Consider the following 57,091-nt stretch of genomic DNA (forward strand, 5'->3'; position numbering starts at 1 on the left):
GATTGGCTATGGTGTGAATGTTGTAATCAAATTGGGTAACAAACTAGTGACTGTTGTAGGAAAAGCCTCAATTTTGAACTCTTTTACAATCAGACAACACATTGATTTGCATTGTGTTGTAAGACTAAATATTGGACAGTAATTACCACATAAAAAGTACTCAAATCCATATCATTCCATTACCATTTTTCAAACATCCATACATTCAAGTGACTAGGTAATGTACCAAACAATAAAGCATTCCTAGCTAGCTACACATGAATCAAAAGCTGATAAAATATCTTTTCGCTTCAACAAAACCTTCTTGTGCCATTTTATCAAGCAACCTGTGCACTATATATATTCTCATTTACATCACCTCCAAGCTTATTGTAAAGCTTCACGAGTTAGCATATATTGTAGCAGAAGAGCATGATACAGTACCAAAGGGGTTGGTTTTCCAGAGGAATGAAGAACAAGAGTATGTAAACCAAGAACAAGAGCCGATAACAAGAGTGCGATTTCAAGAGCTTTGGCATCCTTGAACGTAACAAACGCAGTCTTTGATTGCACAGGATCACTGCACATTGCACATTGCACACACAACCAACCAATTCAATATCAATATTAGCATCAAAATAAACCCAAGTCCAGATAAAAAGAACACAACATATTAGTATGCAATGAGGACATTAACAACTGTATGAATGACAATCACAGCATATAGATGAATAACTAGAACCCAAAGTCATCACGTTATGCAGTAAATCCATTGATACTAACACAAAAGAGGTGGTGAATTACAGCAAAGGCTACATATTCTCTCCTTATTCATTTTATACATCCACAAAAGAATCAGAATCCGAATGAAGTGAAGTTGCAACTTGAATTAAGTTGAACTTTTCTTGCAGTCTATATTAGTGTAGATTATGCAAGAAGTCATTATAAACCAGACTAGGTATAACCAAAATAAAAGCAAGATCGTCTATCAATAAAATGTTCATTGTGCCACTCAACCAATCCTATCTAATTTTTCTGAAGCAGATTGCAGTTTCTATAATTTCAAGTAAAATTGAATTCAGAATAATGAGAGTTCATGAAGTCAAATTCTCAAACTCATATCGTTTGCTCACCAATTACTCAATTGCAAACCCTAAAATCACTTCAAATCCAAACTGACCCACAAATTGAGCACATAACTTTCTAATTTAAGCCTTCAATTCACAAAACAATGTTTATATGAGAGATAGAACTTTCTAACCTTTTCAGTCAAAATAATGTCACTTCCTAGCTTTAGACTCAATGTCTCAGAATTTCCAGCCCTCTCCTTCCCTTGCAAGAAGATTGAACTTGAACTCCCATCACCTTGTAATCATATCTGCAATCATATAATACATAGTCAGAAAGACAATCTTAGAAACAAAGATTTAACAAATATATTCAACTCTGAACCTACTAAAAAAAACACTAATATCATTCTACAAAGCTAATCTAAAAGCACTAAATTTATATCAGTCTGCAAGGTAAGAAATACATGATATCTTTGTCATATGCCAATCATTTGGCAGCTGAAGTCAAGCTTCTAATCACAGTTGACAACTACAATTTGTCTCACAGTCAAAGCAGCTATACAAAACACTGCCAAAAATATATATACAAGATAACCCTCTTGTAAGTGAGGAAGCAGGACAATGCAAATGGAATGGTAAATAAAATAAAAACTAAAAACTAAACACTGGAAACTATGTTAGTACATTACTATATTAGTATACTAAATATCGAATTGTTAAGAAGGGTATGTTGAGACTTCAGACCAAGGAAACTATGTTGAGGAAATGATCATGAAAATAGTTTGAAGAAGTGACATTAGTTTTCAACATGTTAAACTCATGGTACAGCTTATCATTATAATCTCACAGATTACATATCTTAATAGTACCAAAGCAATACAAAATTATGTTAACATGAAAAACGAAAAATGCATATTGAACTGACCACAAGATGATCATACATTGCCACTAGAGAGTAGGGACTTTGATTCAAGTTAGTCATATGGGGAAAATACCTCTCCTTATGAACTTGGGAACATTAGATGGTACTCTTTCAATTATTTTTCCAACCCCCTAATTTGTTCTACACCTATAGCAATCCCAACAATATGGGTTGTAAACATTCCATGAAAAATGTAAGTCAGAAATCATTTCTCTCTCATTTGAACTATAATATCCAATTTCGTGAAAGTGACACATGCTCATATAATTGAAATAACAACTTATCTCACAAGAAAATTATACCTTTCCAGAGGATTATCCATAACAAGAATAGTCATCCCTGCACAGCAAACCAAATCACATCCATAGCTCACAATACTTATAAATATGAACAAGGAAACTCAAACTGATATACTGAGCCAAAACACTTAAAAAAGTCACTAAAAAAACTACCTTCCATAATAAACTAGCACAGAAATGACCTCAAACATATCTAAAACTTACCCATTATATTCAATGCACCAAGTAGAGTTACAAGAACTGCCGGAGCCTATACCTGCTTGAGTTCCAGAAAACAATACAAAGGCAATTAGTTGTTCCCAAATAAATGCTAATTACATCATTGCCAATAGGCCTTGAACTGTTCAAAGCACAAGATATCACTTTTTAAAGAAAGTATGAACTTTTTTCTCAAAGTGATATCTTGTGCTTTGAACGGTTTAAGAAAATATAAACTATCCATTAGAGAATCATATTACTATAGCCATACAATCATTATGCCAAAAGGGAGATTTCACATACTGCTTGTATAAACTTGAATCTCCAAACGGGTAGACCAGCATTCGCGGCAGTATCCTGAGCATAGTTTTCTATTTAGTTGATATTACTGATTTCAGAACTTTATATAATCAGTAATTTATATATTCGAGACCTCAAACATATATAAATTCCTCATCCAACACATCCAGCACTAAATCAAGTAAACCATGAATCAAAAACTCAAACAGTATTCACCACAAATAAGCTTACCTTAAACACAGCTGATCCCCGCAATTCCCAACCAACAACAAAGCTGCAGGAAAAATGAAATTAGGTAGAGACTATAGCAAACATTATGTTATGCTGCAGCTTAGAATATATTGATCTCACATCACAATAGCGAAGACAATAACGAACAAGAACAAAACAGATAACTCTAATGCATTTGTAAATGAAAAGAAAAAGTAGTAACCCGGCCTTAGCATCCATTCCACTATGAAATCCAAAATAAACAAATGACACAATTATCCATGGCATCTACCCCCAGTAAATAAGCACTACGCAGAATCCCTAACAACTGATATTATAACTAATGACATACTTCAAAAGTATAAACAGAAAGGCTAGTAAAAACATAAACAAAATGAAGAAATTATACCATGAAATTAGATTGCTAGTGAGGTAAATATGCAGTAACCCAACTTTAGATAACATAATTCTCGTACAAGTCAAGCTTTAGATAACCACTGTCTTTTCCTTGTTTTCTTCCTCACCAGAATTGTTTACCACTACCCTATTCAGGACCCCCCCCACCCCCCCCCCCCCCCCCCCCCCCCCAAAAAAAAAAAAAAAGGAAAGAAGAAATGCTTAATCACCACACAGAAAAAAAAAAGAAAAAGTACAATTATATTAGCATCAACCACTAAACCAGAACCAAAGTATTACAATTAAGGAGTTACAATAGCCCATGGGCAACGTATTAAAAAAGAGATTATACATACATTAGCCCGTCGACATGAAAAAGAAAAAAACTGTGCAATTTGGGAAACCAAATTAGTTAAATGGAGAAGAACAGAGGGGTTACCTGGAACCATAATTGCTCAAATACCTGCAAATTTCAAAGAAAACCAGTAACATGTCAACGACTGTTCTACTCTCAAATATCATCAATTCATCAAGTCTTATAAACAAGATACACAACTTTCAAAAATTGACACAAGAAAAGAATCTCATTCGGTTTTAACATTAAAAAAATCAATTATATTTGAAACGCACACAATTAAGGATTTTGAATGAACCCTCCAGCATACCATCTGATTCAGATCTAGATAGAGAACAAAGCCACCGCCAGTCAATGCTCTTAGATCGATCCTCGTTAGAGGCAACGGAGAGAGCTCGTACATCCTAGTGAAAGGAAACCGGCGAAAAATCATGAACCAGTACCCACAAGACGAAACATCTGCAGCTGCTCCATCATAGCCCTTATTAGAGAAAAGGCTTCAGTGTGTCTTCTTACCATCCAGTAGTAGTAGGCTTCAGTCCAAATTGAATGCATCTCCAGATCTCTAATATGAGAAAAGGCTTTAGTAATGTATACCTACAGCACTACAAATCCAAGCACATAATCAAAACAAAAAGACCTTGCTATCATTCAATCATTGCAAAACAAAACCTCCAAGAAAAGATAAATAAGTAATGACAATATGACCAACAGAAGAGAGAGAGAGAGAGAGAGAGAGAGAGAGAGAGAGAGAGAGAGTAAAGATCAACCATGTGCAAAGAAGAATCATTATTCATGTCTACCATGACGATCTCTATGAAGACACACCATTGAGTAGCAACCCCACTAAGAAGATGGAAGATAACATGAACGCCATCCACAAATGGATTCCAGAACATGACAAGTAAAAGATTAAGAAAGATGAAAGTCAGGCGGACTTACAACAGGATCAGAGGCATCATCTTGTTTACACAGGATCCAGGGGAAACTAGTGTTTAATCCCACAACCATTTGAGCTACCCAGTCAGTGTAGGCTTTACCTGGTGCACCAATTTCGTATTCCATGGGTCCATACTCATTTTCAATCTGTCAAAACAATGCACACTACTACAAAAAGTTAATCACACAACACCAATCACACAACGGAACAGAAATCATCTGTTGTGTGTTTAAGTAAAGTCTATTGTACAACGGTATTAGTGATGTTCTGTTGTGTGAATGTCAACAAAATGATAACTTTTTTATCATAACTACATTGCACAACGGAATTAAGTATTTTCCGTTGTCTGAGTCTTAGAAAATTTAGCAGCAGATTTCCCTCCACTCTGGAGTCTTGGTTGCCTCTTAAAATCTGAAATTTGGGCTACTAGGCACAATGGTGTTTAAGATTTCCGTTGTGTGATTGAAAACTAGGCGCCAAATTTTGAGGAAGCTTACTTGAATGTCGCAAGCTGTAGAAATTAGACAACAGATTTAAGCTATTCTGTTGTGTGAAGAAGGAACTTAGGCGGTAACATTTTGAGCCAAAATGTTGTAGGAGGCATGTTTCCCTCCATGTTTCCAAATTTTGATTTTATGTAGTGCACTCATACAACGGATGGTGAGCTTTCTGTTGTGGGAGTGACTTTGAGAATTTTTTTATGTTTAATTGTCATGCCACATCGTGTCCAAAAGAAATAAGAAAACAAAACAAAAGCTCTCAGACCTTCTCGACCCTCTCTCTCGACATACAGACTCTCAACCCTCAGAATAGCCTCTCGACCCTCTCTCTCGTCACTGTTCCTCATATTCACCAACTCCACCCCCAATTCTCTTTAGCTCTCCTTCGATCTACTCTTATCCTGCGTCTCTTCCCCCATGGACACCGTCACCGAGTCCCACATGGCCGTCTCCATGGCCGCCCTCGGCTGCATCGGCATCCTCCACTCCAACGCCGCCTCCTCCGACCAGGCCGCCATGGTCAGATCCGTCAAGGGCCGCCGCGTCCCCCTCCTTTCTGCCCCCGTCTTCATGTCCCGAGGAGACCGCATCCACAACGACGACGTTTTCAACCACGGCGCCAATCCCTACGTCCTCGTCACCGAGTCTGGCGCCCCCAACTCCAAGCTTTTGGGCTACATGGCGAGCCGCGATTGGGTGAAGCTGGCAGACAAGGAGGTCAAGATTTACGATTACATGGTCAGCTGTAAGGACATGGTTTTGCCTTGGAGCTCCGATTTGGGGAAGATTGAGGAGTTCATGGCGGAGAAAGGCCGTGACGTGGCGGCGATGGTGAGGGACGACGAGGTTGTCGACGTTGTGGGGAAGGAGGACGTGGAGCGGAACAAGGGGTACCCAAAGTTGGGGGTCGGGTCGTGGAAGGTCGGGGCGGCGATAGGGACGAGGGAGTCGGATAAGGAGAGATTGGAGGAGTTGGTGAAGGCTGGGATTGATGTGGTGGTTTTGGATAGCTCACAGGGAACTCCATTTATCAAATTGAGATGATCAAGTACATCAAGAAAATGTACTCAGATTTGGATGTGGTTGGTGGGAATGTGGTGACTGTGAGTCAGGCACATAATTTGATTCAGGCTGGTGTTGATGGGTTGAGGGTTGGGATGGGGTCTGGCTCCATTTGTACTACTCAAGAGGTTTACGCAGTCGGCAGGGGACAGGTATAAAGATGCATTCTGTTTGTTCCAGTATTGGTTTTGAGATGTGTAGAGTTTGATTAGACTGTTTAGATTATTAGTGGATGAACATTGGACCGAGGACTTGTCTAATTAATGGCATTTTCGCTCATTGGTGCTTGCTTTACTCTCTTGTTATGATATTTATGCCAGCATAGAACTTAACCAAAGGTTTGAAACCCTGCAGTGTGTAATTTATAGCACTATAATTCCATTCTTAACTTGTGAAGAAGTGTGGATCGTGTGATAGCTATGCCTTCTTGTACTGAAGGTTTTTTTTATGTTGGCAATATGTTTCAGGCAACTGCGGTTTACAAGGTTGCATCTGTTGCTTCACAAAGTGGTGTGCCTGTCATTGCTGATGGTGGAATTTCCAATTCTGGACACATTGTCAAGGCTTTAACCCTTGGGGCTTCTACTGTCATGATGGGAAGCTTCTTAGCTGGAAGCACTGAGGCTCCTGGGCTTATGAGTATCAGGTAATGCCTGAGATATGACAGGTTTACTGCTAAAGCAGATATACTGCTCTGTTCATGGTATGAATTGTTCGATTATGATCATTTGGATATGAAATTGTTATTGTTTTTGAAGAGTTTTGTTTATGTATTTGGTTTTGGTGTAAATTGTAGATGTGGATTTCGTACAAAGGGCAAAACTCGAAAGCTAGGGTTTTTGAGAAAGGTTCTGGAGCTTTGGACTTGGTTAATTGTTTAGTTTGAGTTCTTTTTTGTTTGTTACTGTATTAATTTTGTTGAATTTGGTTTTTGGTTGTGGTGGTGTAGATAGAATTTTTTATACTATAAGGGGTTCTTAGACCATATTACCTAGTTGGGAGTAGGTCTGCTAAGTAGAAGAAACGAACTCATGCTCTAGCCCAAGATTCCATAGCCTTATTAAGTCTGTTATTAGTGATTCATTTCAGATACAATGAACACTATAAAAACAGTACCTTGGGCATACCCTATAAGAAAGTGACTAGCTATGCTAAGAATGAAATAAAGAAAGATATTAAGTGTATAGGAACGATTGGTTGTTTCTTATTCCACTTAGTTTTAGCTTCACTTTCACTAAACATACTCTATTAAGTTCATCATCAATTTAGTATTTCTTCTGCTAGGTACCTATGTTCTGCTAATTGATCTATTTTGGCTTCTATTTGAACCTATGTACTCTTCTATGTTTGTTTCTATTTCTATTTATGGTCTGAAATGAAGTCTTACAGGACTTCCGATTTCCCCTTTGTACTTCTACAACGGAGGAGTCAAGGAGTTCCTTGCTACAATAAAGCAGTATGTGTTTATAGTGAGGTTTGTTACTTTTACCAATAATTGCTATATTTATTTTTTCTTTCCTTTTTTTGGTTTCTCTGTTGTCAGTGTGTTTTTGTGCTATACATGCAGTAGATCCATTTGTATAGAACTACAAATTGAAGTAATTTATACCAATGTGACAGTGTGTGTGTGTGTGTGTGTGAGAGAGAGAGAGAGAGAGAGAGAGAGAGAGAGAGAGGGTTATTTTAATTTTATTATTATTATTATTATTATTATTATTATTATTGTTTTAGTTGCTGGTATGTTCTGCCTTGTTGGACTTGCGTAGTTTTCCAAATTGACCAAATTTGGATGCATCTTGCAGATGAGTGTCTATCTAGAGGAACCAAGGAGGTCATGAAATGATGGTGGAATTTCCAATTCTGGACACATTGTCAAGGCTTTAACCCTTGGACACATTCTTAGCTGGAAGCACTGAGGCTCCTGGGGCTTATGAGTATCAGGTAATGCCTGAGATATGACAAGTTTACTGCTAAAGCAGATATACTGCCTACACCATCTTCTTTTCGTTGTTTCAGGCACTCGATATGTTCAGCAGAGAGCACAGTAGGCTTGCTTCTTTTCGTTGGATTCCTCTTCACCGGCGCCGAGTCCATCATTGAGGTAGACCTCAGATTCTTTCGTTTCTTCATGAATTTGGTGTGGGTCTTTTCTAAAATGGGTTTAATTACTTCTTTGAAGCATTGGAATTTAGGGATTTATTGATTCTTGAAATTTTGGACTTCTTCAATCTTTGGATTTTGTGAATCGGTGTTTGTGGTTGTTCATCTTGGCACTGCGTTTTGGTAATGCTTGTTGCTTTTAGGCATTCGTCTTGGCTGCTCATCATCTCGTTTACTGTTCAACGAAGGTATGCTAGCTTCTTTATCATCGATCTTTGTCATCTCAGGTTTTCTGGGTATTCTTTTTTTTTTCTCTTTGAATTTTTCTAGGTTTTGCAGATAGATGAAAATGTGCAGTATACCTATTTAACAACTGTTAGGCCTTATTCACTTTGTTCCTATCTGTTCATGAAAAGAGTGTTGCATGTTTATGTGCATATATTGCCATCGTATAGGAATTATATTGATACATTTTGTTTTTCCTTTTGCAGTAGTTGGAAAGGAGAGAATGTGAAAATGATGCAAAGACTCTTGTGAACTTTTACAAGGTAAGATTTGTTTGAGATATTATCTTTCATGCCAGTACTTTTGCTTGTATAATTTCTAATTTGTTTAAGACCTGTGACCAAGTATGCTTTTAATATTTTGTTCATGAAATTTCACATAATTGATTTATTCTTTTGCGTATCGGGAGCTTGACTTGATGTTTCTATGATGCAACGTATGTAACGGCCAATTGTTTTTTCATTGTTCTGCTACTTCTGCATATCAGGGTACTTCTATATGCTCATTGTTCTGCTACTGTAATGCTTAGGCTAACTGTTGGAAACAATGATACCATTCAGTACTTGTTAGGCTAACTGTTTTGTTTTTGGCTTGCATAAGAACACGGAAGTGAGCATACAGTACTAACTATGGTGGAACTAAATGAAATAAAGCTGGAAAGCAGTCTTGAAGATATTTTCATACATGAATGGTTTTGGAATGACGAGAGCTGATTCTTCTAAGAATGGTTGTGTTATCTTTGGACTTTTAAGTTAAACTGTTGCTTCTTCTCTTTGTTTGCTACAGAGCCATTTATGAACAAAATTGGGATCTGTTTGGGTTATGCTTATTGACACATTTCATCAAACAAATTAATTACAATTTTCTAAAATATTTTTGCTTACTCAGTTTTTATATAAATATTTTTAGATGAAACTTATGTAGAACTAGCATTATGCATATATTGAGGGATATAGGTTTATTAATTAGGTTAACCTTGCTAGCCTCATTCTCCCCCTCTAGATTAGATTCTATATATGTGTGTCTATAGTTTTCCGATACATATGTGTTTATAGGGGGTTACTTATTTGCTTTTCATCATTTGAGTATCTCTTTTATTTTTTACTTTATATTATGGGGGTTAGTTATTGCTGGCAATGCTTCTATCATAATGCTATCTGTGTGTGTGTGTCTCTTCTTGGGTACTTCTCATATTGGTCTCATATTTTTAACAGTGCGTAAGGGGTTCTGTTGTTCTCTTGGACAGTGATGGTGCAGCTGCATTAGTGCTAGCGAGTGGGAAGAAGGCACTTGAATGCAATAGTGGCAGCATGTGTATTTTTTGGAATAATGATATCGTATCAGCTTTTGCTATCTTTCATTGTAACTAGCTAGGATGCAGCAACCATCAAGCTAGTTAGAATGTCTTCTTTTTGGTTTTATGGTATGGATGGATACATGAATGCTATTGTGCATTATTTTTGTGCAAATATATTGTGCATTATTTTTGTGCAAATATTTCAGGTAAAGAACCAAATATAATTAAATAACAATCAATTATATTACGTAGTATGAATACACATATATCGTATCACACAACAAATTAATTTTAATCACACAACGATACCTGTAAAATTTTGTTGTCTCATTAATACTCGCACAACAGAACAAATAGATATCAGTTGTCCAATGTTAAATCACACAACGGTCCTTATAAAATTTTGTTGTCTCATTCTTACTCACATAACTGAACAAATAGGTATCGGTTGCCTAATGCTAAATCACACAACGGTCCCTATAAAATTTTGTTGTCTCATTAGTACTCACACAACAGGTTCCATATTTTTCTGTTGTATGATGAGTTAACCAACAACAGTATAGTATTACTTTCGTTGTCTGAGTGTCATTTATCTGTTGTGTGAGAAGTTAACCAACAACGGTCTCTACTTACTTCTGTCGTCTGACCACATCGACACAACAATTGAATGCGCCGCATCCAATTTCTGGCATTGGCGTGCGCAAAATTGGTGCAACGGATTTAAGCAGTGCGTTGTGTCTATGATATTCACACAACGGTGAAACACCGTTGTGTGAGTGTGCTCATCACACAACATCGAGATAGACGACAGACATGGTCCACATCACACAACAGATTTCCACCGTTGTGTGATGCAGTTTTTGTAGTAGTGATGATAGTAAAATATATTTCTCTCAGTTCCCTATTCATCTAGAGAAAATAAAGTAAAGAAAAAAAATGCAAGGGAAGTTTTATACCTGAAGATTGGATTGATTAGCGACCTGGGATAGATATATAACCGTAGACATCGAAATCTGAAATTATTTCTTCGACCAAACAATATTTGGTCTGCAACCCTTCAATCTCCAATTCGAAATTTCGAACAAGCTTGTTGGCTGCTTAGACCTTCTCGTCACAGAAAGCGGAACTCAGCACAACACGTCTCATTACAAAAGACAATATCTTACAAAAAAAAAAAAGCAAAGGAATTTGTTCCCGAAGGACTCACCTTTTTTATAAAGGAAGAAGTCCTGAGATAGCAGAATGGATATAATCTCTGAGCTCAAGGTGTCGAGCTATATGAACAACCAAATTCATATTCTTCCTTCTCTCAACAACACTTTCAACCCAAAAACCAAGCAATTTCAAACATTAAAGCCCTCATACACATGGGCTTTTATGGTTTTCCTTTCTAGGTTCCCCAAATAATGGAAGAAAATCACAAACCCAATACCAAAAATTTTCCCAGAAACCAAAAACAAGAACTGGGCTTTGTGATTGAATGAGAATAAAGCAAACCTGTAGGATAAATTCCTTTGAGGAAAATGATTGATATGATTGCCACCTCTAAGAACTCAACCGAAATCTGAGGGGTTTCATCTCTGCAATATTCAATTTGAATTATAAGTACAAAGAAATAAACCCAGTAAAACAAAGAAGAAAGAGAATTACTTGTAAGAGCAAGAGGTGCAGAAACTAACATTGATTGTGTTGCCGACGCCATATCAAAGTAGCCCAGGCCCAACTACGCCGCGTCCATGGCATGGTGGAAGAATTGGGAGCACTAAGGTTTGGGAAGTTGGGCCCAGAATGTTTCCGCCGTCCATATTGGCAACGCCACCAGCAGGAGCAGAAAAGAATTGAAATTAGACCCAAACAGCTCTAATCTCAATAGCCAGATTGAGTAGGCCTCTTTCCCACCGTCCTTCACCGGCGACGCCTTGTCGTTCAGCCTAAACTAGCTGAGCTTGGACGACGACTGACACGGAATGAATTTGCTGCTGCATGTAGAGGTCTTCGACGGCGACGACCAGAGGCTCGAGATCCCCCGAAACTAGTTGGAGAACGAGTCGAGTCGCAAAGTCCAATCTTGTTGGCCATCATTAAATGTTTGCAGATGACTAGACTTGATGGAAAGAGAGGTTCACGAAAGAGAGAGAGAGGACTGAGAGAGAGAGAGAGAGAGAGGCTAGGTTTCGTGGAGGCTATTGTAAAACTGATGTCTAGAGAGAGGGTTGAGAGGGTCGAGAAGCTAGCTAGCTAGGTTTTGTTTTCTTTGTTTTTTTCTTTTGGACACGATGTGGCATGGCAATTAAACCTAGCAAAAAATTTGAAGTTACTCACACAACAGAAACCTCACCAAACTGTCGTATGATGCACTACATAAATTCAAAATGTGGAAGCATGGAGGGAAACATGCCGCCTATAGCACTTTGGCTCAAAATGTTGCTGCCTATGTTTCTACTTCACACAACAGAATAGCTTGAATCTGTTGTCTGATGACCACAGCTTACATTAGGCGTATCTAGGGGAAGACATTCAAGCAAGCTTACTCAAACTTTGGTGCTTAGTTTTTCAATCACACAACGGAAATAATGAAACCCATTGTACCTAGTAGGCCAAATTTTAGCATTTCAAGAGCCAACCAAGACTCCGAAGTGGATGGAAATCTGCCGCTAAATTTTTTAACACTCAGACGACGGACAATACTGAATTCCGTTGTGCAATGTAGTTTTCATAAAAAAGTTATCACTTTGTTGACATTCACACAACAGAATATCCCTAATACCGTTGTGCAATCGAGCTTACTTAAACACACAACAGATGATTTCTGTTTTGTTGTGTGATTAACTTTTTGTAGTAGTGGTTAAAGTCTATCATCCTTACATGGTTGATTTGTTGTAAAATGAAAATGGAGTAATAGTTTTGTAGAAAGTGCTATCAAAAATAACCGTAACCAAGCTATATTGGAAACTATATAAAGTTAATTGAACTGAGTTTTATAGTAAGTCAAGTTGAAAAATGTCATTGAAATGAGTTTTCATAGTATGATATACTTCATAATCTAAGTGTAAAGGGTACAGCCATCTATCTTGATAATTGTTTGGGTTTTGCTTTATTCAGGAATATTCTGCACTTAGCTTAAATGAGATAATCCCGGTGCCTTACACTTAGAAAGCAGGGCTTGACAAAATAGAAAGTACCAACAGGTGAGAGCTGATAAACATGGCTGTGTCTGAAATCCTGACATGCCTTAACTGCATTGAAAATATCACAACAGATGAATAATGGAAAAATGTCTGTGTTGAGGTTCTTAACAAGACCCTTTCAGATGTTGAGTTCTGCTAGCAATGATACTTTAATGCATTTTCAGCTACCAAGGAGAATGTTCCAAAAGAGACTGGTCCATAGTTTTGAAACCCACCACACAGCTTGTGAGCCTCCTTTTACAACCAAAATTTTGTTTTTTTTGTTATGTTCTGGTGATATTAGAAGTAGAGCATGAACTTTATATTGTGTCCCTTCTCTTACCAATGCCCTCTCTAGTCTCTATATTGTCTCCAAATGAGAGTAGCATCATCGATCTAATTAAGTAGTCCCCTAAATAAGGTTGGGTTGGTTATAAGAAAATAACAAAAAGTGCTGCTCCCATGATTGATTTCGTACTCTTTGTTTATATATGAGCAACCATTTTTTATTCTTATATGGTATTCATTAACAGTTAAACTTAAATATGGTTAGTGGTGTTTGTCAATTATATTGTTTTTGTTTAACTGGTATTATGATTGAATCACTTGTCTCTTTGCTGCTAGACTTGCAATACTATTATCACCTTAACCCATATGTGGGGAATTGTAGTTATGGTTGATGTCCTCTGCAATCAAAAGGTTATGTTATAAGTTCAAATAACAAAGGTTAATTTTATTGCATGTCGTTTAACACATTTCTTTTGATGTATTTGTTTTTAATTTTTTTATACCAACTTGTTTTCTAAACTGCGGTTTGTGCTTGGTTGCATTGGTGATGTTGGATGAGCCTATTTTGATAATTATATTTGTAATACCCCGAAAAATCCAAATTAAATTCTGTGGATTTTTATAATTGATTTCTGGGTATTAGGAGCGAGTACGAAGCTTGGAAAAGTTGTGGAAGTAGTTCGAACGATTTTATTTTCGAAATCGAACGTTATTTAGGGGGGGTCTCAAAAAGTGACTTTTTATACGTATGGAATTTGGGAAAATTTCCTTCATGAAAGTTGTAGAGCTCGTCGATACGATCGCGTGCATATGTGGAACGCAATATTGGGAGTTCGTATGAATAAGTTATGAATATTTGAAAATTGAGATTTTTCTATAAATAGGTGGAAAACCTGATTTTTTCGGAAGGACGAAATTTTCTCAAAATTGCAACTTGGTCCCCCAAACTCTCCGTTCTCTCTCCTCCCTACGCGGCCGAACCGCTCGACCCGACCCGGAAATATCTCCGGCCTCCGGCGTCCTCCGGTCCGGGACCCGGCCCCGGCCCTTCCTGCACTCGCCTCGAGCCGCCCAGTGGCCTGGTGCCACTGTCTTGCTGCGCCGCTGCCCCCAAGCTTGGATCGAAGGAGCCACAGTCGAGCTCGATCGGACCCGGCCGGAAAACCTATTTTCCGGCATCACCTCGACCGATCCTTCCCATTTTCGTGATCTCCTCCTCCCCCTGATCATCCTCATATCCTCCTTGCTCGACGATTTTGAGTGTGGAGTGAAAGATCACGAGTTGAAGATTTCGACGTCCCTGATTCAATCTGGGATCTGATCAAACGCACGAGATTAATCCAAACTTCAAAGCTTCATCTAGGACGATCTAGGCCGAACCAGACTTAGCTCCAGGTATGAAAGTTGATCTCCCTTTCATTTTGAAGAAGTTTGTAGTTTACGACTTTTGCATCGGAGGTGGTTGACTGCCGCGTTGACCGCCGTGTTGACCACTCACTGACCACCGCTTGTAGCGGCGCGTCGGACCATATTTTGAGTTTATATTATCTGGACAATGATCTACACATCCATACGAGCGTTTTGATATATTACAAGGTTATTTTAGAAAAAGTTGATAAATAGTGGATTTACGTTTTAACGTTTTTACGTTTTATCTTCGGTTTACGATCTGTGAAGATCAGACCATCGGTTTTACTTCAAATTTTAATATGTTGATCGTATGACTATCCCGGTGACTTTGTGAGGTCACGGGCGAAGATCCGACCGTTGGATCTTCGTATAATTATGAAATAGTGATTCGGAAGGCGATTCGTGAGAATCCGACCGTCGGATTTTCATGAAATTTTGTGGAGATGTTTATAAGGACGATTCAAGAAGATCTGACCGTTAGATCTTCGTGATAATTTTGGAGGATGATCCTAAGGGCGATCCGTGAGGATCCGACCGTTTGATCATCATTTAATTTCGATCCGACGGTTGGATCGTCTTTATTTTCGAATCCGACCGTTGGATCATCTTTATTTTCGAATCCGACCGTTAGATCGTCTTTATTTTAGAATCCGACAGTTTGATCGTCTTTATTTTAGAATCTAACCGTTGGATCGTCGTTTAAGTTTATTTCGTGTTTCGTTTACTAATCAAAGACCATACTTGATTAGGTACTTGACGGTTTGAGTTGACGAGCGTTTGGAATGTCGTTATATTTGACTTTTTAGAAGACGCAGCTGGATTAGAGGTGAGTAAACCTCACGTGTTTCATATTTCGAACTGAATAAATTTAATTACTTTATTCTTGTCGTAATTGTGTGAAAATATTTATGGAATAAATATTTGTTTTAAATCATATGGACTTGATCAACTACGGTCCATAGGTAAGTAAAATGATTTTATTATACAAATGAATTTCACGGTTTTTATACTTGAACTATAGTTGGTATTAGTGGTCATTCCTGAGCGGATGATTACGTATATATATATTTACGTGAAATATATATGTTGATTGGCGTGTGATTGGTATGATGAAATGATTGAGAATTGATTGGATATTATTCAAGCTATTAATCTCCCATTTAATTGTTGAATAATGAAATGTTGATCATGTGATGCGAAAGCTATTTTATATGCCCAATTGTGAATATGCGGAAATTATTTTAAGAAGTAAAGATTTGTCTTGAAATAATATGTCTCTTTATATGGGTATACATACACATTTTTACAATCTAAAATTTATAAAGATTGTATGTTGTGAATTTGATTATGTCTGAAAAGTACAATTGTGAAGCCGGGTGATTACAACAACCCCGTGCTTAAGTGAATTACTGGTAAATGTGCTTTGTGGTGCTTCGTGGTTATGCTTCGTGGTTGTGCTTCGTGGTTGTTAAGCTGTGGGCCCTAGTCCCTTCAGATAGTGCACTATTATACTCTTAGGAAGGGTGCTTACTTTGAGTATACATGTCTTGGTTGTGTCCTTGGTATGCTGCGGCTTACCCGTACTTTGGGAATAGTACGTCGGTCCCTAGTACGTGGATTTATGATTTGATACCAGTCAACCTGGTTTTCCCGTGTTTTGGGTATAGTACATCGGACCCTAACACATGGAATTGTGATTTGTTACCAGTTAATCTGAAAATTCACTAAAAAGACTTATGTTATTTTGATCAAATATCTATCTATGATATATTTTGAATATGTGAAGGTGTTAGTGAAATTGATCAAATATCTATCTATGATATATTTTGAATATGTGAAGGTGTTAGTGAGAAGAAAATCAAGCATGTGTTGCTTTAATGTTATTTCACATATTAATGTTGCAATATTTGTTGGTTGAGTTTTAAAAGAGAGTACCGAAAATTACTTACTTTTATGTTTATGTGATTTTTGGAGTTACCTTGTGAGTGTGTTGATTGTTTACTTGAGTTATAATAATTGAAATTAAATCAATCAACAGTTCTTTCTTGTTTACTCATACGGGCTGTCAAGCTCACCTGGTTTGTGTTGTTGAAATCCCGATACACGATTCAAATTGTGTAGCGGGTAATCTCACAGGTCAGGAGAATCAGAGCAGTGATCGTGCGGTTTAGAGTCTTAGTATTAGATTTACAGCATTTGTTTTGTGAGGAGAATTGTACTCATTTGAGTTTCACAATTTGATTTGGTGAGAGTGTGCTGTAATAAGTAGCTTGAGGATTTGGTTTATGTAATATTAAGAGGTGTAAGGAGTGGTTGTTTCTGAGAGAAAAATTCAGAACGTTATTTGTATTGTTATTAGTCATGTTCCGGATTTGAATCCTTATTTCAAAATTCGGGGTGTGACAATATTAGCAGATAACAATTGGTTATATGATAGCTATGGCTAACAAGGTTTGTCTCAACATGATTCATTGAAATCAGAGGATTTAGCCATAGTACGACCCTGAGGATGACTCTGATGTTCAGATTGAGTGCAAAGATGTCTATAAGTCATTTGGTGAGAAGCAAATATTGAGAGGGTGTGAGCTTCAAGGTGAATCTAATATCAATATATACTATGTTTATTTGACTATGGCTTTTAGGAATGTTTATTGTTTCTTACTAAGAATTCTAGAGTTCTTTTTATATATATTTTTTTCCTTTCCAAAAGAACGGAATGAAAGCCATGGTTGGCTTTAAATTTGGAAATTGGCCACCATTCAAATTTTTGACTTCTAAGTTTCCTTAAATCTTGAACCATCACATGATTACCTTTTAATAAGTAGCTACATAACCCATGCTAGTGTTTTATCATCTTCGATCATAGTAGATATTGTAAGATCTCTTGGCCTAATTCAGTAGATTATAAATGTTCTGTTACATTTAGCTTAGTTGCCAAAACTGCATTTTCTCTTTTTACTTGGAAACAAACTTCAAATATGTTGTAGTTTTGAATCTCCGTCTCTTTATTTGAGACTTGACGATAAATTCATCTTCAAATGCAGTCAGCGATTCATTGGTGCGGTTAATAGAGTTCTAATAATTGGAAGCTACATATCTTTTGCTGCTCTTGTGGTAGCTCTCTCTCTCTCTCTGTACACACACACACACAGATATATATATATATATATATATATATATATCTGTGTGTGTGTAATGTCTATGTCTTTCCCACATCAGTTGTGCTTTATTTTATTAGGCTAGGCTACAATAATGATTGCCGATAACTATTTAATTGAGAGATTAGTATATATAAGTTTAATCTAAATTAATATGAATAATTTAAAATTTAAGTAAAAAAAAAAACTGCAGAAAATGAAGATTTAATTTACATTATATTGTTGCTTAATATGGTCAATTGTGTTGTTTATGTTTTGTTTATTTGATTTATTTTCACAACTTGGTTTACTTTGTCTATTGCTAGAACTAAGCTATAATGGTGATGGATAAGAGTTGGATTCAACTAGCCACTAGGGGGAAGCCAGAATATATTAAGGGTGTGAAAGAATTCATTGATTTTGCTGCTGCCCACATGAAGCCAGGGTCCAACCTAATCCAATGTCCGTGTTTAAATTGTAACAATTTTCGTTCTATACCTCTAGGCAAAGTTGAAGATCATTTATGTTCGTATGGAATGGTTATGCATTACGTTAAGTGGACAAAACATGGGAAAGAAGAGTCTGATGATGAATTGGAAAATGATGACATAATAGAAGAGGACAATGGAGAGGATGTTGAGGAAGATGTTGATGATGTAGTTGAAATGATACAAGAATATCAGGCTGGTGCTTTTGCTGATGATGGGGTGTCTCAAGAGCATTCTCATAGTAGAGAAGAAAGTAAGTTTAATTTAGTCGATTGATGGGGGATGCAGAGCAAGAGTTGTATCCTGGTTGTCGAAAGTTCACCAAATTATCATTTATTGTGAAGTTGCTTCACTTAAAGATAATGAACTCTTGTAGCAACAAGTTCTTTACAATGTTGCTAGAGTTATTAAAAGAGGCATTTCCTGATGGTAACACCTAGCCTATTTCTTATTACGCATCTAAGAAGATTATCCGAGACTTGGGTCTTCATTATGATAAGATCCATGTATGTAAAAATGATTGTGTTCTTTTCTGGGACGAGTATGCAAACAATCAGGAATGTCCAAAATGTCATGAACCTAGGTATGCGCCTAACAATGGCAAGAAGACAAAGACTCCCCAAAAGGTCCTGAGACACTTTCCATTAATTCCAAGGTTAAAGAGACTGTTTATATTAAAAAAAACAGCTCTTGATATGAGATGGCATAAGGATGGACGAATTAATGATGGGGACTTGAGACATCCTGCAGATTCTGAAGTTTGGAAGGATTTTGACTCAAAGCACGAGTCATTTTCTATGGATCCTCGCAATGTTAGACTGGGTTTATCAACTGATGGCTTCAATCCATATGAGAATATGAGCAGCTCTTATAGCATATGGCCCGTCTTTCTTGTCCTTTATAATCCACCACCATGGAAATGCATGAAGGATCCATTTTTCATTATGTCTTTGCTCATATCTGGACCAACGTCTCCAGGGAATGACATCGATGTGTTTCTTCAACCATTAATCAAGGAATTAAAAGAATTATGGGATGTTGGTGTTTCCTCATATGATGCTGAATCTGGATATATAGAACTTTTGTCTTCATGCAACATTATTATGGACAATGAACGACTTTCCAGCGTATGGGAATTTGTCTGGATGGAGTACCAAAGGAAAATTGGCCTAACCTACGTGCAATGATCAGACACCTCATCTGTGCTTGAAAAATTGGCAGAAAACAGTCTACTTTGATCATCGACTATGGTTGCCACGAAATCATGTGTTTCGAAGAAATTTGGCATTCAATGGCAAAGTAGAGAGGAAACTAAAGCCTCATTTGTTATCTGGAGATGATGTAGTTCAACAATTGGCTAATGTTTTGCAACCATGCTTTGGTAAGAACAGAAAACATGTTGGTAATTATTTGAATTGGACAAAACATAGTATTTTCTTTGAGCTAGCATATTGGCACACTCTTAAGTTGCGTCATAATCTTGATGTAATGCACATAGAAAAAAAAGGTATGTGATAATCTTCTAGGGACATTGATGGACACTGAGGGCAAGACAAAAGATTCGTATAAGACTCATCTTGATATGGAAGAATTAGGCATCAAACTTGAGTTACTCCCTCGAGTAGTTGATGGTCAAATTAAGCCACCAATGACATATTACACTTTCAATTCAAAAGAGAAAAAAGGTGCATATGGGTTCCTCCATTCGGTGACACTTCCAGATGGTATGGCATCTAATATCTCTAGTTGTGTAAACATTAAAGATTCAAGGATTTTCGGGTTAAAGAGTCATGATTGTCATATTATCTTGCAACGACTTCTTCCGATTGTGTTACGTGGATACTTGTCTAAGGATGTTCGTGATGTCATCATTGAGTTATGTTTGTTCTTCAAGAAGTTGACTTCTAAAACTTTGAGGATTGCCGTCCTAGAGCAGCTTGATAAAGACATTGTGTTAATCCTATGAAAGCTAGAGCTTTATCTTCCATCTTCATTCTTTAATATTATGACCCACTTGCCAATTCACCTAGCCCGTGAAGCTATACTTGTTGGACCGGTCCAATTTCGATGGCAATTCCCATTTGAGAGGTAAGTTTTCCACTGTTCAGTGATCAGAATGAGTTATATTTATATGCTTTTGTTAAAAAATTGTGATATTAAATGTTTTCATTTTGGAGATGTAGGAAGATGCATAATTTTAAGGGCTATGTTAGAAACAAAGCTCGTCCAGAGGGTTCAATAGTAGAAGGGTACTGCAATAGTGAATGCCTTACATTCTGCTCTATGTATTTTCATGGTATTGAAACAAAGTTTAACCAAGCAGACCTAAATTTTGATGGAAGCACTGAAAGAATGGAGTCAGGCATATCTGTTTTCACACAAAATGTTAGGCTGTTTATGAGAGGAGTTGATGATGTGCTTAGTCCGACAGACTTTGAAATGATTAAGTGGTATGTGCTACATAATTGTGATGAAGTGCTACCATATATACAATAAGTGAACTATTGCATTTAAAAGCATAATTTATTTAACTTCCTTATTTTCCGAAAATTATTAGGGTTGTTATCTCTTTACATGTATGGAACATAAAGAGGAGCTAGAGAGGCAAAATATTAGAAATATAAGCAAGGAGCAAGAAAAAACATTTGCCAAATGGTTTCTCCGACGGGTAAGTATCCATTGTATATCATCCTTTATAATAATGTATTATTGATATCGATATAAATTTCATCTATATGATTTTTCAAATAGTTCCAAGTATATATAACTAGGTCCAACGGATGCACTGAGAAGAACCAAACAAAAATTTATCAAACTTGGCTACTGGACCCCAGAAGTCAATTGTTAGACATAGTGGCTGTATTATTAATGTTATAAGGTTCCACACTCGAGATCGTGATGCAAACAAAAAAACCCAAAATAGCGGGGTGGTTGTTAAAGGAAAGCATCGTGGTAAGAGTATCGATTTCTATGGCGTTTTGATAGACATTATTGAGCTATCATATCTTGGAAGAAATCAAGTTGTTGTTTTCAAGTGCGATTGGTTCGATCTCACTCAAAACAGGGGTATCTAAGTTGATGAACATCAATTCACTAGTATCAATATCAGTAAAACATGGTACACAAATTATCCATTTTCTTTGGCATCTCAGATCCAACAAGTGTACTATTTGCGAGATACTCGGCTTGGTAATAATTAGCGTGTCGTAGAGAGGTCACAACCTCAAGGGAATTATGATGTTGTAGAAAAAGAAGCAGAAGAAAATGAGTTATGTGATTCAGTAGTGCTGGCAGAGGATCCCTATCAACAAGCATTACTAGGATAAAGTTCATAGACATCAGTCCACAACTGATGTTAAAAAAAAAAAACTGATGTCTATTTTGCAACGAGACATCGGTTCATAATTGATGTCTATTTTGCAACGAGACATCGGTTTAAGGTTCAGAACCGATGTAAAAACTTTAATGTGATCACCATTTTAGTGTGTTTAACTATTGTCAAACCTTCATATTTTGGCATTAGATGCTTCATGAAATATAGGTCTAACAACACAATTATCCATTTTAACATCGTTATTGATTTAGAAATGATGTCTAATAATATTTTACACATCGGTTCCTGAAGAACAACGATGTCTAATGCTATGTTGGACATCGGTTCCTTGGTCTATATCGATGTCCATATTTATGCTAGACATCGGTTTTTATTTAGTAACTGATGTATTTTCTCTTTCTTGACATCGGTTTTTGTTTAGTAACTGATGTATTATCTCTTTCTTGACATCGGTTTTTGTTTCCAAACTGATGTATTTTCTCTTTTCTGACATCGGTTTTTATTTTCAAACTGTTGTAATTTCTATTTTTTGACCTCAATTCTTCATTAGTAACTGATGTTTTTTCCTTTTCTTGACATTAGTTTGTGAATTCAAACTGCTGTTATATCCCTTTCGTGCTGTATTTGGTACTAGAAAGTTGATCCACAAATAACATGAAATTCAAAAATGGGGGAATTGCATTAATTTCTATCCAAAATTAGAGCTTGAGGTAGCTTCAAAAGTTTTGCACAATAAACCCTAACTTTAACCTACTTTAAGGCTAGTCTAGAGATACCACTGCTGCAATAACTATATGCAGTATAATTTGTTCACAATTCATCCTGATTTCACTACATCTATTACAAAATGGTCAGCAAAATCTTGCCTTACTCAAAATCATATTGCTCTGCAGCATTGACATGACTGTGAACTAAAGAAACAAGTTCATGAAGAGCATCGACAGCAACCGGCTCCAGTTCATGCAAAGTAGTTTCTTGCTTTAGCTCCTTTCCTTCAAGATCCTGCCTCTCACTCGTCCGATCCAAATCCTTGTTCCTTTGGTTTGTATAGGACTGCGACATACCACTATCCAGAATAGACTCAGGTCTCAGTTTTGGACAGAAAATGAAATAAACAAAAACAGAAAAACTCGCATGTTATAAACAAAAATAATGTCTTTCTGAATATAGAGATCCATGCTTTGCTATGTCAGTGGAGATTCGTGCTTTGCTATGTCATTGAAGTACTGGACTTTACTTCATGACAGGAAGACTGATGATTGTTTAGATAAGAGGAGAAGGAACCAAAAAATCCTTATTGACATTGCAAAGCATTTAATCTCCTGTGAAGCAAATAAAACCTGAAATTCCATTTAACATATTGACATACTATCACTTTCAAAATGTCGGACTGAAGCTTATGTTGCCAACTGAGCCACTCAAACAATGTACACTGACCATAAACAGTGCAGTCCTAAACACCTCCCCCCCCAACAAAAAACAAAAGTCCAATATACAAAGAATTATGTATAGGTGGATTGAAAATCAAACCTCTTGAGATGCTTATTTCTCATGACAGCTGCAGAGACTTTAGAAAGTGCGTCTCTGGGGCTCAAAACAAGCCAAGCTGCTCTGCAACACATCTTACAACTACTCGATCTTTTCCCTGCACCTGTACCAAATATGCAGAAAATTCAAGTTATCATAAAAGACATAAGAAACAACAAATGAAATTAGAAAATATGAACCATAAGGTTTATGTTTTATCAATCCCTTCTCAATCCCTGCAAATTGAAGTGATGAAAAACAAAAGCAAATCGTAAAATCTTACTCATGCAAGATAACATAGGCATGCAACAAGATGGTACTAAAGAAAAAAAAATCATATAAATCAAGTCAGATTATTGCCTTGGAAATGGTCAGGGACTCGGGGCAGGGCTCCATTTCTCTTTAAGCATGTCAAGGCAGATACTACCATTGCTATTAATGTTCGGATGGTACACTTTTGTCCAGAAAACAACCTGCTCAGTGCATGAAGATGTAAGCAAACTTTTGCCAGAGGACGACCAAGATAATGTGGATGAGGTGGAGCTGGGTCCTTTCTGAAGTTTACATTATTGTCGCATAGTATTCCTACACTAAAATTAATAATGAATGTTGCAGAGGGTGAAAGACACAATTGAAGATAAGGATCAGTAATTTACTTGGGGGAACTAAACTGACAGTAAACAAAAGTACCAAAATCCGAACAACTTGTAGGTACACAACAGCGATTTTATCCTAATAGATATGGCAAAAAGCCTAAAGTTACTAAAAATGGAATCTACAAGAAGTCAACAAGTGTTCCAGTGAGAGGAATCTGCAAACAATAATGTAAACTTCAGAAAAGTGGAAATGAAATTCAAAGAGAGGCCGAGCATAAAATTATTTACAGGCAAATGTAAACTGAAAATAAATAGGAATGTTAAACTACAAACCTGCTTATCAACAATTGTGAAGTGTGGTCCTGCAAGTAGACTAATCATGAGAAACAAATACAACACAGCAAGTTATTAAAAAGATAGTGGGGAGTAGGCTTTAGTTCCCTGGCTTTGCCCCAATTGCGTCAGATCATAAAGGAAAAACTTTTAGTCAATGGTTCATACCAGTTGACATGCAACTGTTTGTTGTGTCACCAAGAGCATGAACATGGAAACCATGAAGCCCAGGCCTGAGGCCAGAAATGTTTCCAGTCAGATCTTTAAACATCACCATCAAACTCAGGCTATAATTACAATATTAAACATAGTCAAAATACAAAATTGAATTGGAACCATTGCAAATTCCAGCTAAAATATCAGGGGCGGATCCAGTATGTAAGTGGGGCGGGCCAAAGCCCGTCCGAAGATTTTGGGACAAAAAAACTAGATGTATATATATATATATTTTAGTTGGGTTCCCAGCCTTCGACTAACTCGCCCGTTCATCACTTCGTCAGTCCTCCTCCTCCTCATCACTTCGATTACGCTCCCAGCCTCCTCCTCATCACTTCGATTGCAGCTCTAGCCTCTGGGAGTTCGATTCTTCGACTGCGCTCCAACCCCAGTTCGTCACTTCGTCTAATCCGACCCTCGGGCCTCGGCTCTCGAATCCTCCAGTCCTCCTCCTCTTCTAAACTTTTGCAAATCTGCAGCTCTGGCCTCTGGGCTTTGGAATTCTCGGCTTCTCCAAGACATCAACATCAATTTGGGGCAATGATTCAATGTAAGATTTTGTTTAATTAATTGAATCAATCCAATATTTCATGGATTGAACTCATCTTCGTCTCATCGTTTGGAATTCTGAAAATCTAGTATGCAAATCTGCAATTTAAATGATGCGATGTCTATTAGCATTATTCTAGTAGTGAAGAGTCGCATGATTTTGTCAATCCTATTGAGATTAATGATGGCAACGTGTCATTAAGTAGGGATGACATGGAAATGATTGTTGTGGATTTGACTGCCAAAAGACAACGAAGAGAAAATGATAGCTTCATTAATGATGATAGTGACGCTAAAGATGCTAGCTCTAGTGATGACAATGTTGAGGGTGAATGTGTCATCTGAGGATGATATCCATGAGGATTTTGGTATTATTGTTTTTGAATGCTCATTTTGTTTTCATTATGGTTAACATGTAATAAGTATTGTTACTACATTGTTTTATTTTATTGTGGCTTTGTTCAATATGTAGACAGACATTATGTGGAAGGTAAGTACAGAAAGCATTAAGTTATTTGATTTGTTTATGGCATACTTCTAGTCAGGTTTTTTTTTTAATTATTATTTTTTTTTAAATCATGCCAGGTTCTTGAGACCACAAGGTCCTAAATGGCTTCCAGTATTTTACTAACTTAAGTGCCACAACTGTTGGATATTAATTACTTATTTTCTAATGCAGGGTGTTGATCCGAGCTCATATAAGTGGTGGCATTTCTTCTTTAGCGTGTAAGTATTTTACCGCTACTTGATTTCGTTAGTGGTGTGTTATGATCTTATGGAACCTGATTGTGTTTTGGGACCCTAATTCTAGTTTTGTATACACTAGGCTAATTCTAGTAAATCCATTAGGCTAATTCAAATGAGATGGTTAGATGTATTTTGATGTAGATAGCTTAGCATGTTAGTCATTTTGATATATTGCAGCTGGTTTAGTTTAGTTACTACATGGGATGCATGTGAAAACCAAATTGGGTTGTAATGCTTCTTGTATTCTCTTTGTATCCCTTGTTTCTTCTCCAATGTAGAAGCTATTCTTTTGGCTTGTAAGTTTGTTCTTTTTGTTGTGCCTCTCTTGTTTACTCTTAAAACAAACCAACTTTATAATCAAATCTTCATACTGAGGTTAAAACAGGTTTGCTGAATTTTCTGAGAAAGTTGCTAATCTGTTAACTTTGAGCCTTGTGTTGCCCTACTTACTGATCTCCAAATGTCGTGAAATTTTGATATGTTTCTGTTCTGCTAGTTAACTTATGATCTGGAAAGCTTCATCTTATTTCAATGTATAGTGAATCTTCGGTGATTTTTCTTTTAAGTCTGGTTTGCTTTTGGTAAGGTTCCAGAATTTTTAGCGTACCCTCTGATTTTCTACTGATATTTGAACTTCTATTTGAATCATTTAATCTCTGGTTTTTGTATATATTGAATTAGACATTCCAATAGTTGTTTGGAGACTGATTTCTTGACAATTGGTCTTAAATTGAATTTTTTGTGGTTTTTCTAAATAGACCTTGCTGCCGCTATATTTTTCTAAAACCTGACAGTTCAGTCTATTTTCATCCATCTTTTTCCTTATTTCTCAAACTCCATTTAACTTACAATTTTAGTATGTTGTATCTTGTTATGTCAGCTTTCGTTCTGGAAAATTTCAAGTTCATTGTTGCACGAATAAATTTTTCGTAAATCCTCAAGCTGAACAGTTCCTGCCTAAAGGTTGCACTTTAAATTGTGTCAACTTTGGTCTTTTTCTAAATTTCTCTTGCTGGAGAAAGGTGTTTCTTCTTTAGAGTGTAAGTATTTTACGGCTACTTCATTTCATTAAAATTTTTAGTGGTGTGTTTTGGGACCCTAATTCTAGTTTTGTATAAACTACAAAAAAAAAAAGTGGAACCTAAATGCTGTGGCAGTAGGATATGAGAGAAATAGACTTTCTGCATATTACTAATCAAGGCTTTTTTATTTTTTTATTTCAAACCAGCTGCTTATATCGTTATCGCCAAGAGATCACAAGGTCCTAAATTTTTGCATCAATTGCGAACATCAGCACTTCCACCAAACCACTTGCGAGCATCTGCTGAAAAGGTTTCTAGGATTGTAAAGCCTTTGGATAAACCTACAACACCTGCATGTCTATTGCGATCTTCAACTGAAAAGGTTTCTAAGGTTATAAAGCCTTTAGTTAAACCTACAACACTTTCAAGCCCATTGCGGTTATCTCCTAGAAAGCATTCAAAGACACAGCCTTCCACAAATAAATTAACACATCCTCGTCGACCTGCTATGCAGTCATCAAGGACTCCATCTCCTCCTTCTTCTCCACATGTTATGAGATCGTCTCCACTTTCCCCTTCACCTCCACATATGCGCAGAGTCTTATCAACCTCTAATCAGCACACATCAACTCCAAGTGCGCATGAAGAGATAGCTGAATCTTCTCAAGTTGCTCATCCTCCTACCTTAGAAGAGAACATTGGTAGTAATTATGTAGAAAAAAAAATACATATAATTTGATTTTTTTTGTAAGACATAATTTGACTTTATTTTCTGGTTCTTCAATTCATTATCAAAGTATGATCAAATCTTGGTTTGTGATTATTTTCTATTTTATATTTTTTATATGTTGTTCTAAAGCAGCCCAGAAGAAACGACGTGGTGAGACTCGAGGTCTTGGGACAGCCAAGAAGAAATGTTGTAGTAATCCAATAGAGATTGATATTCCAGAGCATGTAAAACGAGCCGTAGGAGCGAATTGCCAGTCTTACATCACAGAGATAGGCTGCATTGTTAGGCAAAATGCTCCATTACAAGTTAAGCATTGGAGTGGAATTAGCAAGGATGATGTTGCTTTGATGGTTCGTCTTGTCCATGTAAGTATATAATTAATTATCTAAAGTGCTATACTTTTGTGTTCTCTACTGTTTTTAGGAGTGTAGCTACACCAAATTATATACACTGATTACTGATGAAGTACTTATATATCTAAACATGAAACAACCTAGGTTAGGTGCATTGCTCGTAGTTTCTATCTTGCATTGCCTTTTGTTACGTTTTTTGCTTTCCTTTTTTTTTTCCCCATTGCATTGCTGATTATATTGTATAAGATACACACCTTCTAGAGCTTTCTCTAATGTGAAATCATCAACATTCCATATCTTGACAATGTGGTCAGAAGAGGCAGTGGCCAAATATCTAAAAGTATAAACCATTAAAAAGGTTATCCCAATCACAGTACAAACGGAAGGCACATTTACACATTTTTAAAAACTATTTGGCCCAGAAAGAAAAGTTTAGATTAGATTAAGAAATTAGGCTTATTGACCTTGAGAGAGATGCAAAGAAAAGCATAATAAACTAGTAAGTATTATTTGATGTTTGGACTAAGGGAGGAAGGTATAAAAAGGGAAAGTATATATTGGCCATTTACTTTAGGAATAAAACATGTGGGGTTCACAGAAATCAGGTGAAAGTAGACATTTGAGGATGTATCCGCTGTGTGCTTGAAGCTTATGAAGTGCCCAAGTTCATAGCAAGTCCCATTACTATTTACTTTTTTTTACTTTTTACATATAGGTTATGAAGTTGCTTTATTCATTATAAATTTTACTTATGGCATATATGCAATTTTAGGAGAAATTCAAATTGGAGAATGAACCACACGTGAATGAGGCTATTGAGGCAGACATGAAAAGAAGATATAGCACTTGGCGATACAATTTGCATAAGACATTTTTGCAATATGAATCAGTGGAGGAGGCACTTGAGAATAGACCTGAAAATGTGGGAGAAGATGACTGGAATTTTCTCATCAATTGGTGGCACGATGATCAGTGGCTGGTGAGCAATTGTTTCTATTCCTACGTTGTCCAATTATTTATTAGTTGTTAGCATTTATAATTGGACTCCACTTTCATTGTTATATATGTCAACTTTTTCCAATTTGTATACAGGAATTGAGCGGAAATAATAAGAAAAATAGAGATAAGCTAACAATAACTCATTGTGCTGGGACAAAAGCATTCAGTCGCATTAGATATGAAAATGTAAGTCTTTCGTTTTATGTTTATCTTTTTCTTTTTGCAAAGTAAAAACATGTTTAATTGAAAGTTGCATATGACATATATATGCCTTGCTTTATGGTTGAATAAAATAGCAAAATCCTGAGACTGGAGAGGAGCTGAGCCGCATTGATATGTTCAAGCTGACAAGATTTAGGGAAAACAAGAAAACATGGGTCGGGGATGTCGCGGAACATGCTTATGTAAGTTTTCACATATATATGTGTGTGTGTGTGTGGGTGGGTGTTTACTTTTTATTGAAATAACAATCTGAATATTTTATTATTGGTGCAATAGCTTAATTGAATTAACTATTCCTTAGGGTGAGATGACAAAACTGAAAAATCCTGAGCAAACATGAAGAGTCAGAAAAAGCAATGTCTGATGATGAGATATATGATAAAGTTCTTTCCACAATTGTTGGTCCACCTCCGTTAGGCTACATACGTGGTTTAGGAGCAGGTCCTAAGCCTAAAAATTCAAAGGTCTCCAATAATCATTCACAACTTCAGGAGGCTACACGGAGGGCAGATGAGGCAGAAAGAAGATCTACCCAACTTGCAGAGGAGTTGGAGGCAATGAAGGCTAGTGCAGCTCAACAAAATGAAGAATTAGAGGCAGTGAAGGCTAGTGCAGCTCAACAAAATGAACAGTTAGAAGCAGTTAAAGCAAAGCAGAATGAGACGGACGCTCTTTTGAAAAAATTGCTGGAACAATTTTCCTCTAGGAAATAAAGGTATCTAGTATCATGTTTATTAATTTAAGATGTTGGTTTATGAATAACACAACATGGTTTGTTCAACAAAAAGAATAACACAATTAAGGTTATTAAGACGTGTATTGTTGTATGAATTTTTTTTTTTTTTTTTACAATCAAATGTTAGTTTACTTACTTGCTGCATATTTCTTTTTGTTATTGCAGATTTGTGAAGAGCGGTCCAAGGTCTGAGTTTGAAGCAATATATCTTTTGACTTCGTATTAGGATAATAGCTTTTGGAATGACTTAAGCAGTACATCTCTCAACTTGGTTAGCTTTTGGAAATACATCATTATCTATATAACTGACTTTGGATTTAAAGTTCAATAGTTTATGAGGGGGATGAGAAACATATTTTACTGGAGATTATTGCTAATGTTATTTAGTATTATTATATAAATTTTAATATGTTATGTTGATCACCATTGAAATAAAATCTCACCCAAATTTTGTAAAAAACAATTTAGCAGCAAATTTTTGTATCTAATGATGAAGAAGATTGGGAAATTCGTATTGTTCATACTAAAAACCCATTGACATTTAGTGACCACATCGTAACTTTTAATGGCCAAGTCTTTTTGTCACAGTTGCTTTCCCGCCAAATATAACAACTAAAACAAATTTTATGTTTAGTGACTGACACTTTAATGACTATCTACTGTGGTCACTAAATATAGCATGTGAGTCTTTTTTAGTGACCAAATTAGATGTTTTAGTGAGCAAAATTAGGGGTTTCAGTGATGAACTCTTTAGTCACTAAAGCAGGTCACAATAGTGACCAAATTAATATGGTCACTAAATTGATTTTATTTAGTGACCAACTTTGTGAACTGGTCACTGCTTACTATTAGTGACCGCCCTATAGTGACCACCATATTTTCGTCACTAAATCTGTTTAGTGACCAAATTTGCCATCTTTTGTGACCATTGTCTTGGTCATTAATACTGGTATTTGTTGTAGTGTGGTGGCGGAAGTGATATTAATCATGATTATGAGGATCTCATGACCAAGACTGATATTCCTTACTTTTCTGGTCATATGAGCGTGGAGGATTTTCTGGATTGGCAGGTTGAAGTGGATAGATTCTTTGAGATCATGGAGGTTCCAAAACACAAGCAGGCTAAGATTGTTTCTCGGAAGCTAAAAAAAGATGCTGCTTATTGGTGGGATCAATTGCAGAGTTCTCGTCAGAGGCAAGGAAAAGAGCGTGTTCAAACATGGAGGAACATGAAATGTCTTCTTAACGAAAAATTTTTGCCTAGAGATTTTTCGATCAAGAATTACCCTCCTAATGTTTTTGAGAAGAAGTTAAAGTCCAAAGAGTTTTCTTTGCCTATTGAGATTAATAGTTTATCTGAAGAAAAGTCAGAAGAATTTCTAATGGAAAATGCTCCACAAGAAATCATCCGTCATGACCAAGAAGAGATTAAAGATGAAATTGTTCATGTAGACATGGTTATTAATAATGAAGAAGTCTGGGAGCCGAAATAAATCACTCAGAACCAGATATCATTCAAGAATGCAACCTTGAGAGCCGAGACAAATCTACTAAGGTTGCGTATGAGAGCCAAAATGCATATGACAGACTCATCTTTGGCGTTGGGTTCATGATTGTGCCATCAAAATTTGCAGAGGATCAAGCTAATAATCCACAGGTTCAGTTGTCTAATTTTTTCTCAAGTCTTTTATCTACCTATTCTTGTTATTTATTAAAGAGGAACTCGATGGCGAGTTCTTTCATAATGGAGGAGAATGATGTAGGACGAGAATGGGTCTGGTTTAGCTGGAAAACTAGAAAAATAAAGAAGCAATGTGGAATCAAGAAGAGTGATTGGAAAATAGGTAATTCACGCATAATGAGGTTACTAGCCGCTGCAATATCCAAGAAAATTTGGTTTTGGACTTTTCAGATTTCTCGTGCGAAAAGTCAGGTTCTGGGTTGTGAATCAGATTGGAGTAAATTTTAGATAGAATGTCCGTTTGAGACGCATCATACCTTTCTGGAATGGGAATGACGAGATCTTCAAGACTCACTTTAGTGAGCCCTATCGGATTTAGGCCAAAATATATCGTTTTAATTATCTAATTTGGCATTTAATATTTTTAGGCTAGTTTTATATTCTTTTTAATTAGGATTCTTTTTATTTTAGGTTTTTAGTTTCCTTTTTAATTTGGATTATTTAGGATTTCTTATAGATTATGATTTAGGGTTTTGGATGCCTATATAAGCACCATCATATTTTGTATTATAATCAGTTTATCATATCAAATTTAATAAAATGAGAGATTTTTCTCAAATTCTCTGGTGGACTACAGATTTATCTTTTTAGGGGTTATTGCTTGTAAACTCAGGTTACTTTCGACTGCGTCAGGTGGTATCAGAGCAGGTCTTCCCTGTCTCTCTTATTTACCTCGATTATCCATGGGTGACGAACGTACTACCCCAATTACAAGAGCATATTTGGATGCCCTTACCGCTCAGATGACTTCTCAAATTGCTGCCATGAACGCTCAAATGGCAGAATTTTGTGAGTTGTTGGAAAGAAAAAACAACAACAACAAATGTAACAGAGGCGGGGAAGGGCAACTTGCTAGAGCTCCACGTGGTTGTGGAAGTGATATTAATCATGATTATGAGGATCTCATGACCAAGACTGATATTCCTTACTTTTCTGGTCATATGAGCGTGGAGCATTTTCTGGATTGGCAGGTTGAAGTGGATAGATTCTTTGAGATCATGGAGGTTCCAAAACACAAGCAGGCTAAGATGGTTTCTCGGAAGCTAAAAAAAGATGCAGCTTATTGGTAGGATCAATTGCAGAGTTCTCGTCAGAGGCAAGGAAAAGAGCGTGTTCGAACATGGAAGAAGATGAAAGGTCTTCTTAACGAAAAATTTTTGCCGAGAGATTTTTTGATCAAGAATTACCCTCCTAAGGTTTTTGAGAAGAAGTTAAAGTCCAAAGAGTTTTCTTTGCCCGTCGAGATTAATAGTTTATCTGAGGAAAAGTAAGAAGAATTTCTAATGGAAGATGCTCCACAAGAAATCATCTGTTGTTACTTACTGAACCTAAATTTACCGGTTAACTAGTCATTCGGGGGGGGGGGGGGGGGTAAACAACAATTACTCCCACTTTTTACTTCGTTTCGGTGCTTTTAGTTGACCAAAAATTGATTTTTCTGTTTCGTTCTTTAATTGAGAAAATTTCCTTCATGAAAGTTGTAGAGGACGTTAAACTGAGTTTGTGGGCATGTGGCACGCCTAAATCAGAATTCGTATGAATTAGATATGGTCTGCAGAAGTTAAATATTATGCCAGAGTTTTTCGGAGATGTTGGAAGGGCAAAATGGTCTTTTCACAAAGTCAACTATATAAGACAACAAACCCTAACCTCTCTCATTTCTCCCCCTCTCTCTTGGCCGCACGACCTCTTTTCCTCTCTTATCCCTGACCCTTCTCTTTTTTTCTCTTCCTCTACCATCATCGAAGACCACCAACTCTGGCCACCACTCCACTACACCGCCACCACCAAGAAAGCGAGCGAAAGACGGCGACCCAACCCAAGAAGAATCACCGACAAACACTGACATGACCCGCCTCGGATTTCACCCTGTAATCCGAGGTGGCCCTGTGGGGCCCACCTTAGAGATAACTCTACCGAGAATTGGCCAAGTCACTTCCAAAGTGAACTACCCAAAACTATTAACTCACAATATATCAAAGCCAAACGAAGAAGTGCGGAAGCTATTCATCAACTATGCCTCGAACTCCGTACGCCCGACCTCAACTAATAACTCCTGCAAACTGGGCATTAGAAACCGAAAGGCCCAGGGGAAAGTAGACGAAAAACGTTAGCGTGAGTGAACAAAAATAAACAACTTAAAAGAAGAAGGATTTCATACTTTCCCACATTTATTTCTTTAAAAACTCGATGCATGCACAAATGGTAAAACACATTTAACTTTAAATCCAAGAATTTCAAACGGTAAATCGACTAGCCTTGCTAGTCACAAGATTCAAAAAATAAATATATAATGTAAAATCGAAATACCGTTTCTCAAGAAGATAAGACTAGCCCCGCTGGCTACAGTGAAAATAGGACTAGCCCCGCTAGTCAAGCAACGATAAAATATGGGGAAGAAGTTTCACCATACGAAAGAAGGGAGCCTCCCAGGCTCGGGTCGGAGTGTCCCACACTCTGGAGCATCCCATGCTCTGCTCTTATTCACCCACAAACACATAGTAAGCAGGGAGGAGTACTAATAGGCTAGCTAGCAATAAAATATAACGACCCAGGTATGGTGGGTAAAAACTATTAAAATCCAATAAATCCTTAAGGCTTCCCCATGTCCCACGAATAAAGAAAACGTGGGTACGATTCCCAACCGTACCCGGAAATTCTCGTAAAAAGTCATATAAACCAACAGCGTGTCCCACACTAAAAGGATAAATAGATTATCAATAAGGTATTCCCAATGCCAAAATCGTAGGTCGATAATTAAATATGGAAATTTACTCCAACAAAACTCAATTCGCAAATAAGGTCTCAAATCGACGAATATAAATATAATATAAATAGTATAAATCCGAAAATCACATCGAAAACAATTCGTCGACAATCAACATCAATTATAAATTCGAATCCGAGCATAACAACTTTATAACCGAAACTCACAACCGGTAAAAATCATAATTATTTCAAGAGAATCTTTATTGGAAGCAAATCCACGAGATAAATCGTAATCAAATTCCAAAATCAATTCATATGCTCGGAAAATAATATGTTAATTAAATAAAGCATTAATTCAAGAAAAACATTTGCATGCATCCATATTTAAAAGCAAAGGTCCACTCACAGTACTATTGGGCGACCACGCAAACGAGTTCCTTCATCTAGCCGTAGCTCGCGACATTGCCCTGTACACAATTATATTTCCGTAAACAGCAATCCGATAAAATAAATACGAACCTAAACGAAACCTTGAAAAACCCTATCTCCAATACTTCTCAAATTCCACCCAAATCTCTTCCACAACTCCAATTCCTCAATTTACATATTCCACAATGAAAACGAGGGAAATCCGACGGCCGGATTTCCCATAATTCCACCACAAAACTCCAAACTTCGGAAATTCACAAACAATTCCAAACTCCTCCAAAATTCACCAAACTTTACATACAAGCTCTACAACAATTATAGAATTTAATTGGGCTAAAACAGGAATTAAAAACCAACCGTACACGCCCCCACGCGCCACCCACAGTGGCGGCGAGTGGGGCCCACGCGCCGGTGGCCACCACCTCCGATGGCCACCAAATTCAGGCAGCACCACCTACTCATCTAGCCCAACGTTTCTCTCAACTACAACAAAGCCAGAATATGCCTAGAACTACCTCAACAATTAAGGTGAAGATTATACCCGAAATGTGAACAGTGTCAAGAAATTCAAACCTTCGATTCTTCCTCCACGCTGCAAATCGTGGCTTGAGGCTACGGGCAAAATGATCCTTGCCAAAAACCGAACCTTCGACGCCGGTTTGGTGGCCGGAGACGGCCGGAAACGGAAGATATCGACGTTGACCACTTCTGCTACAGTGAAACTTCAAGGACCCGATGCGTCATTTTCCGGCCAAGTCGCCGTGAGTTACTGCCGTGGGGAGGTTGGGTAGGGGTAGAGGAGTCGACGGGTGCTGGTTGTTCGCTCCCAGGTGGCCGGAAGAGGGAGATGGCCGGAGTTGCATAGAGAACCGAGGAGAGGAAGAAAAACGCGGTGGAGGAGGAGAGAGAGAGAGAAAAAAGGAAAGTTACCTGCCAACAGTAAAAATTCAAATATATACTACTTACCGTGAACGGTAACTTTCACAATTTCGCTTATAACTTTCGCATACGATCTTCGATTTTTACGTACCACATATGCACACGCTCGGTTTAACGTCCCCTACAACTTCCATGAAGAACATTTTCTCAAATTTTGACCCGAACAAAAAGTCAACTTTTAGGGCCACTAAAAGTACTAAACCGAAAGTAAAAGTGAAAGTAAAGGTCGTTTACCGTCCAAATGACTAGTAAACCGGTGAATTTAGGTTCGGGACATTACAAACACCGTCTCCAGCCTACGTACGCGGCACCTATGGCTGCGACGCCACTGTTCCTTTTCTCTTTTCGATTTCCGGCCACCATCTCAATTTAATACACCCAGCAGGCACCGAGGAGAGAAAACCCAGATGTTTCAATGTCCACTGTTACCGGACGAGACAGCACGCGCCTTCGCCGGAAATCGAGGATTCTACTAGGATCGATTCGTCGTCTCCTACGACGTCTGAACCGCACAACTGCCATAAATGAAATCAATGCCTTCTTGTTCACCAAAACCCCATGGTCCTAACATCTAGCTTCCGTCAGAACCGCCACACGCACTGCAAGCGCCGCCACTGGTGAGTGGACCACTGTAGCTCCGTCGCCGAATTTCCAGGCTGCTCTAGTAGGTAATTTTGTACCCTTTTCCCTTGGTGAAGTCTCCAACTCGTTTTGGACGGGGGACCCTAACCTATTGTTGTTTAAATTGGCTTTTGAGGTTTGTGGAATTTTGAGAGTTGGGAGTTTCGGTCATGGAGAAGATGATTGGGTCAGTTTTGACAGAAACCGACAATGGTAAGGAGTTGCTTAGATTCTGTTTTGACTTCCAATATTATTAAGAGTTGGATTATTGAACTTGTCATGCTTCACAGGACATTGGGTGACTGATGGTGGAGGAATGCAGTTTTGGCGAATCGAGTCTTGGTTTGGAAAAGAAGAATGGTAAAAATCTCGGGGTTGGATATGTTTTGCTTTGTGTTATTGTACTAATGAAGATATGGTTTTGGGAATTGTTGAATTGGAATTAGTTGTGTTGCTTGAATTATATTGGAACTTTGGTATGGTAGTGAAAAGGGAATTGATAATGGTTAAACGAATAGAAAAGAGTAGTGATGATGATATGGTGCAATGGTTAACCAGATGGTGCTTTGCTTTATTTTTGGTGACATAACATTAATGAAATTGCCAACTATTTATCCTTTGGTTCTGTGGTGGAAAATGTAATGAGATTTAATTCATAAGGAATTTGTATGGAATTTGTATCTAGAACGATTTGAGGGACTCAGTAATGAAAGTGGTATATTTTATTAGTTAAGCTTAAGAAGGATTTTCAATTAAAGTCAAAGGAGTAATTTATAACAATGTAATTTGTGCTACCATATTCCGGAATTTCCGTGAGAGCGGAATACTCCAGAAATGGTAAACGTGGGTAAAATTTCTTGAGATAGATATGCCAAGTAAGTGGTCGAGTAGAATGATTCTATATATTTTGGAAAGTAGCTTGATCATCATATCCTAAGGGATCTTTAAAGAAATTGAGCAATGAATTTACCGATCGAATACTTATCGATTTTAATTGCTTATTAAAGGACTCGGACATGAATACTTGGAGTTGGATGTACGTCCAATTTATAAGGGATCGTAGGAGGATAAGCAAACCCGACGTACGGGGAGCTTGCTAGACGCATATCATAGCGTAAATCTGTGAGTGGACTTTTGTTTTAAATAATGATGCATATGCTTATTTTCTTGAATTAATGCTTTATTTACTTATCATGTTACTTTTCGAGCATATTATTTGTTTCCGGAATTTAAGTTTGGTTTATCTCATGGATTGGCTTTCAATAATGATTTTTCTGAGATGGATTATGATTTACCTCGGTCATGAATTTCGGATATTAATTTCCGTTATGCTCGGTTTCGAAATTATAATTTATGTTGACTTTCGACGAATTATTTTCCGAGGTGATTCCGGAATTTCATATTCATTTTCATTCATCAATTTGAGATTTTTGAAAGATTTTCGAAATGGGATTTCGGTGGAATTATTTTCTTGTTTATTTATTTGATCTTTGGTTTTGGCGTTGGGAATGCCTTAGCAATGATTTCAGTTTGAGAATTATGATTTTGTTTGATCTCGCCTTTATGCTTAGCAAAGGGTTATCATTATGGGATTGTGATTTATTTCCTCTCTCCTTTTGATGTCCTTTGTTGTTCCGCTCCTTCAGACATGCTTCCACTATATTAAAAAGACCAACTTGAATGCATGAATTTGTACTTGATTGTTTGGTTGTGACCTGGCACCTAGTTCCACAGATGCTTTAAAGTTGAAGTATCAGAGTTTAGGTTTTCTATGAATGATTTTGATGCTTTGGTGTTAAAGTTTCATATATGAGATGTTTTTGTTCTGATGCATATTTCACTTTGGCATATTCCCGAACACTTGGTGTGCATGGTTCACACACTATGATTGTTTGGCATCTTTGGCAACTAAAGAGACCAGTGCTGTGCCGTTGAGATGGGTTTGAGACAAAGCTTATGGAAATCGCAAAGGGTAATAGACTAATAGTCACCTAATCATCAAGCACAATTGGACCAACTGGTTTTTTTGGGTTTCACTTAATCATCAATCTATTTCAAGTGAAGCCGATGAGGTTAGTGCTCACTTAAATGCCTGATTCAATTAATAGATATTAGTTTGAGTTGCCTGGAACTAATATATTAACTTGAACCAGTAATCTTTGTATTAATATGTTTTCCTATATTTGTAGATCTTGACAAAGAAAGGTCTTGTTATTCTTCCTGATATATAGAAATAGATATATGCAAACTCTGGAGGTGGAGGAGTCACTGTTAGTTACTTCGGTTATGCCTAAGGTAGAACAGAGGTCTGCAATTCGGAATTGTGTTTCTGAGTTTCTGACCCAGTTGCCTTATTACCGAAAACTGTACAGTTCGGTTGGGAATTTGAAATTGTTGTCCTCTTACAAATTACAGTACACATCTTAAAGATCATTTCAGAATTGGAATTTCCTAAAAAAGATTTTTTTAGAATTAGTTATGATTTTTCAAAGTTGCGGGTTTGCTGCAGAAAATTCTGATTTCAGCAACACTGCCTTGTTATTTCTGTTTCTTTTAGTAGTTATCTATGTTCAGTCTTTCTTGAAAGCACCAGTTCTTGAAAAATTGGCATTCCTAGCTTTCAAATGAAACCAACCTGTGCTCTTTTTGGAGTTTGTACGAAGGATTTATGCCACCACAAATTCAGCTCTATGCATTACGATTTCTGCAGCATAACTTTTTTTTTTCCCAGGAACTGCTTGAGTGAAAGAAAAATCGAATCAAATTGAAATCAAAGTGTCAAAGCTTCCGTAGAAGCAGGTGGAGTTTGAAAAAAATGATGGGAAAACGAATCACTTACTGAATTCTGGTAAAGCCTCTCTATAATTTGGACCAATTCGCCGTACTTTTGTTCAGAATCAAAAACTGATGTGTGTTGGTGTTGAGGGTGGATGTGCTTGTGAAAGAATGAAATTAGAGTGATACTATTTGCGATATCAGGACACATGAAAAAGAAAAGTTTGTGATATGACTGATATCTTTGTATGGCCGTTTTCTTTTGCATGTGCATTCTTCTTATCTTGTTACCTCTGTTAAATTAAAATCTTTTTTCCAAGAGAGGACTCTGAATATATTGCTATAATTTAATAGCGTGTAAATGTGCATGAGGGTTGTTGTGGAATTTTAAGAACAGAGTCCTATCTGATTGTGTGCGTTGTTGAGGAATCTTCAAAATATTATACAACAAAAAAAAAATTTCTTAGAAACCGGAACATGTGATGGATATGTGTAATCAATTTTTTTTTTATGTTAAAATATTTCTGTTTTTCTCATCCAAAGTGTAAATAATGACTGCCATAATCTAGCTTTAATAATTGGCAATCATGTTGTGCCCAAACACTGACCTTTCTTACTGAAATTTAGCGCTCTTGTTACACTTGCAGGTACACCAAAAGATTCAGAGGAAACTTTTGGTGATAAATGTAAGCTTGAAGGGTCACTGTATATCGTACTCTTATGTTTTCTTTTTGCTTTGTTCCTTAACCATGTATTTATTAGGTCCACCATGTCATTATACAGGAGATTCTTAGCATCACAGGAGGAAAACAAGAGATTTTTACTCATTGAGGTTATAATTCTCAAAGACTTTAAAGTGTCAATTATATATCAGCTCTATTTAGCAGAGGTATTGGATTATGTGGCTGGTCGACAGCTTAAGAAAGATGATGAAGTGTGGCTGGTATGTCGGGAGAGCAGTTTAGAGCACCAGATGATGTGGTATTTTCAGATTGTGTGGATTTAACTTGTAGAGTTATAGTTTGATTGGTTGATGTAATGGGATTTGGACACTTGTACATTTTCAAATGAAATTATTTATAATGATAATTTGATTGAAGTGTTTCTCTTACATTAATTACAATTAAAATTTTCAGACCAGATTTTTTAATATGGTGTTGTACAACTACTCTTGCTAAGACATACAACCCAAATGAAGGACATCCAAACCAATATCAAACAACAGAATTCAAGCAAAGGTCTGTTGTTAACAGTCTTATACATCGACAAATAATTGTGGTTTCTAATTGAATCACACAACAGAGAACACAAAAAAGTACAAGTCTATATATTCAAATGATGACATATTTCTGTTATTTTAATAAAAAATAAACAATAGAACATGAAAAATATATGTCGCCCGCAATTGATTCACACCAGATTTCAACGAAAGTCATAATTCGACATATCTTGACATCATCAGACAACAAATTATTGTCATGCCTCTGTTGTTTGAGTGAAATATAGACCACGGGTTATATCTGTCGTTTGAAGACCTAAGAGACATCACACCAAGAGACAACATAAATTTTCTGAATCAGTCGACAGTCATCGGCTGTTGTCTGATGACTTTGGTGACATAGTGATGGGATAGATCCTTACCACAAATCCTTGCCAACCCGTAGCCTAGCCTCATGGTTTAAGATATAATCGGGTTCATGCACCAAAATCACAAATGGAAATCAAAAACTTGAATTTGATAAGAAATAAGTTTAGATCGGGTGAATAGAGGTTAGATTAGGGGGGAGATTACCTTGATTTGGACTTAGACTGAAGAGGTCACAAAAACCCACAAATTGATTTCAGGTTCTAGGGTTTTTGGATGATTGAATGGCTAAATCTCATGATTTTGGTTTGAGAAATGGATAGAGGGAATAAAGAGGAGAAAATCTGGAAATTTTGGTGTTGATTGGGGTACCGGCCGTGGCAGTGCTCGGCGATGATGCAGTGTCGCTGCAAGAGGAGAGAGAGAGAGAGAGAGAGAGAGAGAGAGAGAGAGAGAGAGAGAGAGAGAGAGAGAGAGAGAGAGAGAGAGAGAGAGAGAGAGAGTGAAGCGAGGAAAATGAGGTTTGGAGGCTAGGGTTTGGTGATAGGAGGCCTTCAATACTTCCCCCCTGTAACGAGTGTGAAAAGTCTAATTTGCCATTCCTTTTGGGCCAAGTGGGCTTGGCTGCTCTCATCTTCTTTGTCTCTTAATTTCTCTCTAGCCTCACTAGTACAAAATTGAAAATAGATAACGGTTCCGCACCGTTGTCTGCAAAAATATTTTTTCGTTGTCTAGGTGAGTGTTGTCTTTTTAAGTTTCACTCCACAACGGTACCTGACCGATGTCTAACATAATAAAGCACAACAGCTTTTAGTTAGAAATCGTTGTAGCTATACATAGCACATACCGTTAGCACTAAATATACCGTTGTATATGTAATTATTCAATAACGGTTTTTACTTAGAAATCGATTTGGTAATACAATTTACACATTACTTTTGGCCTTCAACAACTTTAAAACACAACAGTTCTTAACCCAAAATATGTTGGCTTGAAGGATTCCTATACATCGGTTTTTAGTTAAAAAAATGTTTTCCAACTACATTACACAACAGTTTCTCGTCAAAAACGTTGGTTTTGAAGAACTGTTGCTTCGGTTTCTAAATTGACAACGTTGTAGGTAACAATGAAGATGTAAATTACAACGATCTCTAGGATAAATCCATTGTCTGCTAGCCAGAGAGACAACGATTTTTTTCAACCATGGTCTAATGCATCAATTCAGGAAATTAAAATGAAATTGCAATATATTAATAGAGAACTACTTCGAGTAATCACATTTACAATGCTTTTGCAGCTGAAATTTCTTGAGTGAACTTTGCAAAAGTAAGAGAAACAAATATATATTGGCTGTCGTATAAAGGTACTTAGCTGTCATATAATGGAAAAGGTACTTTTGCTACAAATTAAAGAAGCTTCACTAGGTACATAGTTAAACATAGAACTGATATGTGAGTTCCATTTGTTGCAGTAAGACGATCAAAGTCCGGTCAATTGGGTCAAATAAAGAATCAGACCTGAGGAGGGTTGATGATAGGGGTACTTATAAGGCTTCCATAAAATCCACCATTGGATATTGTAAATGAACCTCCAGCCATATCATCAATTGAAAGACGTCCTTCATTTGCCTTCTTTGCAAGCAAATTGATCTCCTTCTCTATCTCACCACAATTCATCTTATCAACATTGCGGATAACTGGCACAACAAGGCCCAGCAAGGAAATAAATTGAAGATGCATTCTCAGTTCACAAGTACTCTAAAGAAAACTCATTAGCAATGACGAATGCATACATAGCAAAAAAAATTTAGACATTATAAGCGGAAGATTGTTAAACCAAAAGTTCCAAGTGGAAATGCTAGATAAAAGATCTAAAAAGTTTGACAAATCCTTCTACACCAAAGCAGTTACTGTGACATTCAATTGTGCGAGTTTTCTAGAAGAACATTTCATAATACTCGAAAGAATTCTGGCATACATTTGGAGTACCCACAGCTACACTTATATCTATGTAATCTAGAACATATGCCCGCGCTTTGCTATGGGATTTAGTGTTATCAATGAATTAGAAGCCTTGATTAAGCTAAAGAAGACCTTAGTACCAGGGGACTTTGGTGCGCTTGTTGGGCCTAGCAACTGACAAACAGAAAATAAATAACATCATAGTTTCAGAATGAAAATTTCAAATAGCATTGATAGCAACACCATAATTGTGCTTTCTGTGCGATTTAGCACAGAAAATAAACTCTCACCATCATAGTTTCAGAATGAAAATTCCATAATGCAAAGCGCGGGCAACTGAAAACCGAAAATAAATAACATCATAGTTTCAGAATGAAAATTGCAAACAGCAGAGGTTCGGGTAGACTAATCGAAGCAAATCTACTTACTGGAAATGAGCTGCAAAGCCCTATCTGTGATTCCGATATTTCCTTTCTCTGCACGCCGAGAATATAAACTGAGGAGGGCGATGACTAAAATACGTAGTCGTCTACAATCCAATGCCTAAAATTTAGAAAACCCCAAATTGTGAACTTTGGGAAAGTATTAACTAAGAGTGGAAGTCAGAAGAAAGGGGAAAGCTTCTGAATATTTCATATGATATATATTTTTAATTATTAAGCCACCTGTTCCTATTGGAAGCTGGTGATCAATCACAATAGTCAAGGTATTATTTTAAGCGATCTGGAAAGAAAAGGTTGCAGTAGTTTAACTTATTACCCAAAATGCAAGCAAAGCAGATAAGCTTCTCCAAGGCCGGTCCTCCATCAGCACCCCTCATCTCCAAGTATCTCTTTAACCTGACTTGAATTATTGGAAAAGACCACCATTTGAAATAGGAAGGAACTTGGCTGACCAGCCCTGGTCAGGAGGGGCTGACCACAGCCACTAACAATCTGACAGCTGTCTTTTTTTTTTTTTTTTTTTGGCCCTTTCTCTTTCGGTTCTCCTTCTTCAGTTCTTCCTTTTCCTCTTGTTCTTCTTCCTCTTCCTCTTCCTCTTCCTCACTGTCCTTCAAAAACCCACTAACAACCGAAGGCGGCACCACGGTGACAGTCGTAACCACCGCCTCCAACACGGTGGTTGTAGCCTCCTATTCCTCCTCGGTCACCGACCGAGACGAAGCCGGCACAAAAGGGTCCCAGAAATCCCACGTGGACGACGGCGGCGGCATGGCGGTGGAGGCTGTGGAGGTCCACGTGGTCTCGGAGCTTGGGCTCCGCGGAGGAGGCGAAGGCGGTTGAAGCGGAGTCTGTGGGGTTTGAGGCGGCGGCGGCGAGTGGTGGTGGGTGTGGTTGTTGAGGTGGTGGGACTGGTGTTGGGTTGGTTGGGTGGGTGGGGTGGTGCTGGTGGTGGAGGGTCGTTTCGGCATTTGAAAATTGGAGCAGAGCAGCACGAGGAAGAGGAAGAAGAACAAGAGGAAGAGGAAGAACTGAAGAAGGAGAACCGAAAGGGAAGGGGCAAAAAAAAAAAAAAAAAAAAAAAAAAAGACAACTGTCAGATTGTTAGTGGCTGTGGTCAGCCCCTCCTGACCAGGGCTGGTCAGCCAAGTTCCTTCCTTTGAAATATACTGTTAGTCAATCTAAAGGTGCTTATGATACCAGCAAATCTATGTGTTCAATTCCTATAGCCTCTCCCAGATAACAAATGTATACCAAAAGACAGTTCTAAATAAGCTTGATAACCAAAAGGGCAGTGATGGTGCAGCCAAACTCTACTTAATGATCAAGGAACTACATATATATATATATATATATATATGTTTTAATATCCAATAAAATAATCGACTCAAACCTATGGTCCTTATGATACTGAGAAGTCTATGAAGTACAATTCCTATAGCATCTCCAACGTAAAGAGTCACATTTCTAAAAAGGCCTGGAATGCAAAAGGGTGATGCTGGTGCCACTAAACTGTAGTCATATAATTGCAGAACGATATATATACTTTTTTTCCGGTAAGACATTCACCTCAAACTAAGTTTGTGTTTTCACTTCCAAGTACTATACAAACCGAAATTTGAATACCTTAGCATCCCCACAAAATTACAGAAGGATAGACCTACCATCCCCTTCTCAAACCTGAGATGCAGGGCCCTGCCGAGTGGAAAGTTGTTAGTGAGAACCTAGCAGGAGTTTGAGCAGTTTTCCTATTAAATGGAAATGTACATACATATAAGGATTGGAAATTCCAGTGCAGTTTCTCATCCTTGATGCCAATAAATCAGCCATCTGCTCTATTTCAGGAAGAAACTTAAGATCGTGATAGTTCACCGCGCACCTCAGCCTGTTGATTTCTTGAGGAACATTGACATACCTGAAACAAAAATGGCATGATATTGTAAGTTTAAATATAGTTGAGTCATTCCATAATAGCTTAAGCTTTTATCTGGAAAAAATATTACAGCTTTACCAAATCAATAATCAGATTTCATAATAGAAAAGCAGCATGTAAATGTTTTTTTTTCTTTAAACCAAAATGTAACTTTTGAGTTCAGGGTAGCCACATATATATAAAATTTGTGACTAACCCAAGTCAATCAACAGAAGGCTTTAGGGCCATTATCTTCTTCTCCTTAATTCGACACAGAACATTGTCGACGTAAAATTGTGCTGGTACATGTTTTGGAATGTTTTGCCTAAAAGAAAAACATTTCACCGTTAAATGTTAGTTGCAGCTACAATAATACAAATAGATACTTTAGAAGAGAATAATAAATATTGTCACTATGATTTACTGAGATTCAAAGAGTGTTATTTAGGATTTCTATTTGCACAGGAGAAGTACAATGTAATGAATACTCCTTTCATTACTTTACATTTTCTGTTCAGTAAAAAGTTGTTTTGTCATCAGAAGGAGAAAGAAAGCAATTAACCTTGCTCACTTCCCTGACTAAATCAGCAGTTGACCTCACACCCAAACAAATCCCAAACCCAAATTTGAGCAATGATCGAATTCTTTTATTTCTCCACCTTATTTCTATGCAACAGTAGCACTATGCTATATTCATGTAAAGATAGGAAATTTATATACATTTATGTGTTGTAGGAGAATAGAATTGTGTTTATTATTGATAATAGGAGCCCTTTATATAGGGAGTTTACAGAGTACACAAAAGGTAATAGAATCGGAATACAATTAGTATACCTAGGGTACTTTCCTATTACAACTCTAAACCCTAGTTTGTAGAGGCACACATTATGTCGATATCCTTCAACACTCCCCCTTGTGCCGCTCAAACTTGGTGATGACGCTTTGATTGTTGCCTCGTTAAAAACCTTGCTAGGTAACAAAAACCCTGTGGGACAAAAATAACCCTGGTCGAAGGACAAAAAGAGCACAACACGTCCTTCACTCTTCGAGATCGAACATGTAGACATCATGCCTCCCCCTGATGTCAATATCTCCCCCTGATTGCTACAATCATGGGAGTTTGGATAACTTTCTCAATCCGATGCTCTTCACATGTTTCTCGAAGGTGGATTTTGGTAACGACTTAGTAAATAAGTCCGCTACATTATCCTCTGATCGGATTTGGTTCACTTCAATATTTAGAAGTGCCTGTTGTTGCTGATTGTAAAAGAACTTTGGCGATATATGCTTGGTGTTGTCACCCTTGATGAAACCTAACTTCATTTGCTCAATACAAGCTGCATTATCTTCATAAATGCATGTAGGTTCATCTGTGGTAGACTTCAAACCACAAGTACCTCGAATGTGTCTAACTACAGACCTTAGCCATATGCATTCTCGCACAGCTTCATGTAGAGCAATAATCTCTGCATGATTTGAGGAAGTGGCAACAAGGGTCTGCTTTGTAGACCTCCAAGATATCGCAGTGTTTCCCATGGTAAAGACATAACCCATTTGGGAGCGACCTTTGTGAGGGTCAGAGAGATACCCTGCATTAGCAAAACCCATCAAAACATCGTTGTCATTTTGATGGAGGGGAGGAGGAGCACGGAAGGTGGCATTTTGCCCTGTGGAGTCCGATCCTACACTTCCGTTGTTTCTCTTCTCTCTGTAGGGATAAAACAAGCCCATATCAATCGTACCTCTCAGGTATCGAAATATTGTCTTTATGCCAATCCAATGGCGGCGTGTTGGCGCAGAACTATGTCGAGCTAACAAGTTCACTGCGAATGAGATATCCGGTCTTGTGCATTGAGCTAAGTACAATAATGCGCCTATTGCACTTAGATAGGGCACTTCTGCCTCTAATAGGTCTTCGTCCTCATCCCTTGGACGAAACGGATCTTTTTCAAGCTCAAGACTACGGCCAATCATGGGAGTACTCGCAGGCTTTGCTTTATCTTCATTAAAGCGCCTTAATAACTTTTGAGTATATGATGACTGATGGATCATAATCCCATCACTACGGTGCTCGAGTTCTAATCTGAGGCAAAACCGTGTTTTCCCAAGATCTTTCATCTCAAATTCGGATTTCAAGTACTTAGCAGTTTCCTTTAACTCATCTAGAGTTCCAATTAGGTTCATGTCATCGACATAAACTGCTACAATTGCAAATCCGGAACTTATCCTTTTTATAAACACACGCGGGCATATTTCATCATTGACATATCCCTTCCCAATCAAGTAGTCACTTAGACGGTTATACCACATCCGTCCGGATTGTTTCAATCCATATAGTGAGCGTCTCAATCTTATTGAAAATGCGCTCCGTGGTTTAGAGCTACTTGACTTGGGTAATTGAAGTCCGTCTGGAACCTTCATATATATCTCTGAATCTATATCCCCATAGAGATATGCTGTAACCACATACATAAGCTGCATGTCAAGTTTTTCGGAAACTACCAAACTGACAAGGTAGTGGAACGTTATAACGTCCATTACGGGAGAGTATGTCTCCTCGTAGTCGATTCCAGGGTGTTGTGAGAAACCTTGCGCCACAAGGCGGGCTTTGTATCTAACAACCTCATTTTTCTCATTACGCTTTCTAACAAAGACCCATTTATGGCCAACAGGCTTTATACTTGGGGGTGTCAGCGTTATAGGCCCAAATACCTGTCTCTTTGTTAGTGAATCCAATTCAACCTGGATCGCATTTTTCCATTTAGGCCAGTCTGCTCTACGTTGACATTCTTCAACGGAGCAAGGTTCGATATCATCATGTTCTATAATTCCTTGAGCGATAGAATATGCAAACACATCATCAAGGATAATAGAGTCTCGACTCAACGTCTCATGTACACTAGTGTAATTCATGGAGATCTCTCTATTCTCTGGAATTGGTTCTGACATTGGAGCGTCCCCCAATGATGTCTCTTGGACATAACCATAATCCGGAATATCTTCATGAGACGGGTTATTTATGTCGATGATTAATGGATCTTTTTGTGCTAAACTCGCTTTCTTTCTTGGGCGAGAATCCATCGAACCTTTGGGCCTCCCACGTTTCCTTGCTGGGAGCCCAGCCTGAGCCACATTGCCATCACCATTAGTGATGGTGGCGCCATGCTCAATACCTCTAGAGGTGGCGCCATGTCCACTATTTTTAGGGACATCAATCCTTGCAGGCATGTTTGCAGCAGGTATATGTGATCTTGTCACTTTAGCGATATCAGAAAACGCGTCAGGCATAGAGTCTGCTACATTATGAAGATCGAGAATTCTCCGCACTTCAATTTCGGACTATGCGGTTCGGGGATCAAGATGAGACAAAGTGGGGACAGACCACGACAATTCCTGTCGTTCCTGTTGAACATTATTGTTCTTATCTCCCCCTAACGACGGGAAGACTGTCTCATCAAAGTGACAATCCGCAAATCTTGCGGTAAATTGATCGCCTGTCAAGGGTTCCAAATAGCAGATAATGGTTGGAGAGTCATATCCAACATAAATGCCCAATCGTCTTTGAGGACCCATTTTGGTGCACTGTGGCGGCGCAATTGGCACATAAACTGCACACCCAAAGATGCGTAAGTGTGAGACATTAGGCTCATACCCAGTAACCATCTGGGATGCAGAGAAGGGTTGAGTGGCAGTAGGCCTCAGACGAATAAGCACAGCTGCATGCAATATTGCATAGCCCCAAGCAGAAACAGGGAGATTGGTGCGCATAGCCAGTGCTCGAGCAACTATTTGAAGTCTTTTAATGGTGGCTTCTGCGAGACCATTTTGGGTGTGAATGTGAGGAATAGGGTGTTCAACCTCAATCCCAATGGACATGCAATAGTCATCAAAAGTTTTTGACGTAAACTCTCCAGCATTGTCAAGACGAATTGACTTAATGGGATGATCAGGGTGGTGAGCCCTTAACTTAATGATTTGTGCTAGGAGTTTAGCAAATGCAGCATTTCTGGTGGACAAAAGCATAACATGTGACCAACGTGTCGATGCATCAACCAACACCATAAAATATCTAAATGGTCCGCAAGTTGGTTGGATAGGTCCACAAATATCACCTTGGATTCGTTGCAAGAACGGAATATTTTGTTTAGTGTCCTTTGCATAGGATGGTCTCGATCCTAATTTTGCTAAAGAGCAGGCTTTGCAAAACGAAAGATGGGCTTTAGAAGCAACCATGGAAGAATCTGGTTGAGCCATGAAGTCACAATTGACTTTAGAAGTAGAGAAAGGAACCAAGGAGGCATTAGTGGTGTCAATACCACTATTGGGCCGAATTTTCGTTCTAACTTCTTTTCGTTTTGAAAAATGGATGTCCGTGTGAAGTCTTTAGTATACGGATCATCATATCACGACCTGGGTGTCCCAGACGATCGTGCCAAAGCCTATATGTGTCAGAATCCCATAAGTCATCTCTCATGATATGGTTGGATTCAATGACTCGAATAGTGGTTGCATACAACCCACTAGAGCGACACATAAGTTTCTCTATTACTCGTTTATGTCCGTAGTCATTAGAGGTGATGCAAAGGAACTCTTGTCCATTCTCACAATGTGTTTCCACATGAAAACCATTGGCTCTTATATCTTTAAAACTCAATAGGGTCCTTCCAGCCCTAGGAGCATATAGAGCTTCGGTGACATTAATATTTGTGCCATTTGGCAACATAAATTGAGCTGGTCCTCGACCATGAATCAATTGTGATGGTCCAGCCATCGTAGTCACAGAAGATCGACTAGGCGTCATGCATAGAAATAGTTGCCTATGTCGCAATATAGTATGTGTGGTGCCACTATCAACAAGGCATTCCAACTCTCCAGTAAACATACTGAGAAAAAATAAAGTTCGAAATTAAAAACATGTCCATGACATTGAATAATACGATACTTTATTAATAAATGTAGCCAATGATTACATCAAATGGTCCAAAAAGGTCTAATCCAAAATAAAGAAAATCAAACTGAGACACATTGTAGTCACTCTATTCGTTTGGCAACTCCAATCGAATATGACCAGGAAAGTAGAGAGAGAGGTTGGTGGAGCGAGGCTCGCTTAAGTACCAATTATCTCAATGACCTTCCTAGACATCATATTTTATTGGGTATGCCACATAAGAAAGAGTTAACACAATTGTCATTTATTGACTATTACATGATTCTTGAAAAATAAAGAGGACTATTTCTAATCAAAGTCTGCAGCATCCTTGTGCACTTCATCTTCAGCTTTGAAGTCCTCCATGGTGAGATTAACGTCTCCACCATTTTCTTCTTCTTCTGCAAGGTACACTTCTTGCTCCCTCAGGTCCCTGTATGCCCTGTATCTTGAAGCTAGTTGCTCACTTGCCTTGCATCGCTTGAACCAATGCTCACTAGATCCACATCGATGACACATATCATTGTGGTTGCCTCCCTTCAATTGAGGTGCACGTTGTGCACGTTGTGGGCTTTCCCTAGGAGGATTTGCGCCTCCACCACGACCCATGGCGCCACCACCACGAGCCATGGCTCCATTACCACGGATAGGGTTGCCACGACCTCCTCTCGCACGTGTGGCATTGCCACCACGTGTATCCTCTCCAAACTTGCGGTTTCCTTCCTGATTAGGGCTGTTATATGGACCCATACGTCCCTCATGTCCCTTATTCCTAGGGTTCCGCTCCTTGCGCCCTTTTTTGGGTGCATTATAATTCGCCTCATGAACGCTCTTAGTTCCAATGGGCCTTGAATTATAATTCCTCACGAGAATGTTATCATGTTTCTCAGCTACAGATATGATATTGATAAGCTGATGAAACCTCATGATCCATCCAGCATTGACTTCAGTACGGTATTGCTTTGATACCACAATAGCTGAAACGGGGAAGGTGGAGAGAGTCTTCTCAATTAGCTCTTGCTCTGTGACAGGTTGTCCACAGAATCTCAACATGGATTGTAAGCGAAGAGCCTCTGAATTATATTCAGTAACAGACTTGAAGTCAGCAAAGCGCAGATTGTTCCATTGAACCTTCAAGTCAGGGAGGAGGGAATCTTGGACATTGCCAAAACGCTCTTCTAGCGCTACCCATCGCTCTCTTGCATCCTTGATCGACATATACTCCAATCTGAGTGCCTTGTCCATATGGCGTCGCATCAAGATAACTGCTTGAGCATGCTTTGTGGATGTTCGGTTGAACAAAAGATCCGGGTTAGGTGCCTGGATTATGGGTAATATTCCCTTGGAAGTGAGATGATTCTCAACATCGGTTACCCAACTGTGGTAATCCGAGCCTGTTGAGTCAAGCATGGGAAAGTCGAGTCTAGGTTCATTCGACATCCTGAAAATAAGAAGAGAAAATATATTAGTTTCGGAGTTAAACTTCCACGAAAACTAAGATAATAAGATTTCAGAGCTATGCTACCAAGAAATCAATTTCCAAGAATCTCTTTTGGATTAGACCAAACAATAATGTTTTAATATGGTCACAATTTGATGCTTACGGACTCTCTTAGTCCAAGCATTGTGAACGCTCTTAGTTCACACGAACACTCTTAGTTCGTTTAATTATGAACACTCTTAGTTCGTTAAGCGTGAATCCCCACAATTCCGCTTTGTTAAATATCAAAATCATTTGGCAACATATATTCCAATATTTGCAGAAAATAAAAAGAATTTAAATACAAGAAAGCAACAACCTTAATTATAAAAACTTACGTGATTTTGTTTGAGGACACGCGCGTGTTGGAGCAGGCGTGTTTTTTCTTTTTTTTTTCTGGGCTTTCCTCCCCCTTTTTTTTTGGCCGGCCGGGTCCCCTCTCTTTCTTTTTTTTTTTTTTCTTTTTTTTTTCTTTCGGCCTGGTCCCTTCTCTTTTTTCTTTTTTTTCTTTCTCTTTTTTTTTTTCTCTCTCGGCCTGGTCCCTTCTCTTTTTCTTTCGGTCTTCCTCCCCCTTCATTTTCGCTACTTTTTCTTCCTCTGGTTCTTCTGCAATTCGCCGGTGTATAGAGGGGGCTGGTGTGCGGAGGAAGGCTGATCGAAGGCTTGGGCTGCTGCAGGTCGGAGGCCAGGGCTGTTGCTGCTGGAGTTCGGTGGCCTGGGCTGGTATCGCTCGGCGGGTTGCAGTGGGCTGGAGGGACACAAAGGCAGGTGGGCTTGCGATGCAGTGGATGGAGGCTGCGGCCGGCAGGAAGATGAGACTGTGCGGTCGGCAGGAAGATGAGACTGGTGTGCAGTGGGCTGGAGGCTAGGCTGCTGGGGTGAGGTTGGTTGGAGTTTTTTTTTTTTTTGTGTGTTTGGGTTGGCGGCAGAGAAGAGGAATGTTTTCTTCTAGGGTTTTTTTTCTTTTTTTTTCTAGGGTTAGAACTCGTGCTGATAACGTGTTGTAGGAGAATAGAATTGTGTTTATTATTGATAATAGGAGCCCTTTATATAGGGAGTTTACAGAGTACACAAAAGGTAACAGAATCGGAATACAATTAGTATACCTAGGGTACTTTCCTATTACAACTCTAAACCCTAGTTTGTAGAGGCACACATTATGTCGATATCCTTCAACATTATGTTTTTTTTCTTTTGCAAAGATGTAGGATTCTATTCATGAAAATCATGGACAAAGAAGAAAACAAAAATATTACTATCAAACCTTGTGCTGCTTCTTATTGTTCAAGCCTTCAATCTGTTTACTGAAGCTACACGAAACAAAAGAATTTACAATATGAAAATTTCATTTTTCTTCAAATTGATTCAGAATACACGAACCAAGAATGAAAGCCAATATGGAAGGAATCAAAACTCACCAGCATTCAGATTCTGAGTGGGGAAGATTTTTCAAAACATATGCAACCAAGCTGAAACAAACCCAGACCCAGAATCAATTCTCATGCAAAATTCGAAAAGGATAATTAATCGCTACCCAACGAAAGTTTAGATAGCAAAATCACTTACCCAACTCTTTGCCAAGCCTCCAATGAATCTATTCTTGCACAAAAAGAATTCCCAGAAAGAACATGCATAAAAACAATAAAAAAAATTAGCAATCGACAGTAAGAACTAAGAATCAGAGAAAAAAGTCTTCAAACGAAAGAAAACCTGGAAGTTTGTGCTTTGCCTGTCTTTGACGAAGCTCAATTACTCAGCAACATCACCACCCTTCCTGCTGATGCGCTCAAAGCAAGCGCATAATTTAACCCTGAAAAGATCGTTAGTAGTATAAGCAAATAGGGATCGTTCTATTCCGGGGATTGAGGGTACACCTGTCATTGTCAAACAATTAAACAATTAAAATTAAAACAAAGTATAATATTCACACACATATACACTATTTACGAAAAAAGGGGGAATATTTTTTATTTTGGTTTTCGAAAAATAAACTAAGTTAAGAAAATAATTAAAATGCAAAAACATAAAAATACAAATGGAATGAGAGAACAAAGATTAAAACCGAAACTATGATTAAAATCAATTCAATTTCTAGCATTGCTCATCAAAGTCATGCAAGAGGAGTTGATCATGTGAAACGTTAAAAGCAAACAATTTCCCATATTTTACTTTTCAATGCTAATTAATCTAACTGAAAGCACAAAGACTAATCCTATCAAACATGCATTCAAGCCCTAGAAAGCTAGTCAATCATAACATGTTCAACGCAATAAACACCTAGAAAGGCTATCAACTCAAGTGTGCAACTTAGTATGAAAAAGTCCACCTAATTGCAATTCTCTTTGATTAAATCCGATTTTTGCACAAAACCTTTACTACTTGTCGATTTAAGAACACAAAACCAAAAAGTTGATTCATGTTCTTAATTTCGTAGCACCAATCATATAAAAACCCTAAAAGTTTCGAACCTTTTAAGATTAAAATACAAAAGAAATCCATCATGCAAATTTAATCAAACACTCACACAAAAGCAACCATAAATCGCAATATAAGAATCTGAAATTATCAATTAATCATAGAAATTCCAGAAATAATACTTTGTTCATACATATATGTCAACTAGTTCATAACCAACGAAATTCAAAGCAAAGGTTACAAAGGAGAATCGGATTACACCGTGAGATGGAGATGAGATGGATGATTCACGTTGTGGTTTCTTGAATCTCGAAAGCAAGCTTCAAGGATGGTGGTGGATGATGGATGCTCACGGCTTCTCTTCTTCTTCCTTTGGCCTTGCTTGAACTCGTGGAGATGACTAGAGGATGGAGAAACTCACGGCTATGCTAGAGAGCTTTTCTGATTTTTTTCTAAAGTGTGAACGTCAAAGAGAGGAACCCTTGACGTTGAGAAAGAGGAAGTATATATAGGAGACGTCCTCCTTGCTCTCCAAGCCGTGTACATCTCTGAGAATCCTCACGGCAATTGCTTGTTAACTCCACATAATTTCCTCCAATGGTAGCATGCCACATAAGCCCTATGAAGTAGTCCAACCAATCACAAAATTCCAATGTTAATTCCCTAAATAATCTTGCCGAAATAAATAGAGATATTTTCTGATTTTCTTCACCAATTTCGGCAACAATATATTTAGAGAATATAGGGGATGAATCTAGACTCCTTTGAGAGCTTTTTGTGTTCAACACAATTTTTCTTTCCTTAAAACTCTCTAGAGGATATCACTTTGCCGAAATCTCTAGGGTTTCTTCTTGATATTTCACGGCAATCCCTTCTTTTCCTCTTGGCTTGGACGGCTAGGAGTCTCCTAGGGTTTATCTCCAAGTATATTTTCTTTCCATAAAAATAACCCTAGAAAATCTCCACCGAAATCTTCTTATTATTTTCTGATTTTCACGCCAACTTCCTTGTTTATCTCTTAGAATTTCACGGCAACAACATCTCTAGGGTTTACTCTTGCGTCACAACCCTAGTTCCATGGGCTCTTGTGGGCTTTTATCCAATTTGCCGAAAATCCAATAAGTCTTGAGAGTTCTTGGGCCTTGTTGCTTCAACTTCAAGCCTTGTCACCTTCCAACGCCGTAACACTTCATTTTTCCATTTCTTTTTCATGGTAACGTTGGAAACTTCATTGGTAAGCTTTCCTCCTTTTCGCAGGGTTTCCTGGTTGAAGCAGGAAAACTTCTTTTCTTCATTTCTGCTCATTTCTGTGGTCCATTGTTTCTCATTTTTGCTCCCCTTGACTTTCGCAAGCTCCTCTTTCCATTTATGAGTTCATTTCCACTTTTTAGCTCCGAGGTCCTGCAAATAGAAACTATTAAGAAAAATAGAAACTTTCCTAAAATGAAAAATGGCAACTTTCCTAAACTGAAAATGGAAACTTTCTAAAAAAGAAAAATAGAAACTACAAAAATAGAAACTTTTTACAAATAGGAACTTTCCCAATCGAAGAATGGAAACTTTCCTAAACAGAGTTTTAATAAGGAAATAACGCAGAAAATGTAGGGAAAAGCAAGTAAAACGTCGCATTAAAATGCTCCTATCAGATTCCCCCACACTTAGCTTTTGCTAGTCCCTTAGCAAAATCACACTAAGACTCACATTAAGACTCAACGAAAATTTAAAGACTCTACACAAACAAAGACTCTAATGCCCTTCAACTTTTTGTCTCAGCAATCTCTTACTTTCACAACACCAAGATTAGCACTTAACCAAGAGTCAATGTTTAAGCATTCGAGAGTTAATTGAAACACATAATTTACACATACACAAGTAGGACTTGGTTGTAACAATGGTGATGGGTTCTGTTAAGCATGTTTCAAACAAGTATGATTCATATCTCACAAGGTATATCCACTCTTTCTTCTCTCAGAATTCAAGGCAATGCTTAAAAGCTTATACACTCAAGTATATGTGAAAGATAGCAAGTATATCACATATTATATGAAATGAAAGCACAAGTATATTTTTCTTTTAAAGATCTCATGAAAGGTACCAACTACTTGCACAGATGGACCCAAGCCATAGGTTCAACTCTTGTAACTCATCTCCACATCAAGGGCTGTCCCATCTTAAGGATCAAGAAGGTCTTATCAGGGGTTGTAATGGGCTAATGCTTAAGGTTTAAAGAAATGAAAGGTAAGGATTTATCAAAGTGTCCTAAAAACCTAGCAGAGCACATGTAGATGTAGAGACCTCAAGAAATCCACCAAGGCATTGCAAAAACGTCACTTTCCCTAGAGGTAACATAAAAGGGCCTAATGTCTTCATGTTGGGCCCAATCTTCATTATAAACTTCCCTTGAACTATAGTGGAATGGACAAAGGCCAAATTTTTCTGTAGTGGGCCTTCAGTTCAAAGTAAACTCCAAAATCACTAAGTATGGGGGACTAAAATCCATAAACATACATTTTTCTTTCTTTTTAGCCGTACACATTTTTTTTTTTCCTTTCATTTTTCACGGCTTTCACATATTTTTTCTCTATGGATAAGTCTACCCCTACACTTGAACTTTCATCTCTTCTCAATTCTCATCCTTAGCACCAAACCCACATAGTATGTCTCAAAAGATAGCTCAACTAAGTTCTTAGAACAAAGGGTAGGGTTGTAACTATACTAAGCTTCATGGTTAAGGGTTTTAAGGGTGATGTATGAAAAGGCTTAATATAGGCTCAAAAGGGCTTATCTAGGGGGGTCCCACGACAGGCACAATTAAGGACACAAGTTCATTTGGCAATGGTGGTAATTCCTAGGGTGCCTCTATCCCTTCCAGAATCAGGGCCATGTATTGACAAACGTCTCAACAAGCACAAGAGTGAATTCTAGCATTCTCTAGTCCATCAAACTTAATCTATGGCAAGTAGTCAATCAAAATGAAAGGATAATGAGATCATCAAAATATCGCCAAGAAATCAAGAGTATATTTTCGTTTATCACTCCAAGAAAAAGGGACATGGCTCAAATATCTCACATAGGCTTTATGAATCAAAACTCATCTTAACATGCTCATATTCTGTACCAAAGTTTCGAAATCCGTATCCACTACACATGCATGCATTTTTCATATATCTCAATTAACCAAAGAATACCACTTTTTAAAAATCATCTCAATCTTGTGATCCTCTTTTAATCATGATTTCAGAGATATAGAATCATCCTAGACAGTTGAAAGGGCATCCTAAGACTCAAAACAAAAACAAAAGCAACGAAAATTAAAAAAATTTTAAATTTTTTGACATTTTTCAATTTTTTTTGTATTTTTCCATATATGACTCAAGATAAAAGTGTAAA

The 57,091-nt window shown here is 37.7% G+C and overlaps 2 protein-coding genes, 3 long non-coding RNA genes and 1 pseudogene across 15 annotated transcripts; 4 read left to right on the top strand and 2 right to left on the bottom strand.

Annotated features, from left to right (window-relative positions):
• Positions 1–469: 469 nt before the first annotated feature.
• On the bottom strand, positions 470–2,943 carry LOC112200448. 2 transcript variants are annotated; one of them, XR_005810325.1, is made up of 4 exons: positions 2,772–2,943; positions 2,475–2,526; positions 2,274–2,310; positions 470–559 (listed from the first exon to the last, which is right to left on the bottom strand). It is a non-coding gene; the product is annotated as an uncharacterized LOC112200448 (long non-coding RNA). The 2 variants fall into 2 exon arrangements; XR_002936312.2 differs by lacking the exon at positions 2,772–2,943 and having other exon boundaries at positions 2,475–2,534.
• A 2,227-nt stretch (positions 2,944–5,170) lies between these two features.
• On the top strand, positions 5,171–8,879 carry LOC112198961 (annotated as a pseudogene).
• Positions 8,880–22,414: 13,535 nt separating this feature from the next.
• LOC112200469 lies at positions 22,415–24,471 on the bottom strand. Of its 3 annotated transcripts, none has more exons than XM_024341500.2 (5): positions 24,362–24,471; positions 24,194–24,222; positions 23,625–23,737; positions 23,268–23,388; positions 22,415–22,803 (listed from the first exon to the last, which is right to left on the bottom strand). In XM_024341500.2, exons 1-5 carry the CDS (start codon positions 24,413–24,415, stop codon positions 22,605–22,607), a joined length of 516 nt encoding a protein of 171 aa, XP_024197268.1. In that variant the 5' UTR covers positions 24,416–24,471; the 3' UTR covers positions 22,415–22,604. The 3 variants fall into 3 exon arrangements, with proteins under 3 accessions (XP_024197268.1, XP_040373409.1, XP_024197267.2); XM_040517475.1 differs by having other exon boundaries at positions 23,268–23,382; positions 24,194–24,233; positions 24,362–24,470; XM_024341499.2 differs by having other exon boundaries at positions 24,194–24,233; positions 24,362–24,470.
• A 150-nt stretch (positions 24,472–24,621) lies between these two features.
• LOC112200468 lies at positions 24,622–30,264 on the top strand. 8 transcript variants are annotated; one of them, XM_040517470.1, is made up of 10 exons: positions 24,628–24,959; positions 25,638–25,684; positions 26,934–27,118; positions 27,242–27,431; positions 27,587–27,822; positions 28,583–28,789; positions 28,903–28,995; positions 29,106–29,213; positions 29,523–29,746; positions 29,933–30,264. In XM_040517470.1, coding segments are annotated over exons 1-9 (1,290 nt in total). In that variant the 5' UTR covers positions 24,628–24,957; the 3' UTR covers positions 29,745–29,746; positions 29,933–30,264. The 8 variants fall into 8 exon arrangements, with proteins under 8 accessions (XP_040373407.1, XP_040373404.1, XP_040373405.1 ...); XM_040517471.1 differs by having other exon boundaries at positions 24,629–24,959; positions 26,934–27,109; positions 29,933–30,263; XM_040517468.1 differs by having other exon boundaries at positions 24,634–24,959; positions 26,934–27,431; positions 29,933–30,262.
• Positions 30,265–36,362: 6,098 nt separating this feature from the next.
• On the top strand, positions 36,363–36,822 carry LOC112195796. Its single transcript, XR_002934767.2, has 2 exons — positions 36,363–36,419; positions 36,497–36,822. It is a non-coding gene; the product is annotated as an uncharacterized LOC112195796 (long non-coding RNA).
• Positions 36,823–37,760: 938 nt separating this feature from the next.
• LOC121052935 lies at positions 37,761–40,092 on the top strand. Its single transcript, XR_005810302.1, has 4 exons — positions 37,761–38,501; positions 38,938–39,054; positions 39,629–39,667; positions 39,765–40,092. It is a non-coding gene; the product is annotated as an uncharacterized LOC121052935 (long non-coding RNA).
• Positions 40,093–57,091: the final 16,999 nt, after the last annotated feature.

This window comes from Rosa chinensis, chromosome 4 (assembly GCF_002994745.2).
Source record: "Rosa chinensis cultivar Old Blush chromosome 4, RchiOBHm-V2, whole genome shotgun sequence".
Taxonomy (NCBI): Eukaryota; Viridiplantae; Streptophyta; class Magnoliopsida; order Rosales; family Rosaceae; genus Rosa; species Rosa chinensis.

Coding starts and splice junctions, on each gene's coding strand:
- LOC112200469 (XM_024341499.2), bottom strand. CDS start 24,470: ATGGTGATGTTTAAAGATCTGACTGGAAACATTTCTGGCCTCAGGCCT. Junction 23,738..24,193: donor TCACAATTGTTGATAAGCAG/GTTTGTAGTTTA, acceptor TGCACTGAGCAG/GTTGTTTTCTGGACAAAAGT. Junction 23,389..23,624: donor AGTCCCTGACCATTTCCAAG/GCAATAATCTGA, acceptor TATTTGGTACAG/GTGCAGGGAAAAGATCGAGT.
- LOC112200468 (XM_040517468.1), top strand. Junction 27,823..28,582: donor TGATGGTTCGTCTTGTCCAT/GTAAGTATATAA, acceptor ATGCAATTTTAG/GAGAAATTCAAATTGGAGAA. Junction 28,790..28,902: donor GGCACGATGATCAGTGGCTG/GTGAGCAATTGT, acceptor ATTTGTATACAG/GAATTGAGCGGAAATAATAA.